The sequence below is a fragment of the Equus przewalskii genome, unplaced genomic scaffold, assembly GCF_037783145.1.
Source record: "Equus przewalskii isolate Varuska unplaced genomic scaffold, EquPr2 ChrUn-10, whole genome shotgun sequence".
In the NCBI taxonomy this organism is placed as follows: Eukaryota; Metazoa; Chordata; class Mammalia; order Perissodactyla; family Equidae; genus Equus; species Equus przewalskii.
Window position 1 is genome coordinate 3,581,013 of NW_027228747.1, and position 60,948 is coordinate 3,641,960.

The 60,948-nt window shown below is 42.3% G+C and overlaps 2 protein-coding genes across 25 annotated transcripts; both read right to left on the reverse strand.

The window, feature by feature from the left end:
• Positions 1–7,986: 7,986 nt before the first annotated feature.
• Positions 7,987–17,869, reverse strand: PSMD4 (proteasome 26S subunit ubiquitin receptor, non-ATPase 4). Of its 6 annotated transcripts, none has more exons than XM_070607070.1 (11): positions 16,677–16,792; positions 13,875–13,957; positions 12,300–12,440; positions 11,051–11,165; positions 10,560–10,646; positions 10,248–10,316; positions 9,862–10,077; positions 9,369–9,477; positions 9,063–9,194; positions 8,910–8,977; positions 7,987–8,292 (listed from the first exon to the last, which is right to left on the reverse strand). In XM_070607070.1, exons 3-11 carry the CDS (start codon positions 12,419–12,421, stop codon positions 8,122–8,124), a joined length of 1,089 nt encoding a protein of 362 aa, XP_070463171.1. In that variant the 5' UTR covers positions 12,422–12,440; positions 13,875–13,957; positions 16,677–16,792; the 3' UTR covers positions 7,987–8,121. The 6 variants fall into 6 exon arrangements, with proteins under 6 accessions (XP_070463171.1, XP_008513212.1, XP_008513211.1 ...); XM_008514990.2 differs by having other exon boundaries at positions 9,360–9,477; positions 16,677–16,754; XM_008514989.2 differs by lacking the exon at positions 13,875–13,957 and having other exon boundaries at positions 16,677–17,869.
• Positions 17,870–23,159: 5,290 nt separating this feature from the next.
• Positions 23,160–59,611, reverse strand: PIP5K1A (phosphatidylinositol-4-phosphate 5-kinase type 1 alpha). Of its 19 annotated transcripts, XM_070607056.1 has the most exons (18): positions 58,960–59,058; positions 54,427–54,486; positions 50,031–50,069; positions 42,933–43,005; positions 42,008–42,039; positions 39,880–39,960; positions 36,163–36,293; positions 35,610–35,727; positions 35,280–35,432; positions 34,284–34,583; positions 31,843–32,048; positions 30,760–30,843; positions 29,841–29,889; positions 29,544–29,628; positions 28,347–28,493; positions 28,018–28,147; positions 25,122–25,170; positions 23,160–24,846 (listed from the first exon to the last, which is right to left on the reverse strand). In XM_070607056.1, the coding sequence occupies exons 4-17, from the start codon at positions 42,967–42,969 to the stop codon at positions 25,131–25,133; spliced, it is 1,593 nt and encodes a 530-aa protein (XP_070463157.1). In that variant the 5' UTR covers positions 42,970–43,005; positions 50,031–50,069; positions 54,427–54,486; positions 58,960–59,058; the 3' UTR covers positions 23,160–24,846; positions 25,122–25,130. The 19 variants fall into 19 exon arrangements, with proteins under 19 accessions (XP_070463157.1, XP_008513206.1, XP_070463156.1 ...); XM_008514984.2 differs by lacking the exon at positions 42,933–43,005 and having other exon boundaries at positions 58,960–59,486; XM_070607055.1 differs by lacking the exon at positions 54,427–54,486 and having other exon boundaries at positions 58,960–59,468.
• Between the last annotated feature and the right edge of the window lie 1,337 nt (positions 59,612–60,948).

The window sequence follows — 60,948 nt, forward strand, 5'->3', positions numbered from 1 at the left end:
TGACACTGGAGTATAAAATCTGAAGAAAAATATACTTTAAAAAATGATGTGAAAATTGGCCAAAAACAGAAACAATAAAGACTAAAAAGTAAAGAAGTAATTGTGCAATTTAAGAAATTTAAAAAACAGTAGAGTAAACCCAAGAAAATGGCAGCATATAATAGAATTCCAGGCTGATATTTGTTTTCCCTTAAGACTTAAGATAGAGTTCCAATGTGTTTTTGTATCTATTGTTGCTGATTAGAAGCCTGTTGTCAGTCTGATCTCTTTTCTCTTTCTTTCTTTGGTAGATAATCTATCTTTTCTCTCACTCTAATGTGTGTAGGTGGGATGATAGGAGAGGATGAATTTGGGATATTTTGAGGAGGTAAAAGGACTTTAAAACCGGGATTTCAACACTGCTTGACAGTAAGGATGAAAGAAAAGAGAAAAACCAAAGATGATTCATTCCCATTAGAAAAAAACAAAAACAGGAAGAACAGGTATGGGGGGAAAGAAGATGAGATGGGTTGGGTGCTGTGAACATTCAAGTGAAGATTCTGTGTCTCGATGGCTCTATGGGTTTGAAACTGGAAGGGGTTTCCAGACATAGGTTGAAGCTAGATGTAGGCGTCAGCAGCATAAAAATGTGATAGATGTTGGATAGATGTCACCCAGAGAATGAGACGTCAGGGATGTCGAGAACAAGCGGGTATGGAGTGAGAAGTAAGAGAGCCCAGGATGGAACGCCCAAGGAATACTAACATCTAAAGAGCAGAAAAGGAGAAGCCTAAGAAAGTTGAAACAGTGGGGTCAAAAAGATGGGAGTGGAAAGAGTGGAGTGTGCTGTCACCGAAGCTAGGATAAGGAACGAGTTTCAAGAAGGAAATGTCTAACCATGTCAAATGCTGTGAAGAGGGCAAATTAAGGTTAGATTTGGTAAAGAGGATGTCACTGGTGACCTTGGCCAGAGGTTTCTTCAGGGACGCAGGGAGTGGAGGAAGAGTGACGTTGCACGGTGAGCTGAAGGTGAGGAGGTGGAGCGGGCAGAGCAGACCGCTGTTTGGAATAGCTTAGGTGTGAAAAAGAAAGAGATGGGGGGCTAAAAAGAGGAGGGGGAATTTCATTGTATTTTTTAAAGACAAGATTTGAGTTTGTCTGATTACACAAGTAGTTACATATTCTTTTCGTAAAACTTGGAAGGCACAGAAAAGTGCAAAGAATAGATGATTCTACAAACCCAGCTGACAGAGGTGACAACTATTCATCCTAGTTGATGGTCCTTTAACTCACCCACATATATTTGAAGAAAAATTGGCAGCTTTGAAGGATTCTTGTCTCATTTCCTATATCATTAGCATTTTCCATTTCAATAATCCATAATATTTTTTGTTATTTATTATAAACGAAATAAATGTTCATTGTAAAATAAACTGTCAGTAAAGTATAGTCTCAGGTAAGGTAATTTGTAGCATAGACTCAAAGCATGTACACTGAGAGGAAAGCACTGGCAGAACAGATATTGAAGACAGGAGAGACTCAGGAGAGAGGGTGTCACTGATGCCTGGAAGTGCTGGGGGAGGGATTCAGCGCTGCCTGCCAGATGGCCTTGACTCCCTCTGTAAGGAAGATGGACTTGTTCCACTGAAAGGGATAGGGAAGTAGACGAAGGTATGAAGAAGCTGCTGCAGGGAAGTGGTGAGAGGGCTGCCCAGGGTCACCGAGGGCTGCTGAGAATGGGAAACAGCTGTTCTCAGGTGGCTCACCTTCCAGTGAGATAAACCTGGGTTTTGATCCTGGTTCTGCCCCCTAATTAGCTAAGTGTCCATGGCCAAATTACCTAACCTCTGTGAACTTCAGAAGTCCAGAAGAAAAGTTGAAAAGGTAGATGGTTGAGAACCATTCCATAAGAGTTTAAGCTGGGTAAGTCTGCAGTAAAAAGGAGCTTGGGAGATGAAGTCATTGGCAAAATGGTGGTTTCAGTGATAGATTATGAGGTCTTTGCTCATTAGAGATGGAACAGATTAGAGATTAGAGATCAACACCTATAAAATGCCCAAAGCCGTATACACTCAACGATTGAGATTTAATAAGAAGAAGCTAACAGCAAAAGAAAAGGAATGAGTTCAAAGAAGTGAAGTTACTTTTATATTTTCCTGTTCTACAAAAGTTATGTATTTGACATTTTGAAACATTAATAAAAACAAAGCCCCCAAAATCTGTGTTTCTATCCCCAAGAAATAAATACTATGACGTTTTCACTTATGTCTCGCCAGTCCTTGTATTAAGCTGGAAAACGATAGGTATAATTAAACATTTAAGAGCACGGACTCTAGAGCCAGACTCCCGGGGTACAGTCCTCTGTCACTTCCAAGCTGTAGAACAGCAGTTCTCAAACTTCTTGTTCTCAGAATCTCTTTACACTCTTAAAAATTGAAGATTCCCAAGAGCTTTTTTTAAATGAGTTTACATATACTGATGCTTACTATATTAGAAACTAAAACAGAAAAGTTTTAAGTATTAATCCATTTAAAAATAATAAACCCATTACATGTTAACATACTTTTGTTTTTATGAAAAATATATTTTCCAAAACAAAAGTTTAATGAGAAGGGTGCACTGAGAAGTGCACTAATGAGGAGGACTTGCAATTTTGCAAATCTCTTTAATAGAAGATGCCTGGATACTCATATCTGCTTCTGCATTCAATCTGTTGCAATATGTTGTTTTGACTGAAGAATATAAAGAAAATCCACCCTCACAAATATGTTATTGAAAAAAGGGAGGACTATTTCAAAAGCCTTTTCAGATAACTATGGATATTCTTTTTTGATACTACACCAAAACTTAATACATAGTTGTTTCTTAAGCGTTAGTTGCAATGTGGAATCTGAAACAATATCCATGAACTTTTTGTAATCTGTAACACTTGAATATATTGCTTTGTCTTGCATTTGGAATGGATCATTTGGAGGATATCAGTTCAATGCATAATGCAGATCTTTCAAATGTTGACATATTACAATTTTGACATAGAAAAAATGTATTAATAGCATCTATCTCAAAAATTTTGAGAATGTCAAGTTCACAGTAGTATATACAGGTTTTCCAAAATTCGAAATTTTACTTGAGAGCTCAAAGTTTATCAATAACAATACTGTCAGCTGTCTTCCTTGAAGTGAGGTTCATTTCATTTTGTTTTTTTTTTAGAAAATGTTTGCCAAATATCCAAGTCTGAATAACCCTAAGTGTGTCTGGCAGTTGTTCTTGTAAGTAAAAATGTTGTTCTGTGGAGCTAGCCCCAATGGCCTATTGGTTAAAGTTTGGCATGCTCCACTTCAGCAGCCCAGGTTCGGTTCCCGGGTGCAGAACCACACTACTTTGTCAGTAGCCATGCTGTGGTAGCAGCTCACAAAAAAGAACCAGAAGAACTTACAACTCAGATATACAACTATGTACTGAGGGCTTTAAAAAACAAAAAGATTGGCAACAGATGTTAGCTCAGAGTGAATCTCTACCAGCAAAATGTTGTTGTGAAAACAATGGCTAGTTCATCCCACAACTCACACAATCACACAAGTGCTTTTCCTCAGGACAATCACTGTATTCCAGTATGCAGCAAAAGTGCTGCGTGTGTATTTCTCACTTTACCTCAGCAAATGTTAAAGCTGCATACACTCAACGATTGAGATTTAATAAAATTAATATATTTTACTGCTTCACCAAGGACAGGTTTTTGGTTTTTTTTTTGCTTTTTTAAACCACGAGTATGTGGGGTGAAGAATTCAAGGATCACCAGTACAATCTGGGGCCATTGCTTTGGACTTGTTGGATTTGCTAAGGCACCAAGTTTTATTACCCCCATTACTTTTGCTTCAGTGCAAATGCCAACATAGTGGAAGAGGCAAGTAACATCACAGTATTATTATGAAACTAGTTCTGACTGCACAAACCCCCTGAAAGGGTCTGGGGGACCCCTGGGGGTTTATGGTCCACTTTCAGAAACATCATTGTAGAGTTAGGCTACCTAGCGTCTCCAGATTTGTTTCCTCATTTATAAAATAAGATTAACAATGCTACAGCTACCTCATGGTGTTATGAAAACTAAATTATTTAAAACATGTAAAGCATTTAGAATAGTCCTGGCACATTACACTATGTAAACATTTGCTAATATTATGATCACATATCCAATGTCATTAAATGTTCTTCCAAATAAACTTATCAACAGTGTATTATTCCATATTAATGTAACATAATTGTTAGATATTAGGTTGTTTCCAACTTTTCCAATATCCTGGTACATAAGTCCTTGGCACTTCCCTGATTATTTAAACTCCTAAAGTGAAATTGCCCAAAGAGTACACACACTTCTTCACAGTACTGTTGAATAGTGTACAGGGAATATCAAAGTGGGAGAGTTGAAAAGATGGGGGTCTATGGGCCAAGGGAGAATGTCATCAGCAGGGAGCACTTCTTAAGGTGGACACAATCCACCATGTGGGTGGAGCCACAAGTGTGAAAGAATGAACTGTGATGATGATCTCTGAACTGGAAGAGGCCAAGGTGTTGGCTGAGTCATCTTCATGAACACTGAAGTCTTGGCATGCAGAGGACCAGAAGATTGAGACAGAGGTCCTGTCATTACTTGATGGGCAGGCTCTGCCAGAGCATGATTTCGCTCAGGGAACCACACCCAGGTCCAGGAAAGCCAAAGTGACCAACACCTTTATAATCAACACCTATAAGATGCCCAAGCCCTAGATGATGGGCCATTTCTTTCCAGTTATATTTGATTAAAAAATACTAGTCTCCCAAAAAACAGACACAAGTATCTACAAAGTCATTATTCAGACATGGAACTCATTCAATATGAATATAATGTAAGCACAAAGCATTTCCAGCCGCACTTTGTGGAATCTCCTTTACATTTAGGCTTTAAGGTCTGACTTCGGGATACTGAAAATGAAATTCATGGAACCTTGACCCACGCAGAAGTAACAGTGCAGATCACTGGGTAAAGGAGGGATTTTTCAGTAAACAATGCTGTAACAAATGGTTTTCCACATCAAAAAACTGAAATTGAGGGCCGGCCCCATGGCTGAGTAGCTAAGTTCGAGCGCTCTGCTTTGGCGGCCCAGGGTTTCACCAGTTCGGATCCTGGTCGCAGACATGGCACCGCTCATCAGCCCACGCTGAGGTGGCGTCCCACATGCCAAAAAATATATATATATGCAACTACATACTGGGGGGATTTAGGGAGAAAAAGCAGAAAAAAAAAAAAGAAGATTGGCAACAGTTGTTAGCTCAGGTGCCAATCTTTAAAAAAAACAACAACAAAAAACACCCGAAATTGGATCCCTATCTCAATGTACACAAAAATCAGCTCTAGATGGAATAAGGAATTTCTACTTGAAAGACAAAACCATCAAACTTTAAAAAGAAAACAGGGGCTGGCCCAGCGGTGCAGGGATTAAGTGCGCACGTTCCGCTTCAGCGGCCCGGGGTTCACCAGTTCAGATCCGGGATGCGGACACGGCACCACCTGGCAAGCCATGCTGTGGTAGGCGTCCCACATATAAAGAAGAGGAAGATGGGCATGGATGTTAGCTCAGGGCCGGTCTTCCTCAGCAAAAAGAGGAGGATTGAGAGCTGATGTTAGCTCAGGGCTAATCTTCCTCAAAAATAAAGAAAACAAAGTATCTTTCTGACCTCTGGAAGAGTTTACTGGACACAAGAAACACTAACCTTGAAAGAAAAGATTGAGAAATTGGACATTAAAATTAAGAACTTTGCTCACTAAAGGGCACCTTTAAAACAGTGAGAGAAAGTCATAAATAGGGAGAACATATTTGCAACACATATAACCAATAATGATTTAGTATCACAAATAGCTAATGATCTCCTACAAATGAGCTCCTTTTCATCAATGAAAAAACCCTGGGGCTAGCCCAGAGGCACAGTGGTTAACTTCACACCCTCCGCTTCAGGAGTCTGGGGTTCACAGGTTTGGATACCAGGCTCGGACCTACACACTGTTCATCAAGCCATGCTGTGGTGGTGTCCAAAATACAAAATAGAGGAAGATGGGCACAGATGTTAGCTCAGGGACAATCTTCCTCAAGCAAAAAGAGGAAGATTGGCAATGGATGTTAGCTCAGGGCCAATCTTCCTCACACACACTCAAAAAAAAGAAAAAAAAAAAGACAACCCAATAGAAAAATGGCCAAAAGACACAAAGAGATATTTCACAAAAATGGAAATATAAAGACCTATGAAAAAAATACAAAAAGATGATTAATCTCATTAGTAATCAGGGAACTGCAAATCAAGACCACAGAGTTATTTTATCCTCACTAGACTGGCAGAAATTAAGAAGTCGTAACAATACCAAGGGCTGGAAAGAATATGGTCAATAGGAATTCTTATACTGCAGGAGGGAGTGTAAATTTGTACAACCACTTTGAAAAATAATTCAGCATTATCCTGTAAAGTATCCTAAAGAAATTCTTGCACAGGTCCATCAGGAGAGATGTACAAAAAACTCCACTGTAACCTGCTGATAATAGAAAAATAACTGAAAGCAACGCACATGTCCATCAACAGGCAAACGGGTAGGCTGTAATATATTCACAGAATGTAATGCTATACAACCATGCAAAATGAATGAATAATGGCTCCATGCAACAACTCTGATGAACCTCAGAAACAACACGTTTGTTTAAAAACTAAGTCCCAGAAGTCTCACAGTATAAAACTATTCTTTATAAAGCTCAAAAACAGCAAACTAGGGGCCGGCCCCATGGCCGAGTGGTTAAGTTCGCACGCTCCGCTTCGGCAGCCCAGGGTTCAGATCCTGGGCACGGACATGGCACTGCTCAGTAGGCCATGCTGAGGCGGCATCCCACATGCCACCACTAGAAGGACCGCAACTAAAATACAACTATGCTCTGGGGGGCTAGGGGGAGGAAAAAAGCAGGAAAAAAACCCAGCAAACTAAACATATTCTGGCCAGGAATCTGTACATATAGGAGAAAGCTATAAAGGGAAAAAATGCTAAGTGTAAAATTCAGGATAATAGTTGTCTCTGAGGAGGACATAGAAGTGGGCTCCAGAAGGCACAGGTAGTGGCAAGCCATCAGTAATATTCTACTACTTAAATTGAGTAGCTCCAGATATGGTCATTTTGTTGTTATGCTTCATGATTTATATATAGGTTAAGGAATTTAAGTGTCAAATATTATTTACCTCTTTAAATATAATAAAGAGGAGATTAGGTGAATTTTGCATTCTATTCCATACCTTACAAAGAAACCTTTCTCTAAATTTGGTGCTCCAAGGTGATGCACCATGTTTATCCTGGGGCTTCAGACTCCACCTTGTGCAAGGCAGGCCTCAAGGATCCCTGATCTTCCATGTTCTGACTACTGCCTTCTCTCCCTCTCTGTCTCCTGCCACTCAGGCAACCAGTCTCTGAGCTACTCAGTTCCTCCAGAGCTCCTCCACACCATCAGCACAGACTGTTCTTATTGAAGGGATACATCCCCATCCCCTCCCCGTTGGCTGATTCACTTTTTGCCCTGTGAGAAGGCTCAAATGCTATCTCCAGGAACCTTCCCAGACGCGGCGAGTTTGCCGTTTCTCCTTGCTGTTTCCACAGTGCCTTGTTCATGCTTCTCTGTGGGCACTTAGCAGACAGGGGTAACTGCTCACTTACATGCTGGCCCTTCCCTGGGCTCTGGGTCCCCAAAGGCCAGTACTGTTTTCTAGTCACCTCTGTGGCCCCAGTGCCTAACACACACAGTAGCTCTCAGCAAAACTTCTCTAAATGCGAAAGTGAAATAGCCCCAGGGCAGTAAAAATGTAAGGAGGGACTCTCATGGGTGGAGATGGGAGGAAGGCGGGTGGGTCAGGATTTAGAGACCAGGTAGTGGAGACATAGAGAAGAATGCCCTCCTTCAGAAGGCCAGGTACTCCTCCCCTCTTGCACACTCAAAGCCACCACTATTTGAAGCAAAAAAGAAAAAAAAGTTGCCAAGCTTTATTTAGGTTGTAATGGTTCCAGTTAACATATCTAACTGCATGTCCCACCCCGGCCTATGCAGCACCATGAGCAGGCTCAGCCACCCTTTCCCTCCAGTCTCACTTCTTGTCCTCCTCCTTCTTGTCTTTCTTGTTATCCTTGGTGGCCTGGGAAGCCAGGGAGCCCATGGCATTTCGAATGGCCTCGTTGTTGGGATCCACGCCTGGAAGGTTCTCCAGGACACTCTGAAGGAACTCAGGATCCTGCATCACGTCATAATCATCCTCCTCCTGGAAAAGGGCAGTGTCAGCTTGTGGCAGGGGGCAGGCCGGCCGGGGAGCAGGCAAATGTAAGGGACACAAGCATGCTCCTGCCTGAGCTCTCTCTCCACCTGATGTCTAGGGGTGGGGGCACCTCTGGCCACAGGTAGGATGGACGATTCAGGAAAATACCCAGTGCCTCTATATGGTATGAACTCTAACACTTAGTACTGTCCAGATAGAGGAGAAGTCTAATTCTGCTTCCTGAGCTCAAAGAGTAAAAACAGATGCCATCACATTAAGGTTTCCTGCTATCAGACAGCCACTCCTCCTTTTTCTTTTTCCTAGATCCTTTTCACCCTCCTGGGAAGATGATACCCTAGAGAACTGTCCAGACTGCTCCCACCAGCAAGGAAGGAAAATTACAGAAAACTAGCACACTTCTCCAACTCTGAGCACTAGCATTCTATTGCCCTAGCAAGGTTTATGTACAAGAAACGTACATCCATGTGTTTCTTCCCTTCTGCTCCTCCAAGAGCTCATCTATGAAGCTCTGAGAGGACTGGTCCCAGGCCCAGAGGGCTAAGGATCTGAACACAAGGGGATTTTAAGCCTGATAGGGGCAGGGAGTCACCGCTGGCGCTCACCTTAGCAGGCTCAGATGTGTCCATGGCTGAACTAGCATCAATGTCAGCTGATTCCGCCTGGCCGAACTCTGAGGAAAACAGGTCAATCTGTTCAGTTCCATTTCCCCACCCCAACCTCTCTGCCTAAGCACTACCACCCAGGCCGTGGCTCACCTGCGCCCTGCAGGGACATCTGCATGGCATAAGCGATCTGCTCTTCTTCAGTCATACTGCTTAGGTCAGGGAGCCCAGTGCGGCTGAACTCCTGCTGGCTGATGGTCATCTTAAGCAGGGCATCGTCTGAGTCTGGGAAAAGGAAGAGTGGCAGGGTAGAACTGATGCCACATTGTACACAGATCCACTCCCAGACCACTCCCTCAGCCCATATATGCCGGACCTCCCCACTCCCTCCCCAGTGTCTACACCCAGCTTCTACTGAGCACTCTGCAGTCCCGGGACTTCAGATTCCACCTCTTTCACCTTCAGTCCCAGTCGTAGCAATCCCAGCCTCAGCAGCAGAGGCTGCAGCTGCCCGCCGTGCTTCCTCCTCCTGCCGCTGTCGCTGCTCTTCCATAGAAACACGAAGGGCCTGATGGAGGGCAGGGCAAGGTCAGACATTCTCCTACCCTCACTCCTACCAGGTGCTAGAGAAGCCAGCTGAGGGGTGGGAAAGGAGTATAAAGGGGGTTTCTGGTTTATGCATATGAGGAAGAAGCTGGAGAGAAAAGAGGCGATATAGGAAAAAAGGAAGGACTTGGGAGAAGCCTGGGGTTTAATCAGGAGAAACAACCGAGAGAGGCTGACATTGGTGTCCCTAAAGGTCAGATAGATTTATGGGGAAGAGAAACCAAAAGGGGGTCTGGGAGAATGAGCGACAGTGTTTAGGACTGTCTAGCCCTAGAGAAACTGTGACGTGTGGGTGTGTCAGTAAAGGAGGACCCTTGGACTCTACCTGAGGTCAACGTTTGCTCACCAGGGCTAGCTCAGGATCGGCACTGGGATCCACTCCAAATTCAAAGTCACTGGCACCAAGACCCAGCATGGCACCGCCTTCACCAGCCAGAATCGGAGAACTGATGAGGGCATCAGCCAAACTGGGCCCTGGAGGCACTGTCACCAGATGAGAACCGGTTCCATCTTTGCCATTCAATGTGTTTACAAAGGCTGTCAGCTTTTCTGTGTTCACCTCCTGGGGGAGGGAAGAACACACGAGGCTGTCCTTCCTGACCCACTCCCCATTCTCGGCCATTGCAGTGCTTGTCTGTAGCTGCTCCCACAGTGCAGGCATGCCTCTGGGTAAGGACTATTGTCTGTTTACAACCACATCAAGTCAATGCCCCCCAACCAGTCCTTACTCACCTCTTCCCCAAAATTGATAATGTCAACATTTACTTTCTCCTTCTTGAGGCGTTTAGCCAGTTTCACCAGCTGGGAAGAAGGGGAGAGAGACAAGGAAATCTGTTCCACACTGTGAGGGGAAATGACATACCTCACAAAATCATACAGAAATCAGCCGACCTCCCTAAGGTCCCCCAACAAAACACCAAATTCTGCACATCCACCCTTCCGCAAAGTGAGGAACCAAATGCCTCTGCCAGGCTCTCCTAAGGGCTGAAAGACCCCATTCCCAAACATGCACTGCCCAAATTCCCCATTGTCACTTGGACTCACATCCTTCTCATTGTCCTCTACCGGGCTTCCCACAAAGGCAATGATGCGCATCTTGTGATTCTTGCCTTGTCGGTGCTTCAGAGCCAGCTTGTAAAGGAAGAGGAAGTTCTCAGTCAGCCAGAGGAATCACCTAGCTCTTTCCTCTGTCACTCTCTTCTTTTTTTCTTATGATTTTCTATGTACCTCAAGTCTACCATCATGCTCACACAAGGTCTAAACCCCCTCCTCCACCCTTCTCTTCTTGCTGTGCCTCTCTGTGGATAAGGCGAGGGAGGGGGTCAATTCTCGATTCTAGGGACTTTTCCCTTCACAATCCTCACTGACGCTGGGATTCATCCTACCAGCCCACCCATCCTTTCTACTCCTTTCTCTAGGTCATCTCTCTTCCATTGCTCTGGTTCTAGCTGAAGATTCCAGGGAAGAAATGAACAACATTGAAGGCAGAACCTCAGAGCAAGGAGGAACAATCCAAGGGATCCAGTAGGACTTACGTGTGCCACACGGATGCCAGTGCAAAAGGTGATCTTGCCCTTGGGTTGGACAGTGTGGAGCTTGGACAGGATGCGGCCGGTGTCAGGGGTAAGTGTGGTCAGCACTTCACAATCACTGGGATGTGGGGAAAGCATTTCCACGATTTTAAGTCAGGACAAGTGCTTCCAAATTGACTCATCTTTTCTTTAGAGACCTTGATAATAACTGTAATCTCTATTTTTCTTAATCAAACATCTAGCGTTTAGAGAGCAGATCTTAAAAGTACTCATCACGAGGAAAAGAAATTGTAACTTTGTGAGATAGAGATATTAACTAAACCTACTGAGATATTGATATTAAATAATTTATTGCGGTAATCATTTCACTATATATATAGATATCAAATCATTGCTGTACACCTTAATACAATGTTATATGTCAATTATATCTCAACAAAACTGGAAAAAAACATCTAGTGTTTAGTAGCTATGAAGCACAGAAAATATGAAGTGTTTGATTTTGTAATCCTCCCAGTGTTCCCCAAAATGCTCTCACGTTATCTTGTTCTCAGGGCCCTGATGATCCACCACGACAGCTGGATGCTACTTTGTATTTCTCCCATCCTCCCTATTTCTAGACCCATTTCCAGCTAACTACATGTATAATGGGATGGAAGGTTATCCATTTGAGGATTATCAGTTCCTAAAACAAATCACTTTGGGGTAAAAGATGTGTGATATATGTCCGGGGGCTCTGATCCAAAATCATTTTTCATTGACTTTAAAATATACTGTGAAATTTTACCCCAGGAGCTTTAGCTTCATAGCTGTATTAAATTCAGGTTAATATTAACAAGTTGCTATTTATATTTACACTGAGTAGTGAAGAAGGTAGTCAAGGAAGGCGATGGGCAAAAGCAGCCTGTGGAATCTACAAAAAGGTAGCAACCTGGGGGCTGGCCCCGTGGCCGAGTGGTTAAGTTCACGCACTCCACTGCAGGCGACCCAGTGTTTCGTTGGTTTGAATCCTGGGCGCGGACATGACACTGCTCATCAGACCACGCTGAGGCAGCGTCTCACATGCCACAACTAGAAGGACCCACAACGAAGAATATACAACTATGTGCCGGGGGTCTTTGGGGAGAAAAAGGAAAAAATGAAATCTAAAAAAAAAAACAAAAAAAAGGTAGCAACCTGGATACCAAGGCAGGTCACATGTGGGACACCACCCACCCACCTACTGAGCCCCATCCTCCTTTGTCCCACGTACTTGGCCAAGGTGATGAGGCCCACGTTGTTTTCAGGGTTGCTGCGGGTTTTGGAGTGACATACTATGTTAACGGCGTCCTGTTGGGCCTGCAGCCTGGTGGGTAAGAAGTCCCCATTCCGCATATACTCACTGTTGTCCACACTGTCAGATTAGGAGTGAAGGAGGAGAGGGAAGACATATTGTAGGATCTCTGAGGCATTCTCTCCAGTTCCAGGGACCCCCACCTCCTTCAACACTCCCCTGTGAGGGGCATTGTGGTGTATGGCAGTGGCTCACAGTCTTTGTGGAAAACAGAAAACACCTGCAGGATTTTCTTCTTCAATATACAGATGACCAAGCCTTACTCCAGACTTACTGACTCAAAATGACCAAAAGAGGAAAAAATTTCAAATCTCCACTCCACAAGTGGTTCTGATAAGCACCAAAGGTTGCAACCTACTGATGTACCACAATCACCTTTTTATAAGGTGCATTTAAGTATTACTAAGCATTGTCATGGGTGAATATGCTACGTTAAATTAAGATGGGAGTATTCCAAAGGTAGGAAATGAAGATGGCAACTTAAAAATATTTAAAATATAACCCACTTGGCAGCACTGAGTGCAAGAAAGCACAATGCAACCATGTGATTAAATGTTTAACAGCTTTGGCAGTTGGAGTGAACTACAAACATGAGCTTTCATAGATGAGGGGTCTCACCTCTTCTATCCCTGCAACTTTTCACAATCTACAAGAATCCAAACCACATGCAATACAAGCTCCAGCTTCCCAGAGACCACAAGAAGGCAGGTAAGTGAAGCAGTTATGTAAGTCCCTGAACAGGATCAATTCTTTCTTTTTTGAGGAAGATTAGCCCTGAGTGAACTGCTGCCAATCCTCCTCTTTTTCTGAGGAAGACTGGCCCTGAGCTAACATCTGTGCCCATCTTCCTCTACTTTCTATGTGGGACGCCTACCACAGCATGGCTTGCCAAGTGGTGCCATGTCCGCACCCGGGATCCAAACCGGTGAACCCCGGGCCGCCGAAGCAGAACGTGCGCACTTAACCACTGCACCACCGGGCCGGCCCCATGAACAGGTTCAATTCTTGATGGACCTGAGGTCCCTGAGAACTCTAACAGTCAGTGATTCCGTCTGTGCTGATGGAAGAAAGCAGTGTCCTACATGAGATGCCTCATTTCTACTGGCAAGCAAAATATGGACTTGGGGGAAATTTTCTTCTTTAGTATCCCTCACCTGGCAATAAATACAAACCAGAAATGATGAAGAGTTAATTAAGAAGCTACTGGAAGGCAAGGAGAAAAGGGAGCAAAGGGAAGTGTTCAGGTTGAGGTTCAAATTCCCACTCTGCTACTTACTAATTCCATGATCCTAAGGAAGGTACTTAATTTCTCTAAGGTCCAGTTAGCTCATCTGTAAAATGGGTTTTATTGTACCTACCCTTATAGGATTGATATGAGGATTAAATGCATGGAAAATACTTAGCACAGTGACTAACAGTAAGCATGAAACACAGACTAGTCCTTAAAGTGAAAACTCAATCTATGTGAAGGAGGTCAAAGGCAACTCTACTGACCGTGCACTGTTTTCTTTTTTTCTGGATACACTGCTTCTGATTATTCTCCCAGCAGGGAAGTAACTGCCTCTCTAGCTTCAAATCTAGTGAGTCCAAACATAAAAGACAATGGAGGCTTTGAGGATAGTTCAGATGGAACAGCTACTAAGTATAAGGATTGTGGGCAAGACCAGCAAATGGATAAAGGCTGGAAGAAAGGTGTCAGAGCAAGAAAGGGGGCTTGAGAGATAGTGAGAACTGACAGTTTGTTGTGTAACAGAACCACTAAGAGGGTGATTGGTGGTGGTGTTAAAAACACTATGTAGGGGCCGGCCCGGTGGTGCAGCAGTTAAGTGCACATGTTCCGCTTCTCAGCGGCCCGGGGTTCGCCGGTTCACATCCCAGGTGCAGACATGGCACAACTTGGCACACCATGCTGTGGTAGGCGTCCCACATAGAAAGTAGAGGAAGATGGGCACAGATGTTAGCTCAGGGCCAGTCTTCCTCAGCAAAAAGAGGAGGACTGGGAAAAAAACACTATGTATGTATCCCTAAAAAACACATTGTTTAATTTTCCCAATTTTGAACTGTATATGATTGGAATAATATATGTATCTCTTGTGACTACTTCTGCTCAACAGTATGTAATTTTTCCCAACAAAAATTAATATCAAAATAAGGGCTTACAATATTATCCACCTAAAGTCTTCATTTAAAAACAGAATATAGGGGCTGGCCTGGAGGCGTGGTCGTTAAGTTCGCCAGCTCTGCTTCAGCGGCCCAGGATTCGCTGGTTGGGATCCTAGGCACAGACCTACACAACGCTCCTCAGGTCATGCTGTGGCAGCATCCCACACAGAAGAACTAGAACTATCTACAACAGGATATATAACTATGTACTGGGGCCTTGGGGAGACAAAAAAACAAAAGAGGAAGATTGGCAACAGATATTAGCTCAGGGCCAATCTTCCTCACCCAAAAAAAAGCATACTTTAAATAAATAAATAAAAATAAAAGGTATTAATTTATTTTTTTTAATTTTCAATTTTTAATAAACTCCTCCTGAGAATTCTGATGTACAACAAAGTACGAGGTCCTACAGACAAAAGGAGTGGTTCTTATCATTATCCTGTGCCTGAGAAATTACAATAGACCACCAATATGTCTCTCTGGGCCCAATCTTTCCTCCTATACATCGAGACACATCTATATTATTAAATGCCATTTTACAGACAGCTCTGCTTCCACCACCCTCAGGACTTTTTCAGAAGTCCTCTACTGAAGGCTACAGGACAGAAGTCAACCTCCTCAGCTTGACTTTTGTCACTTGACATTTGACATTTCCACCTGGTCCAATCTACTTTCCCATAAAAACAAAAAACTACCTTCAACCAACCACCATCTATCACACCAGTCTCTTCCCTAATCCCTAAATATGCCTGGGGCATTTACACTTCAGTACCTGCATGCCCTCCCCTCTACCTGTAATCACAGCTCCTTCTCAACATTTGTCTAAGTCTCTTCAAGGCCCCTCTTAAATTCTTTCTTTCCTCAAGTACCATGGCAACTAATGTATGCACAGGGCTATACAGTTTACAGAGCACCATCACATACATTTTACCTACTTGTGCTATAAGAAAAGTGGATGTTACTATTATTCCCATTTTATAAAGAAACATTTACTATATTCTCAAGAACACGCAGCTGGTAAACACCAAAACACAGGTTTTGGGATTCCAAATCCTGTCCTCTTTCTACTCTAACCTCTCACCAGAGTTGCCAGATTTAGCAAATAAAAATACAGGACTCCCAGTTAAATGTGAATTTCAGATAAATAACAAACGACTTTTAAGTATGTCTCAGGCAAGATTTGGGACACAGTTATTGCCATTTGCTTATATTAAAGAGTACTGTTCATCTGAAATTCAAACTTAACCAGGCATCCTATATTTTATCTGGCAATGCTATCCTCTCCCCGTCAAAGAAAACTCTTAGGTGTCTGTTCCATACAATTCGCGATTTGTGTATATGTACTATTCTGTATTATATTCTATGCTCACACTTAGAAGAAACTCTTGAAACCTTACAAAAGTTTGTGTCCTCAGCTCCTAATCCAACTCAGAAAACATACTCAGCCCAAGTCTGAGACTGTTGAAGACAGTCAGCTCACCAGAGAAGAGCCTTTGTGTCAGATAGCCCTGGGTTTAAATCCTGGCTCCACCACTTAATTAGCAGTGTGACTTTGGGTAAGTCATTTAAAATTGCTGAGACTCGGTATCTTCATCTGTAAAATGCAGGGATATTTACCTTGAAGTGTTGTGAAGTTTAAGTGAGATAAAGTAAACCAATGTCCGACACATAGAAAGCAACCTATAAACAGCACCTTCGAAGATGATACAGGGAAAGGTAATGGAGTTAGAGTGAATGGGGCAGGGAAGGGATTTATAATCTGTCTTCCTAACATCCTTTACCCTGAGAAGAGGAGGGCAGAAGACTGTAACGATGAGTCCGAGAAGCAGGACTCTGGCTAAAGACAGACCTGAGGCTGGTCTAGAGAAGACGACGCGAAATAGAGAAAGGCAGCAGGGATCGGCCGGTCAATGACTGTCTGCGGGCTGAGGGTTAATGGGGGATACCCCGGGCCTGTCCTCCTCTCTCGGTCCCGGGATGACTCAGGGAGTCCATCGGGCTCCTTCCCTCTCGGCCCAAGGCCGCATCTCGCCCGTCAGCCCCCCACCTCCTCCTCAGGCCCGCCCAGCCTCCGCGCGACATGCACCCCCTACCCAGACCCGCCCCCCACGGAGCCCCGAGGTAGTTCCTCACCAAACCATAGTGCTTTCCAACACCATCTTGCCACCTTCCTCCCCGACTGGTTCTCCTGGACAGCCAAACAACGACTCCTCCAATTGGCCCAGAGCTCACCACCAATCACAGACCTCGGCTCGGCCAGCTGGTTCCGCCTTCGTCCTCCGCGTTGGGTTCTGGGAGTTGTAGGCACAGCCAAAATAGAAAGGACGTTTGTGGGCGGGGGGGACGTTCAAAGAGAGGGCCCCACCTCCACTTTTGGCGCCCCGCAGATTCTCTGGTGGATTACCTGCCGGCGGTATGTAAGAGAAGCTGTGAAGAAGCCTTTGAAAATGCTGTGGATGTATCTGTCCTAGCATTGTCCTTTTCAAAAAGTAGTGGGATGACTAATGACGTCCCACCTCCCTCTGTTCCCCATACCACTTTGTTCATTTAACTACTAAGTCCTTAAACCCCTGAATTGCGTTTGTTTGGGTAGCCTCTCTCCCATTTAATGAAGGGCAGAAAGGTGTCAATCTTTGCAATCCCTGAACCCAGTACAGAGCCTGACACAAGGTAGGTGCCCAGCAAAGGTTTGACAAATCAGTAATTTTAACTAATCTCCCAAGGAATGAATGACAACTATTTTGGTTTGTTAATCAAGAATAACATTCAAAAATGCTTTGTATTACCTTCCCCTACACACACACACACACACACACACACACACACACACACCCCCCAAGTAAAACTGTAAATTCTAGGTCTCTATCTTGGAGAGAAGGGGGAAAGGAGAGAGGGACCAGGCACGGCTACACCATGAACGCTGTACTTAGAGATGGGAGAGAAGGTTACGTTACCTAGATGTTGGTAAAGTTTTAATGGATATGTTCAAAAGTTATTGGTAACCATCAGAGCTTGTGAAGGAGTAAAATCTCCGTATCACTAGAGGAAAAAAAATCTGTAAATATAACTATAGATAGGAAAGGGGGAAAAAATAAGAGAGCACAGAAAAATAATTAGTGACAAGTTCAAACATAACCAAAATATTTTTAAAACAAGACAAGAATTATCTTTTTTAAAAAACAGCTGCACAATGTAAATAGGAGACACACCAAACTAAGTGACAAAAGGTGAAAATAAAGGAAGAGAAAAAAACAATATATCAGGCAATGGTAATAAACGAAAGCATGTGTAGCTATATTAATATTGTACAAAATAGAAATCAGCACAAATAGCTGAAATCAGATCAAGAGAAGAGTATTTGATAAAATATAAAATTCATCAACAAAAAAATACTGTGGGTTAGTCAGGATAATACAACTCCAAAGACAAGTTGAACATCAGGGATAGCTATAAGTTAGTATTCTGGTAAACATGGAAGTAAACAGAGACAAGTATTCAACCTAAACCAAGGGACTAGGAACTGAATGAATACCGTCATCACTGTTCAGGGAAAACATGGTCCATGATATCTGTGCAGGGAGGTGTCACCTTCTCAGTTTTAGTCACACATTTAATAATTGTGACCAGATTTTAGGTCTGACACTTTTAAAGATTTTATTTTTCCTTTTTCTCCCCAAAGTCTCCCGGTACATAGTTGTATATTTTTAGTTGTGGGTCCTTCTAGTTGTGGCATGTGGGATGCCACCTCAGCGTGGCTTGACAAGTGGTGCGATGTCTGCGCCCAGGATCCCAACCAGCAAAACCCTGGGCTGCCAAAGCGGAGCACGCGAACTTAACCACTCGGCCACGGGCCAGCCCTGGTCCTACACTTTTAAACATCTATGGAGTTCTTGCAAAGAATACGAAAATATACTGACCATAAAAAAATGAGATAGTGAAAAATAGGCCTTATAAGGGTGATTTGATTCAACCTGGAGAAAGAAGAACTAATACTCTCTTCAAGTAGAAAAGATATTCTGTTACAGTTATGTCAGATGCTTTTCAATTAAGAGATATGTAAGGGCCGGCCTGGTGGCATAGAGGTTAAATTCACATGCTTCACTTCGGCAGCCCGGGGTTCGCAGGTTGGGATCCCAGGCATGGACGTAGCACTGTTCAAGCCACGCTGTGGCAGCATCCCACATAAAATAGAGGAAGATTGGTGCAGATATTAGGTCAGTGACAATCTTCCTCAAGCAAAAAGAGGAAGATTGGCAACAGATGTTAGTTCAGGACCAATCTTCCTCACAAAAAGAAAAAATAAAAGAGATATGTGAGTTGCAACAATGCTCACAAAAGATGAAATCTGATAGGATCACATTTCAGTAAAGCAAGAGCTCTATAATGAAAAAAGCATTCCATGGGGGAAGGCAGACAATAAACCCATAAGTAAATATATATATAGTCCCCCCTTATCCTTGGGGGATACATTCCAAGACCCCCCACTGGTTGCCTGAAACCACAGATAGTACTGAACCCTATATATACTACGTTTTTTCCTATACATACAATACTCATGTTAAAGTTTAACTTATCAATTAGGCACAGTAGGAGAGTAACAACAATAACTAATAATAAAGTTGGCTTGGGGGCCATTATTAAGTAAAATAAGGGTTACTTGAACACAAGCACTGCGATACAGTCGATCTGATAATCAAAAGGCTACTAAGTGACTAATGGGCTGGTAGTATATACACCATAGGTATATAGGACAAAGGATGATTCACATCCTGGGTGGGATAGAAGCTGGACAGCGCGAATTTCATCATGCTACTTAAAACGACGTGCAATTTAAAATTTACTAATTATTTACTTCTGGAATTTTCCATTTAATATTTTCGGACTGCGGTTGACTTCAGGTAACTGAAACCACGGAAAGTGAAACCGCGGATAAGGGGGGGACTACAGTATCATCAAATAATGGTAAGCACTGCAGAGAAAAATAAACCCAAGTGGCCGTGGCTTCTATTTTACATAAATACGATATTAAAGAAGACTTACATTTGAATAGAGACCTGAAGGATACCTGAGGGAAAGAGTAAATGCAAATGCCCTGAGGCAAGAGTGTACTTAAGAACAGGGAGGCCAGTCGAGAAAGAAGAAATGAGGCCAGAGAGGCAAAGGGAGTAAAGAGAGGTTGGGTCATGTACAACCTCATAGATCACTTTAAGGACTCTGAGTGAGATAAGGACCTGTTGGAAAGTTTTCAACAGAGGATTGACAGGATCTGACTTAATGTTTTAACAGGATCACTCTGGCTGCTGCACTGAGAACAGACTGGGGAAAAAGGGCCGTTGGAGATAGACCAGTTAGGAGCCTGCTTCAGTGATCAGATATGATGGAGGCTTATCCTAGGGCAGTAAGAGGTGAAAATGGTGACATATGGGTGGATTTCGAGTATACCATAAGGCACAAAATTGACAGAATTTGCCAATGGATTTGATGGAGGATGTAAAGGAAGGGAGTGTTAAGGAAGACACCAGAGTTGGTTCTAAGCAACTAAAAGAATGGAGTCATTATTTCTAACGATGAGTTAGGAGGGGCAGGAAGCAGAAATTCAGCTTTTGGACATGTTAGGTTTAAGATACCTATTAGACACCTAGATGGAGGTCAAATAGGCAGGTGGATATATGAGTTTGCAGTTCAGAAAAAAGGTCTTGGCCGGAGATAGAAATTTGGGAGTCTTTAGCTGATACTTAGATGGTATTTAGATCATGAGGTGACAGGGGAGTCGGACAAATTATATAGGGTCTTTAGGCCACTATAACGGCTTTTTAAAATTATCTAGGGAGTCAATGTAGACTAAAAGAAGGAGTCATATGATTGAGTCCTGAGACGCTCCAACATTTAGAGGTTAGAGAGAAAAGGAGGAACCAAAAGAGTATGGAGACAGAGCAGCACAGCACCTTAGTAAAAACAACCAGGAGAAAGTAGCATCCCAGAAGCTAAGTCAAGAAAATGTTTCAAGGAGGCAGTAATAAATTATCAGACGCTGTTGACATGTCAAGTAAGATGAGGACTGATATATTTAGCAACGTGGAGGTCGGTCATCAGTGACCTTAATAAAAGAGGCTTTGGTTGTGTGGTGGGGGCAAAAACTTGGAGTGTATTCAACAGAGATTGGAGTCAAAAAAACTATATGTAAAAATTCATTTGTAAGACAATTGACTAACTTTAACCACTGCCTGGGTATTTATTATTAAGAAATTACTAATTTTTAAAGGCATGATAATGTTGTCATAGTTATGTTTTTAAAAAGAGTCTTTATCTCTGGGGTTATCTGTTGAAATACTTATGATGAAAGGATATGATGTCTGGGATTGATTTTAACTTAATCCTTTGGAGGTGCAGTGAGAAAGTGGGGGTGGGGTAGAAAGTATAGATGAAACAGATTGGCCTTATTTACGTTGATAATTATTGAAGCTGAGTGATGCATACATGGCAGTTCACTATACTTCTCTACCTTTGGTTTGGAAATTTCCATAACAAAACTTTTTTTAAAAAAGAGAGGAGAGAAATTGGAAACAGCAAGCAGATGCTTTATAATGGACTTTTAAGAAATAATTTTGCAGGAGATATTGACCTTTTCGTGTCCTTGAAAAACTAAAGAAAAAACATTTAATCTGGAATGTTTTAACTGGCAAATCTTTGTTTAAAGAATGAATGAGATACCAACTATGGTGAATAACTTTCAGAATAGCCGAGACTGACATGCTTAAGAGTAAAACATTAGACCAGGATTTCCAGCTTTATTATCCCACGGTTTTGATTTTCCTAACTTTTAGTTATAGAAGTTTTACACTAATAGGCCCTACTTGTATCTGAATAGATTGCAGCATACTTATAAAGTAGCAGCTGCTGCTCACCACTAGAGGGACCTTCTGATCATAAGAGGGTATCTACTGTACCCACTCAGCAGTTGCATAAATTGACCAGGGAGTGAGAAGGTAAGGGTAGCAGAATGACCATTTATGCCTAAAACATGTTTGGAAGTCAATTTCTTTCTTTTTGTTTTTTTTTTTTTTTTGAGGAAGATTAGCCCTGAGCTAACATCTGCTGCCAATCCTCCTCTTTTTGCTGAGGAAGACTGGCCTTGAGCTAACATCTGTGCCCATCTTCCTCTAATTTATATGTGGGACGCCTGTCACAGCATGGCTTGCCAAGCAGTGCCATGTCCGCACCTGGGATGCGAACCAGCAAACCCTGGGCCACTGAAGGGGATTGTGTGAACTTAACCACTGTGCCACTGGGCTGGCCCCTGGAGTCAATTTGTGTTAGAGAAAAAGTTTTCTCCTTATACAGCCTAAAGGAGAGCTGAACCTGTGGCTTAAACTCAAAATTCAAAACTTTGAGAATTCCCAATTACCCCTTCACTCCTATTACTTGTTCTATCATAAAGCTTTATTACCATCTCAATTCTCTCCTTTCCTCTCCAACTGATATCACAATCATCCTAGGCCCATACCACCTCACACCTAAATTATTATAGTCTAACCAGTCTGCTTTATCTACCCACTTGGATAGAACTTTGCCAACAGATTCTTCTCTGAATCATTTTGTTTTGTTCTACATTCTACTTAGGTACAAAAACATCCTACGGCTCCCTATTGCCTCCTGTTTAAAATAAAAATTCCTCAGCCAGCAGTCAGGGTTTCCAGTGTTACCTCCACCTATTCCTGCTCCAGTATTCTCACTCAGGTCTCCTTCTGCATTGCTTTTCTCATACCTCTAGGCTCTCATGCTCAAGTGAAACTTTCTCCAACGCTTCTAGCCCACAGCAACCTCTAATTTTCTTCCACCGTTATGTTCTGTACCAGTCTTTCAGAGAATTGAAATCCTTAATTGTATCACATCTGATGTTTTTGTGTACACACGTGTGTGTGTGCACTCCTCTTGGACACTGTAAACTCTTGAAGGTCGATTACTTCTTTTGACCTCGAGTTGCCCAGTGCATTGCTCATTAGCTGGTGATTAAATATTTGTAGAATGATCTTAGCAAGATAGGGAACAGTGGTATGAAAAGAGCAATATTTAGTTAACTTGCTCCTCTCCAAAGCCCCCCCTTTTTGTCTAGTTTCCCACCACTGCAAAAGAGCCTAAGCTCAACCTCACACAAGAGGAAACAACAGAGGTGAGGGAAGCAGCTTTTATGCTTTCTAAGAGTGACACCTTAGGGCCAAGTCAGGGGAAGGAAAGGGAGGGAATCCTAGGGCCAACCAATCTCAAGCTTGCTTTTCCCACTGTCCCTCTCCTCTTCTCCTAAACCTGAGTAAGAGTTTGAGCTTTGGATCCCCAAATCCCTCAGTTAAAGTGGGCTGCAACCTAGGCAACAGACCTACAGTAGTTCCCTTCATATCCTTTCACAGCTTTTCTTTGTCAAGTTCAAGTTGTTAGGTTGGAAGGGGTGGCTGGAATGAAGCCATTTCTCTCAGCTTGAGTTAGACTGAAGCTGGAGTGAGGGAAACTGGAAAGCAAGCAGCATTTGTTCAGGGCAACATGAACAAAACTGAGCCTGGGTGCTGGGGTAGGAGCATGGAGTAGATATTATATGAAAAAGAACCAGGAAGAAACAAGAGGTCTAAATAACTGATGAAAGTTTAATAGATTAAAACCAGATATTCATCACTTTTATATTGCATTTGCCATTTGTGAACAATACAAAGTAGTGGCAAATAGTGACATTTCATAAAAATGCTGAGTTCCCATTCCCTTCCCTAAGACCCAACCTCCCTCAAATATTCCCTCCCATCCCCTACAGAACTCTGTCCTGAATAAAACACTTAAATACATCATAAATAGTAAATTATGAAAAAAATAGCAAGAATTGTTTCTTTCCTTCTTGTAAAAAAGAACATGGCAGCAAAGACAGGCAGCCAGAAGCTGGCTGGGGGTGTCTAATATAGACAGTTATAGACAGTTAGGATATGGGCTAACCTACTATCAAGGTAGGGTGGGATGGAAAGGGGATAGTATGGGAATTCAACAATCTGCCTGAGACGCCAGGCCCCCTTCATGCCCTGACAGGAGTAGGAGGATCACATGGAGAACCACATACCTGGAGATGGGGAGGAAAAGGATTATATAGCGCCCATTTCCAAGTTCGCTGCATGAAGAGAGGGGGCAGGGCATGTGGCACAGCAATGACCTCACCGAAGCAAGAATCTGCTGGCTCCCCACGAGTTTAAGAGAATATTCTCCAGCCTCATAGATATGGACTGCCATTAAACAGACACAGGTATCCCACTCTTCACTGCAGCTCCAGGAACAGCAGAATACTGTCGGAATAGGTGGGAAGAGCAAGGAAGAAACCTCCTTTGGAGAAGGATCTAAAATTCATTTGATAAGCCTTCATATTTAGAAAAACAACCAGAATACATTTCAAATTGCAAAACAGTAATAATCATTATAGCCTGGCAGTGAGTAGGGTCCTGCTTAGGAAGGGCTCTGATCTTCTACCCCCATGACTGCCCTATGGTTTTAAAAAAAAGGGGTAAAGATTACCCCATGTCCCACTCTCTCCATTCCTTCAGCCTTAAGAAATTCATCAAGAGAGGAGGAGTTAAAGAGGAGCTGCTCCTGGCAGAGCAACCACCCCACTTCTGTTTCTCAAACACCAGGGCTCTTCTGAGGGAACGTTATGAATAGCCATCTCTCTGACACTTCTGGAGTTCTGATCTGAAACTGTCTGGCTTCAAATCGTATGCTGCGCACTACTTTTTCTTTCCCTCTTTGAAGGAAAAAAAGAAGGCAGCTGGGAGGTGGTTAAATACCTTACTCCCCCAAAAACCTTTACAAAGATTACAGGGTCTTCTTCCAGAGAGAAAGAGCTGAGGTGGGGATAATGTGCCAGCCAGTTTGTCCTGAGGAAATTAAGAGTCCAGCTCCTAGTGAAAGGTGCATGAGGGGGAAGAAAACCACCAAACCACCAAGTCCAGCAACCCCACTTCTAGCAGGAAGAATGGGGATTTGAAAAAATTCAATTGTGGAACCCAAGGTTGGCCAGTTGAAAATTCATGCCGCCCAACTCAGGAGTGGAGAGGATGCAGCTGTCCTCAACTGTCCGAGGCACTAATGCCCATTCATGAGGAAGGGGAAGGAGAAGAGGTTCTTCTTCGGGAAGGAGATAGAGAGCTCCCCTAGTCTCCGTTACGCTCCTTTTTTGATGACCAAGAAGAAAACTCAGCACTGCTGGGGCAAGGCTGACATCTTGGGATCACAAGAGACAGCAGAATCTTGTTCCAGGTCTTCTGAGTTTTTTTGCTCACTGAAAAGGGAAAGGGTGTAAAGTTAAGGACGTGGAGATAAGGAGGTAGGAATGGAATTCAAGTTAATTTCAACCTGGCTGGCAGAGTTAAGAAATTTTCTATTTCAGCCTCAGCTTCCAAGTACAAGGTACCAAAAACACAAAATTTTAAAAAGCAAGATTTAGGGGGCACCCAGTCCCTCTAACCTTGCCAGTTAACTCCTTGCTCCATTCTATCAGTGATCCTCTTTTATACCCTTCAAAGCTTTCACCTCCCCCACATCCCAGACACTCACATGGGTGAACTATGAGTCTTCAACTTCAAGCTTTTCCAAGAGGGTTGAACTAATAGGAGAAAAAAATGGAGGCAGAGAGAAGAATTAGAAGATAAAAAAGGAAAGGGACTCTCCTCTCAAGTCAAATCGTATACTGCTTCTCCATATTCCACTTCAGAATCAATTTAGGATTCAGAAAGAAGAGGCTAAGAAGCTACTAGATTTAGAAGCACATGGTTTTAATTAACTATTTAGTTTCTGGAGTTCTATAAAATATTTCCTAATACCCTCCTCTTCTGTCTTCAATTCCCAGGAGTGGGAGGCACCCAGTGATCACTGCCGCCTAATATTCATGCCATTGTGTAATTCTCTCCTCTTGAGTGTGGCCTGGATTTAGTGACTTTCTTCTAGTGAACAGAATGCAGCATCAGTGATAGAATGTCAATTCTGGGATTAGGTTACAAAAAGACTGTAGCTTCCTCTTGGCACATGCTCTCTCATTTGTTTGCTATGAGGGAAGCTAGCTGCCATGCTGTGAGCTGCCCTAGGGAGAGGACCACATGACAAGGGAACTGAGGGAGTACCATTGGCCAACAGTCAGCAAGGAACTGAGCCCTCAGTCCAACAGCCTTGCAAGGAACTGAATCTTGCCAACAACCATGTAAGTGAGCTTGGAAGCTGACCCTCCCCTGGGTAAGCCTTCAGATGAGACCACTGCCCCAGCTGACAGTTTGACTGCAACCACCTGAGAGACCTTGAGCCAAAGGCACCCAGCTAAGCCACACCTAGATTCTTAAGCCATATAAAATCCGAAATAATAAATATCTGTTGTTTTTAGCTACTAAGTTTTGGGGTAATTTGTTACACAACAATAGATAATATAGATTTTTATACCTGGAAGTGAAATGCTGCTATAGTAAAAATCTAAAATGTGGAAGTGGCTTTGGAAGAGGGAAGTAGGCTTTAAGGAGAGTTTTAGTGAAAGCTGAAACGTGGTTTTGAAAATTCTGAGCCTCTCCAGATAGCAAACAAGACTAAAATTAAGAAATGGCTTTCTAAGCAAGGAAAAAATCAAGGCACTGCCAGAAAAATGTAGTTTAAAGGTGAAGCCAAAGGTATAACTGTATAACATTTTTTAAGACCTCAGAAAAATCGAAGTTGGTGCCTTAGAGTACTATTTAGTCATACAAAAAGCCATTCAAAAAGATTAAGGGAATGTCTCAGATCCTCTCAACTTAATAGGGTCTCAGGAAGCACAGGGCTTATCAAGAAGGTATTTGTGGCTGTGGCTTTTGTCTCATGGAGTGAATCCCAATGAGATTGACAGGAAGCCCACAAAATCTTTGAGGGTATTACATCAACAAAAATATTACCAGCTTGGACTGAATGGGAAACAGTGCAAAATGAAAACAGACCACTGGACCCCCAAAATTCTACTGGCAAGAAGCAGGCTGAGAAACTACTCAGCTGGCAAACACATTCTAGCTTTCATGAAAAAGGACGACTCAGATAGCAAAACCAAGAGTAATAAGGGTGGAACCAAGAACCATGTGGAATTAGTCCCACATTTTGAGATCTGATCAAAGAAACTCCAACATTTGCTGCATTTTGGACTAGCTACAGATCAGTGACTCCTGTGCCTCCACTCTTCTCTTTTTGTACAGGAAGGTATGTAGTGGTTATCTAATGTCTGACTCACCACTGTATGCTGGGTGTGTGGGGAGAAAATAGCTTGTCTCTTTAGTTTAACAGGCCCACAGATTGAGAGGAACTGTACTCAAGGAACAACACTTGGGGAACTCATCCAAACCTGGACCTAATTTAGAAGACAAAATTCTGGTCTTTGAGCTGATGCTGTAATAGGATGAGACTAAATTTCAGAGACCATGGGAGGGAATGACTGTATTTTGCACATGGAGGGATATGAATCATTGGGGGCCAGAGGGCAGATTGTGATAGGCAACTTTTAAGTTAGCCCTCCAATGATCTCTGCTTCCTAGTATTCACACTCTTGTGTAATCCCTTCCTCTTGAGTGTGGGCTAGATTTAGTGAACAGAATGCAGTACAGGTGATAGGATGTCAATTCTGAGATTAGGTTACAATAAGTAACCTAAAGTGTGCCTTCTGCTTAGGTGCATGCACTCTTACTTGCTTACTCTGAGGGAAGCCAGTTGCCATGTTCTGAATTGTTCTATGGAGAGGCCCATATGGCAAAGAACTGAGGGAGGCCCCCAGCCAACAGCCAGCAAGGAAAAGGCCCTCAGTCCAGCACCCCACAATGAACTGGATCTTGCCAATAACCACACAAATGAGCTTAGAAGTGAAGCCTCTCAGTTGAGCCCTCAGACAAGACCCTCGCCCTGGCCAACGGCTTGACTACCACCTTACGAAAGACCTTGAGCCAGAGGACCCAGCTAAACTGCACCTGGATTCCTGACCCACAGAAACTATGATATATGTTTGTTATTTTAACCTACTAAGCTTTGGGGTAATTTATTATAATGGCATAGATAATTAACACATCAGGTAACAAAATTAAATCACAAGCTTTACACTGGATCCTTTAACAATTGACTATTAATTGTCTTCACTGCCCAGGAATCTTTTCAGCCTTAAATCCTAAGCTGAGAATTCTCACTTAACACACCAGGAGATGAAGGGTTAGTTGGGGTATTTTGACTGAGTATCAGAAAAGTCTGCACATAAAGGCTTCCTCCCACCCCCTAAAGATGCAGAGATGTTGACACACTTTTCGAAATCACTAAAGATGAACTCTTAGGACAGTAAACCTGCAAAAATCTAGTGAAGAGCAGAAGACAAACAATGATCTCAGGAAAAAACAGAATTATGGAGGCTCCCAAGGACCTGAAGAGAGAGATGACAAGATTATATGGAGAAAGGGGCCAAGGAACCAACCTTGTAGTTAGCATTTGCAAAGTCTCTCCAACTACAGGTGAGAGATAGGGGTCAGGAATAGTCGAGACCTCACTGATTTTCTCCAAAGGTGGAGTCTGAGGTAAAACATCAGGACGACCGAAGTGGACGCCTGGAAAAAAGAAAGGGGAAGAAAATCAATAAATAAAAAAGAAGAGAAAATGGGGTCGGGGAAATACAGGGAAAAATATGTTGCAACTTGGCTCTTCCTGGACAGGAAGGGGGAGTAGACGCCCTAGGCAGATAAAACAGGGCTCGGAAGAAGGGAGGGGAGTACCCAATCACATGGGGACCCCAGCCCTGGCGCTGACCTGGCTCCACTTCCGCCTTTGTTGTCACTTGTGCCTTGTGTTCCCCAGAGACCGATGGCTGGTAAGTAACGCAGGAGTTGCTGCTGGGGCCTGATCGCCGAGAAAAAGACGAGCCAGACCGAAACTTTTTGGAAGGAGAAGGCTTCACTTCAAAAGGCAAAGAGAGAGCCTACTTAGCACCCACCTCAGAAACCGTCACCAAGATATAGATACAAATTGCTAGCATCCCCAACACAAACCCAAAGTTGTTCTGCAAAGCAGGAAGAAGGGTTAATGCCAACAAGGATGAGCCCTGTAAACTACTCTTCAGAGGAGGGGGTTTCTCAGTTCACTTCACTTTGGAAAGCAGAAAACCTAGAGGAAAGGGGACACATATCTCTCCCCACCTACACACAAGCTTGATTGCTTTGCTTCCACTCTTATTCCGTAATTCCCTTGTTCTTTAACAGTTTCCTTCAGTTAAACCTGACAGCTGACGCTTTCACTCTACATCCTCATAGCACTTACACAAACAGCACTATAATGATACTTTATACTTGTTTACACATGACTGTGAAAAGACTTTGAAAGGATTTTCCCATGTGTCTTAAGACTGTCCTGGCATGCCGAAGTCTTCTCTGCCTCACGGAGGGACAACTGATGCCTATGATGAGGAGACGGGAAAGAGGAGTTGAAATTTGCCAGCAGCAGCAGCATGGAAAGTTTGGAAAGAACACTGGCACTTCCCAACCAAGAAAGTTGAGGGAAGAGACTAAGAACACCTGCTAAACAGAAATCAGTAAATGCTTCTCCAACCATTTGATCCTAGTCCGAGAACTTGTTGGCATTGGGGATATGGATGGAAAATAGAACAGTGGCAATAACCTTGCCTATCTCTGTCCATAAAAGTCTAGTTCTGCCTATCTTATCCTGTGGCATGGATTGTACACCCACAACTACACATTTTTTTGCAACCCCACCAATTTCCCAGAAATACCCCTCACCTCAACGACACATGTAGGGAGAGCCAGGGGGAAAGCAGCAACTCAGAAACGACTGGGATACAGTGACTGACATAAGGACGGGCAGCAGCTCTTACAGGATGTAGGCAGAGCAAGAGAGGCCTCTGGCCTTGGCAGTTCCCTGACAGAAGTGTCCTGCCCCCCATTTCTTGGATTAAGGGAGCCATTGGGGGATCATCTGGTAGAAGCCACTTACAGGGGATCTTCTTGAACACTGTGTTGCACATGAAGCGCTGGAATCGTTCAGCATAGAAGCCTGGGCGATGCACCGATACAGTGTCCTGCAGAGCAAAAGAAACGGCTACAGAGTTAGAGAGGAGGAGGCCCAGGAAGTGGACCTTCTATTTCAAGGGCCATTTTCCCCTAGGCTGAGACCCTAGCAGAAGGGTAGAACTCACAAACAAAATAAGATAAGAAAGAAAGAAGAAACTGAGGATGCAAATCAGATGTGAGAGAGGAGAAAAAGGAGAGCCTCTAGCTGACTGCTACTCACCCCATCATGTACCAGAGCTTTCCAAGAGTGCTCCAACTTCTTAATAAACCTGCCAAGGAAAACGTATATCACACATTCAGTTTTTAAATGAATGACCTTATAGTTTTCTATTTTAGGGAGTTAAAGGGGCAATGGTAATAGAGAAACTTAAAAAGACAGAAGCTAGGCAAGCACACCCACCATTACACCGGCTTTCCAAAGAACAGCCGTGGTAGTGCTTATTCAGCACGGAGAGCAAAGCTGTTTCCAGGTAAGTCAATTATCCCCCAACGGGAAAAGGGTAGTTAATATGTCCCTGGCAAGTCAGAGACAACAATATTTATTGTAAAAGGAAAGCTAGAGGGATAGATGGGCAAGCCTGGAAGAAGGGGAGTTAAAAAGTGAATGATAATACTCTAAATCCGTAAATCAAGTATTGTCCAGTCCTCATTAGTACCTGAAATCTTACAGGAGCAAAACTGGGGTCTAACATTTCCAGCTCCTCCTTCACCACCACTTCATTGACTCAGTTCCTCAGGGTAATACTTTTCACAGAACACAGTGACCCATTTGTTTTTCCTCCATGAAAAAGGGAACATGTTTCCAGGTGTATCCCTATGTGGAGTGACTCATCTCACAGGTTTTTCACAAAGAGCCAGACAGATGGCATATTCTACCCTGGCGTTTCTGAGGACTAAGTCAGCTTTCCACAGAGGTATACATTATGTTTGGGGAGGTGACAGGGTAAGGAAGCCAGGAGACAGGGAAAATCAAGGAAATAAACCAACATTTGAAAGCTAATGAGGTAAGCAGTCAGATTGCAACTCATTGTTTTTTCTCCAGGAAGAATCTGGTGACAAATCCATCTAAAAGAGAAATGTGAATGGTCATCTGCATCCACTCTGCCCCCGAATTTGGGATCCATCCATATGCTTCTCACCTGTAAGACTGTAGAATGTCAATGATCCCAATATAAAGCAGCAGCCTTTCCCCTTTACTGTTCCGGGCAGGGATGCCACCCATACTGGGGAAGACAAGAAGAAAAGAGTAAGAAAATCTTGTGGCTAGCAGGTAGAGGCTTCTTCGAAACTGAGTCAAAATCAGGGCATGGAACTGAGACCTAAACATAACTGTCTCATCTTCCATAAACTGGGGAAGAGTGAGAACCTTCCTCCAACCCCAAGAACCACTCTGGAATATGTATTTTAACTTCTTTCTCTCCAAATCTCATTTGCCTGCCTCTCCCACCCCAACTCCACCAAAGAGAATCTAAAATCACCCCTACTCAGCAATTTTTGGAATGCTCCCTCAATTAACTCTAAACTTCCTCAGTACTTTCATATTTTAATTTATGTCCTCTAAGACACTCTTCTTGAGAGTCATATTAAAGGATACCTTAAAAATGAAACCACCTAAAAGACATTTATGGTACTTCAATAACTACACTTCCTTGATAGATCCACATTGATAAGAAAGATGCCTTCCATAAAAAAGTCTATAATAAAATTCTTTCTGATGAAATTCTAATACAATGTACAGACATATGTTAAGACTCTGAGTGTACTTTTTTAAAAGTCTTTTAATTTTGAATAGCTCTCCTTCCAGATGCACTACAAATCCCTAATTTAAAACATCTTCCTTTCATTTTATTTATTTTTTTTAAAAGACTGGCACCTGAGCTAACATCTCTTGCCAATCTTCTTTTTTTTCCCTTCCTCTTCTCCCCAAAGCCCCCCAGGTACATAGTTGTACATTCTAGTTGTAGGTCCTTCTGGCTCCGCTATGTGGAACACCACCTCAGCACGAATTGATGAGCAGTGCCATGTCTGGGCCCAGGATCCGAACTGGTGGAAACCCTGGGCCACCGAAGTGAAGTGCGCAAACTTAACCACTCAGCCACGGGGCCGACCCCTGCTTTCACACTTTTAAGAAAGCTCATTCTGTGGTTCTGTAAGCATTAATGCTACTGACCTAACTGCTGAATCAATATGCTCTCCTTCCTCATGCCCCTGAACCTACTTACTAGTCATCAGTCTCCATAGTGCCACCTCGCCGAGCCTCGCCCTGGATAGATTCCATGGCAGTGGAATAGAGAGCCTTTTGCGGGGCTGGTCTGCGAGTGTCAACTGAGTGTTGTGCTTCATTGCCTAAGGGCTCTCGTTGTGCATAATCTATGTTATGGATTGACATCAAGAGGCTATAGTCCATGATCTTGAAGCTCTGCAGAACCTAATGGAATGAAAAAGCATGATATGAGCCTTGGGAGGCATGAGAATTTTTTTTTTTCAGGATCTCACAGCTTTCCTGATCCAATTATTCTTGAAAGTGAACCTCCAGGGCTAACCATAGGATTATCTTTTGCTCCTACTACTCCTTGGAAAAGGATGTATTAACCTCCTCTGGTCTCTATTCATTTATAGTCCCCTCAGCTTTCTTTCATTTAAATAAATACAAATTAGACCACAGCCTAGGCCACAAGATCCTCTTTGTTTGTTCTTTCCTTGTATCTCTTCATGAAAAGAGCATTATATTCTCAAGGGAACAAAGAATACATATGAGTGCTATAAAGACCCACAAGGAGGTCTGGTAAAAGTACACTTTGTGACAGAGCAGAGTCAGTTCAATATTTACTGAATCCCTACCATCTGTAGGCATTGTGCCTGCTTATGGGGATACCAAGATACTCAAGAGAGTTTCTGTCCTCAAGGATATTGTAATTAAGGATGGGGAACAAATATAAAAATAAATACAATACAGTCTAATATGTGCAACAACAGAAGCACTTACATGATTGAGAAGTAGTATAGTGGAGGTCAGGAAGTAATACATAAATAGGTTTATGAAGGATAAATTAGAGAGAAATTAAGTCCAAGTAAATAAAGGAAGGAAAGACTATTGCAAGGCCTAGAAGCATAAAACAGCATGTTACATGCAGGGAGGTGAAATCTGGTATTGCTAGAACAAAATGCAAAGGATAGGTGTGGCAGATTAGAGCAGTTAGTAGGGGCTAGAAAATAACCGGCCTGACAGTGACATGTGTCTTATTAAGGAGCCTAGATTGTATCGTATAGTTCTCAACCCTCTTTCCACCCCAGAATAGGGTGGGAGAGGGGATACTCCCACTAGTTCCAGTAGCTCACTTTGGTGGTGCAGCTCAACTCAGGGTGTTTTGCTGGGTGGGTGAAGTAAGGGATGACGAGAGCACAGGACTGATTCTTATGTATAGTTATAAAAAATGCTCTCTGTTCCACTAACTCTCTAGTCCTTACAACCAACAAAAATAGGCATTATCCTGGAAGCAGATGTAGAGTAAGCAAAGAAGGGCAAGGAGGGACAACACTACAGACTGAGTAGAGGAAGATGATCTTACAAAAGCAGTTTGAGAAAAAACTATCAGAAACGTAGAAAAATCAGTAGGGAAAGGTGTAACAAAACCGAAGAGAAGACTTGTTAAGAAAGTCGAAATAGTCAACTGTCAAAAGCTGCAGAAAATTCAAGCAAAGACTAAGAAGCACTCTCTATTTGGCATCAAGTAGTCACTGGGGAGAGCAGTTCAATTGAAGTGGTAAGAGCAAAAGCCAGGACACGGTGGGTTGAGGTAGGAATAGGAGAAGAGAAAGGAAAAGGAGAGATAGAAGCATCATTAGATGAAGATGTTGAAAAGAATCCACCTAACCTTAAGATAGAAGAGATAAGCCTGTTTGTGTGTAGAAAGAAAACAATCAGTAGAGACTAGAGCCAGAGGAGGGAAAGGAAGCAAGTTAAGAAGCAGGATCCTAAAGAAAAAGGAGGAATGGGACGTAGAGCACAAAGGGGATTGACCTGGAATAAGCCACCAAGTTGGAAAAAACGGAGACTAAGGATGGTATGTGCAGATATGTTTATAAACTGGTGATGGGGCAGGACAAAGGGATGGAACAAAATAGAAAGCTAAGGTAGTTTGGTGAGAAACAAGGCTGGGGGATGGGAGTGAGAAAATGATTTGAAGAGAGTGTCAATCATCTGAAATCTCTGCTGAGAAGAACAGGAAATGTATTGATAAGCAATACTCAGGGCCCAAATGGAGTTGGATATCATAAGTCTGTAGAGATGCCAGTATATACAGTTGTGTGATTTTCTTCAGCAGCACTTCAGCTTCCAAGACATAAATTTGGATTTGGCAGGCAGGACCAAGATCTGAGGAAGGATAGTGCTGGTATGAAAATAAGGAGAATCTATGATTATGAGGCCCAGGATAGGCAGAGAAGGAAATGAAGCCACACTGGGGACGATAAATAGGGAGAAAGTAAAAAAATGTAAGGATACAGCAATGATCTAATGTAAAAGTTATTTTAAACGAAGTCTAGGACATATGGAGCTAAAGAAGAGAGTCCCATCTCTAGATTTGATGCCTAAGAACAACCAAGTTGTTTTAGTGATTGAGATTTTTGGTGTCTAGCAGAGAAGGAAATACGACAAACTCACCAAACAGTCGCGCTGCAGGGTCTTACACAGAGCATTGTACATGTCGGCATCCAAAAAGAGACCATCGGAGATGTCTTGTAAGAAGTCCAGGTCTTTAAAGGTGGGGAGAGGCTTTTCTCGCTCTTTTTGGGAAGCCCGCCGTTTGTAGGTTGAGCCCTTGAGGTCATATTTGATATGCATCTTGACAGACCGTGGTAAGAGATTGTTCATCACCACAATTCGAATGTTCTTACCACCTGCCTGCACACAGTACAGTCCATAGAATTTAGGCAGCAAAGTCCGAGGGTTCTGGTTGAGGTTCTGAGGGTACGAAAGTAAAAAAAGAATTAGGAGAGCAAGTTGGTTGATTTTCAGTGAAATTCAAGGGCAAAAGTTGCCACTTATATCTGCTACAAGGGATTCAGGTACAATCTGTCTATAAGCCCACACTATATTTATTTAAAATTTCCCAATACATCTGTCTCAATGATGGGATCTCCACCAAGCTGAGCCATAGACTCTCCAATATAGTAACCAGTCACGATAGTGAACGTATGATACAGTCTTTCAGACAGGTTTAAGATAAGACAGCGTGGAAAAAGTCTTAACTCTTCGCCCTCGGTATAGTACATTCTTGCGGGTATGATGGGAAGCAAAAGAGAGTTCTCTAAAATCTCCAGAACCTCCAAGAGCAATCAGTCAGAGTAAGACTGAAGAGAGTACTAGCAGGGTAAGTAAACAACCTCATTCCCCAATCTAGAATGGAAAACAAAATCATCATTTAATTCTGCCTTTGGGCAGGATGGCCTAAGCCAAATAAAATTTAAGACAGGACAGATAAACAAAACCCCTTTTAGCCATAAATAGGCAAAAGAGATGGGGCAAAAAGCACAAAAATGAACTATGTTCTTAAGACAGAAGCACTGGCATTGTTTTGCCCCACTGAAGCCAGCCTCCCCAGCCTTGTCTAGGAGTGAAGCAGGCAGCACAGGCAGCCAGCGATCCTCTTCGCCTCACCATGTAATATCCTGGCAGCAGCTTCTGCAGAAACTCCGCCTCTTTATGTTGAACTGTTTTAATGATGAATTCGTCGTCGCTGGACACATAGAAGAGGGAGCCACTAGCCCCGGAGCTGCAGAGTTCAATCAGTGGCTCACTGCAGAGGGAGTACTGGGGCCCAGAGAGAAGAGAACAAGAAGTTCAGAGATACCAGGGCCTGCCCAATCCGAAATCAAGTACAGATGCAACTCTGCTCTAAAGAAAAACTAGAGCAAGACCGTGGGAGTCTTCCTTTGGGAGTACCCCTCAGATACTAGATTCACATGGTCCTGAGATCTGGAAGCTTACCAAGTAATCATCAGGCCGGATACCAAATAACTCGCGAAAGTAGCGGAAGGCAACAGGTGCATAGGTCTTGAACCGAAAGTCATTGTAGTGATGAGCAGGAGTCAGGTTGCTCCCTTCACTGTGGGGTTAAAGAGAAGCAGCCGTAACTTACCAGTCCCTGTCAACCAGGGAGTTACCCTGGGAAGACACTCAGAGTCACCCAGAGGCAGGTCAATATACCCCTCCTGAGAGAACCAGAGGGATTAGGTGAGCCAGTTACTTAGTGGGGCAAAGGCACAATACGGGGATTAAGACCTGGGCACAGGGAATCACACTGCCTCCTACCCAATGCACTGAATTGTTTTGTTTTTTACGGCTTACTCCACAGGCTAGAGGCTCATGGAAGCATCCAAAGGACAGCATCTGCTCTCCAAATTCTCCAGTCCCACATCATCTTGATTAAGATCAGGTTAAGGACTGGACACAAGCTTGAATTAGACCTGAACCCCTAAAATTGGTTGATATGAAAAAGCTGTTCTTTCCAGGACACTCCCCTGAACAGTAACCTCTGTACCTGGGGAAGAAGATACTCTCCACCACGTAGAAGTCTTGCATGAGGACATCTCGCTCTGGTTTGGTACTCAGACTCCCCACAGTGTGAGTAATGCCTAACTGGATGGCACCTTTCAAGGCTGATGAGGTTGTCTGAGAAACAAGAGAATGAAAGTTTCTACTATTAAATCTGATCATAGCAATAAAAACTCAAGACGGAAGAGCCAGAAGGAGCACTCAAAAGCAAATGTCCTTCTAGTAGTTCAGACTAAACTGGGGTAAACCAGTTTCCCCATCTCCATGCTTTACATGGCAGTTAAGCCTGGCAAGATTGGAAGGGCATGAAGATAAAGAGTAGCAAGGGTGGGACTGTCCAAGCCAGCCTCAGCTAGACAGGTTGTCCTTCCTATGTACTATATTGAGAGAGCAATCTTTTTTTTTCTCCTTTTTTTGGTGAAGAAGATTGGCCCTGAGCTAACATCTGTTGCCAATCTTCCTCTTTTTGCTTGAGGGAGACTGTCACTGAGCTAACATTTGTGTCAACCTTCCTCTATTTTTTGTACGTGGGACGCTGCCACAGCATGGCTTGATGAGTAGTGTGTAGGTCCACACTCAGAATCTGAACCTGTGAACCCCAGGCTGCTGAAGCAGAGCATGCAAACTTAACCACTATACCAACCGGGCTGGCCCCATGAGAGAACAATCTTAGGTCTCACTCCAAAAATTCCTGCCCTCAGAGTATCTGGGGCCCTGCAAACATTTTATTCATCTAATATAGAATCTAACTAGGGCGGGCCCGATGGCACAGTGGTTAAGTTTGCACGTTCCGCTTTGGCGGCCTGGGGTTCGCTGGTTCGGATCCTGGGTGGGGACATGGCACCGCTTGGCAAGCCATGCTGTGGTAGGAGTCCCACACATAAAGTAGAGGAAGATGGGCATGGATGTTAGCTCAGGGCCAGCAAAAAGGGGGGATTGGTGGCAGATGTTAGCTCAGGTCTAATCTTCCTCAAAAAAAACCCCACAAAACTATGCATTAAAAAAAAAAAAAGACTGTAACTAAAATTAACTGATATTCTAATTGACCACCTAGCTACAGGAACTTCAGACCTCTAAGGGAGGGCCTGACTGGGTGTTCCATGGAAAACAGAGTGGCAAAAAAAGCTCCTAACTGAAGACGAAAGCCTGAAAGATTCAAATTATTTCTGAGAGAAGTACTTAGATTTAAAATGATCGTACTGTGGTCAAAACACAAATACAGGAGCCCCAATCTCACAGTCCAGGGTTCCAATTCCATGGGAAAATAACACATCATCTAGATCTATGCTGTCCAATACTGTACTCATTAGCCATACTCGACTATTTAATTTTAAGTTATTAAATTAAATTAAAAATGCTTTTCTTCAAGTCTTACTAGCTACATTCAAGTATGAGTAGTGGCTACCATATTGAACCACACATATATAGCACATTTTAACCACTGTAGCAAGTTCTATTTGGATAGTTTTCTTCTAAATGATCTCCCTCATCCCTAACCCCTCATCAGATAATACTTGTATTTCTACTTAGTCCTCATTGGGCATTAAAACTATAACTAGTTTTTCAGTGTTTGCCTTTCCAATTAGACTAGAAACTCATGTTTTTGTCTCAACGTTCAGCACATAAAAAGAGCTCAATAGGGGCCGGCCCCGTGGCTGAGTGGTTAAGTGCGCGCACTCTGCTTCGGGGGCCCAGGATTTCACCAGTTTCAATCCTGGGTGCAGATATGGCGCTGCTCATCAAGCCATGCTGGGGTGGCGTCCCACATAGCACAACCAAAAGGACTCACAACTAAAATATACAACTATGTACTGGGGCGCTTTGGGGAGAAGAAGAAAAAAAGAAGATTGGTAACAGACGTTCGCTCAGGTGCCAATCTTAAAAAAAAAAAAGCGCTCAATAAATGTCTGTCGAATTGACATAAGCCTCAGAGACCATTCCCGAGGAGAGTCAGACCCCTGACTGAGAATGAGTCAGTCATTACTTGGGATAATGCAGATAAAGGCACAGAAGAGACACAAGAAAAATTTACATGGGCCAGAAACAGGACTCCAAGAAATCACACCCTCTATCAGACAAGGTACAGATGCCTAAATGGGAGGCTAAACACTGCCCTTTGGGACGCCTAAGCATCTCCAAATTAGTCCAGAACGGAAGAACTGGCAACACCCCAGGATGCTTCTCTCTTGTTTTCCCTTCATCAGTTCAATTTTCTATTCTTGACAATTATTACTACATTCTCAATACATTTGATATCTATAGCTCAAAAAGCAGATGTTCTAGGGGGGCTGGCCCCATGGCCGAGTGGTTAAGTTCGCGCACTCCGCTGCAGGCGGCCCAGTGTTTCGTTGGTTCGAATCCTGGGCGCGGACATGGCACTGCTCATCAAACCACACTGAGGCAGCGTCCCACATGCCACAACTAGAAGGACCCACAACGAAGAATATACAACTACGTACTGGGGGGCTTTGGGGAGAAAAAGGAAAAAAAATAAAATCTTTAAAAAAAAAAAGCAGATGTTCTAGACCCTATTCACCAGCGGAAACGATAATCTTTCCCAAAAAAAAAAAAAAACACCACACACACAGAGATGAAAAGAAAAACACTCAGTCTGCTATCTATCTCTGTATCACCAGGCTGGGTGGGATCCAGCCTTCACTTTATGTACATCCAGCACCAGAAGATAGATAGAAAGACTTCAAGAGACATGCTTACCTGCAGCAAGGAAGAATGGCTTTAGGGGTTTATATCTAACAGGGAAACCCAATTTCTTCAGCACAGAGAAATAGCATTCAACACCAGATTTGTCTATTAAGAATATTCTCATTTAAGGATGTGGAGAAGAAGGAACCCTTGTACACTGCTGGTGGGAAAGCAAACTGGGGCAGTCACCAGGGAAAACACTCTGGAGATATCTCAAAGAGTTAAAATAGAAATACTTTATGATTCAGCTATTCCACTTCTGAGTGTCTATCCAAACCCATGAAAACATGAATTCAAAAGATATATGCACTCTTATGTTCATAGACACATTATTCACAATAGCCAGTATTTGCATGCAAGGTAAGCGGTCATCAGTGGAAGAATGGATAAGGAAGATGTGGTATATATGTACACAGTGGACTACTACCCAGTCATAAAAAATGACAAAGTTGTGCCATTTGCGACATAATGTATGGACACTGAGGGTATTATGCTAAGCTAAATAAACGAGACAGCGAAAAGCAAATACTGTACGAATTCACTCACATGTGGAAGATAAACAAACACACATATGCATAATCAGAGGAGATTCACAGTTACCAGAGGGGAAAGGGGCAGGGGGAGGGTGAAAGGGGTAAAGAGACACTTGCGTATGGTCACAGACGGAAGCTAGACATTTGGTGGTGAACTTGATGCAGTCTGTACAGAAGCTGAAATATAATAAGCTACACCTGAAATTTACACAATGTCATAGACCAACGTGACCTCAATAAAATATTATTTTAAATTTAAAAAAAAAAAAAAGAATATTCTCATTTAAACACACATATACAGACAGGAGACAGTTTACCCTTTGTGAAGTAAATTCTAAAGTCCAAGTTGCATGATAGCTGTTGTACAAAGGTTTGGGATATCAAGAAATGGGTAGTATGTGAAAAATATCAAGGGGACAGAACTGTCCCATCCTGGAATAGGATGAAAGGGTTCCACCCAGACACACCTTTTTATATGTTGTCTCTCCTGAGGAATCAACACTTCGGTGGCCTATTTTCTTGATGGGCATGCCAGAGGAACAAGGCACCTAGAAAAAGAAGAGTCAAGATTAGTATATGATTCCCAAGGAATACACCACAGAGCTACCAAGTACCAACAGTACATCAAAACAAACCACTCACCACACCCTTTTTAGGTTAAGAACATTTCATAAAATCTTCAGAAGACCCACTCCATGCAAACACACAACTATAGTGTTGCTTCTCAAAGAATTAACTGGCTAAAAGAACACAGAAGAAAATTCCAAAGGACACATATTTCACCTCTGGTCCTCAGAAAGATGACATAGAAAATAAAAATGAGTATCATCAAAGAAAAGGAGAAACAGGAGAAGTAGGACATGGCAGGCCCAGAAAAAAGGATAAACCTCAGTTCACAAAAGGAAGACAGGTTAGAATCCTTCTTTTTTCACCAGTCTCCTTCCCGAAATTACTACCCCTCTAACATTCAACCCAACTGGAACACTTTTTGCTTAAACTGAATTTGCTAGCAGAAATAATCTAGTCACTGACAAACAGAAGTAGTGCAAGCCCAGGCTGAGGCAATAAGATGACTCCTCTGAGACAGGGGCCTCAGTGCCCAGAAGAGATTCCTGAGATCGTGATATGGATTTGTTTTCCACCCACATGACAGACCCTGAAATACGGAAGGAGTAAAACCAGTAGAACAGAGCCTAGAAGGCTAGTCCCCACAGCCAAGACACCAGCACAAGAGACATGAAGGTATTCTTCATGACATCAATACTCATTAAGTCACTAAGCCAGAAGAAAAAAGACTAGTGGAAACAGGATGTCATGATCGTAGGGCCCTGGTATTCAAGTTCTATTCTTCTTGCTAAGGCCCTTAGTGTCAGAAAACCCTCAGTATATAACCTCACAGATCTTGGAAGGTGTTTTGAGAGAAAACCCTAAAATCCCAGGCCAAAAGGGCCCACATTTTGAGGCCTCTTCGCAAAACACAGGAGAGAGGCAAGAAGTAAGAGGAAGGGTGGGTTGGGGCCGGCCGGGTGGTGCAGCGGTTAAGTGTGCACGTTCCGCTTCAGGGGCCCGAGGTTCGCCAGTTCGGATCCCGGGTGCAGACATGGCATTGCTTGGCAGGCCATGCTGTGGCAGGCGTCCCACATATAAACTAGAGGAAGATGGGCATGGATGTTAGCTCAGGGCCAGTCTTCCTCAGCAAAAGGAGGAGGATTGGCAGCAGATGTTAGCTCAGGGCTAATCTTCCTCAAAAAAAAAAAAAAAGAGGAGGGCTGGGAACTACTCCATGAGAAGAAAGTTAGGCAAATGGAAGATATTCTGCACAGACAAAAAAAACTTAGGAAATTAACAGCTTCTCTATGGTTAAAAGGAGTTCTTCAAATTCACTAAAGCTATGCAAACAGGAGGGCACTAAGAGCAAAACAAGAGTGGGTTTTAGTGTTGGACTGTCTGGGTTTGAATGCCAGCCTTATTAATCCCAGTTATTATGTGACCTTGGGCAAGCTATAGAATCTCTAATCCTCTCTTTCTTCATCTATAAAACAGATAACAACACAATTACTGCATAGGAGTTGTTTGCAGGATTAAATAAGAATATTGGGGCCGGCCCCATAGCCAAGTGGTTAAGTTCGTGCACTCCGCTTTGGTGGCCCAGGGTTTTGCCAGTTCAGATCCTGGGCGCAGATATGGCACCGCTTGTCAAGCCATGCTGAGGTGGTGTCCCACATGCCACAACTAGAAGGACCCACAACTAAAATTGCACAACTATGTACCGGGAGGCTTTGGGGAGAAAAAGGAAAAATAAAATTTAAGAAAGAAAAAAAGAATATCCATAAACGGCACTTAGATACATTACTTACTCTCTGGTACACTGCATTTAATATTTTAAAAAATGCTCAATAAATGTGAGCTATTACTAATATCCATAATAAACTGCAACAAAAGAGTAGCTGTATAATTTCTAGCTTACCAAAGAGATGTAGAAGCCCATCTAGCTTCCAAGATCCAAGTAGGAGGAAAATAAATATGTCATAAACAGGTATCCTTCCATCCCAGAATTAAAGTTTCAGAACTATTATTTATCAATATGAAACTCACCTCAGGTGCCATGGGTCTCTTGATTCCAGATGCTGTTAAAAAATAAACAAAACAAAATCATAAGTGTGTACATACACACTTACATAATCTCTGTCAATCACAGTGAAACAATCAGAGTTTGAGTCAAACTAAACCTGACAATGAGCTCCTGCCTCTATCTCTGTGATACCAGATCCTTTTGGATAAGGACTAAAAGTCCCTCCTTCTTCCTCCTCCATATTCACACAGCCCCTATACATATTCCATTCTTGTTCCAGACCCTTTTCTTACTCAAGTGTTTATATTTTCTCTGAGAATTATATCTGTTCTTGATACATTTAACCATCAGAGTCCGAGGCTCTCAAGTGATACCATGGCTGAAAAAAAGAAGGATAAGAGATACCCAAGACTCACTGGAAAGTCTGGGGCTTGATTAATAATTTTTCCTGTAGAGCTAAAAAGATAAGAACTTTTAGAGCATATCTATGGTGCTTTACTCCTCTAGTAATTACTTCAGAAAAAAAGGTAAAGAGTTGGTCTAAGGAGACGAGAAGGCTAAGGATGAGAAAATGCAATGTCAAAGTAATGAAAAAGCATTCCATGCAAGCAGAAACTGATTCTGCATCCTTATATCCTCATCTTGATTTCTGCTGTAAACTCAACATGGCTTTGCTGGCGTTTACTTACCTACTAAAGTAAGTTTTACTTACTAAATATTTAATCAGTTCTGATGTGTAAGTGTGTAGTTAAATCTCATAGGTATAATTTATGACTTCTATCCATTTAAATTTAGGAAGGATATCAAGAATGTTTAGAAAGTGAACTCAAAGATGGTATGTATAGAAAATCTACTCTGAAAGGTTAAAACAGTTCTTAAGGGTTTGCCATCCCCCTAACTTTCATCCATGACCATATCAGAGACACATGATCACTCAAGGAGACAGACCTTCCTCTCCTTCATACTGGAGAATGTTGGCCTTCATCTTCAAAGACTACTGATATATCGTTTCAGTCTAGCTCTAAAGAATTCAAAGGGAATAAATATTAGCCATATTAAAGAAAATTAGAAAGAGTCGTCAAAATAGGTGGATCTTCAATAATATAAGTTAATACCTGAGTAGGAAGACCCCAGTTCCAGTCCATAAATAAGGTTTAATGGTGACGCAGCAAGAGAAACACATGTGATTAAGTGCAATCAGGTAAAGCTCCTATTATGATTGTTTAAGACAAATGACCAAAAGCTCTGAGAATTTCAGAATATAGCTGGGCTCAGAGGAGAGGCTGTAATAGCCCCTAGAGGTACAAAGGCCACAGACTAAGTATTTCTGGTACCAGAGCAGCAAATTTCCTTCCCCATAGTGAGTCAGGATGGCAAAAAATGGGCAACAGATGGTTTTCATTCCTCTTCCCAAAAAAGAGGCAAGGGAAATGTCATCTAGCTGTTAGAAGATGTGCTGTATAAAATGACCCAGAAAACTGGGAAAACAGCAGAGCCCAATAACCTACACCTTTCATAGGATGCTTCATCTTTAATCAGGTTGACTTTAGCTACGTGAAAGACTAGGTAAATTAGGACTGGAACCCTAAGCTAAAGCTTCAAAGAAACAATAAGCCAAGATGATTCAGATTTATGACGAAAACTGCTACTGACTTACTGCAAAATTTAAGGTGTCCAACAACAAAAAATAGTCAAAACTTTTCGTATCTTACAACCTTTTAGCCAAGGGTCAACATGCTGAGCTATTTAAAAACCAGAAGACCTGGGTTCAAATTCCTGTTACATCAGGCAAATTGTTTTCTATATTTAACTAAAATAAGAGGAACCTATACTGGAATGTTTATGTAAAGACTAGATGAGATAAGCTAAATCAAAGTACTTTACAAACTGTAAAGCGCTATACACATATGTTTTTACGTGTGATTTCTAACACAAGTGCAAAGTTGGGCCCACAGCAAGGTTTAATGTTCAATTACCTACAACTTCATGAAATGCTAATTAGCATATCAAAGTATTTGGCTCCTCCCAAACTCCTCAGCCACCCCCAACATATCATCTACTACAAATCAGTGGTTCCCAATGAGGAAATCAGTATGCTTCCACTTGAGAAAACAAACACTGATTCTGGACTCCTTGGTCAGTGGCCAGCCTATGCATCCTCTTTTACTGGAGAGGAAGAGGTTTGGAAGGGATCTGGCAGAAGAGAAAAGTCAGCATCCAGTCCAACAGTCTGATAGTCTCACCTAAAAAATATCCTCCTCTCTACGCAAGAAGTCATTGGACAAAGTCAAGTTATAAACAATGGAGGAAAAAAACCAGGTAACTGATTTCAAGGCAGAGGGTAGGTTGGGGCTTTCTTACTCCCTAACAAGTTCTACTCTGCTACCTTTGCTAGTTTTATCACACAAATTTGTAGCTCTAGGGCTGCTACACTCTTGCAAAGTACCAGAATGAGGGTGGGAGGACTTCACTCAGCGGAATTTTGGTGCCAACTGCTTAGCTATCTGCAGCTGCAAAGCTGGGATTAATCGCAAGTACACTAGAGCTGAAAACAGAAAGATACTGGGATCTAAATAATCATCATCAGACCAAGGAGAAGGAGAATCAGGACCCAAGACTTACTCTCTTCCTTGCCTGAAGTTTTGCCCCTAGGGTACAGATCAGAGCTTCAACCTACCAAAGAAGAATGGAAGGGAAGAGAAAAATATCTAGAGAATTTTACCAATGTTGCTGTAACATCAGCTTGGCCCAGAAACCCGACGAAGAGCAGAGACATTTCAGAGAACCAGGTACTGTCTGCTAATGCCTGACACTTGGCCCAAGGCTCTACCAATGAGAAATCGTCTACTGAAGAAGTCCATGAGACTGAAGAGCCACCAGCACTGTACCTGTTCACCTCATAATTCTATAAGTACAGAAAAAGGAGGAGGAGTGGAGGAAAGTGAAGGAGGAGGAGAAGTGAAAAAAAAAAAGATGACCAAGTCAGCATGGTAACACCCAGCTTGGTAAGGCCAGACAGCCAATGTTTAAAGTGTATGACATTCAATCCTACAGATGAGACTAGACATTGGTCAACAGAAAGTTTTTCGGGTACCTTTGTGAAAAATACCCTTGATAAGGACATAGTATCATCTTATAATCCATATTCATGATCTGTATATATATCTTCTTTCTTGGGTGGGGAAACTGAGCATAAGGCAGAGTTTCAATGTTAAAACTTACTTTTCTCAGGGAACAAGCTTTCTCCTTAGGAATTTGGAACCTGCCTCTTCCCGTATAAGCCAAAACTCTGAAGGATTATTATTAAAATGCCTACATTATCCTCAGTCCACACTAGGAAATGTGGCATGTGTTACAAGAGAGGAGAGCACATTACCCAAGGCGGGGTATAGAGGCTGACAGCTTGACTATAAATGCTATAGAGAAAGTCCTGGGCCAGCTTCTTCTCATTCACTCAATTTTAACACATCTCAGCACCAGTTCAATGCTGAATTATTATTATTTTTGTGTGTGTGAGGAAGATTGGCCCTGAGCTAACACCTGTTGCCAACTTTCCTCTTTTTGCTTAAGAAAGATTGTTGTTGAGCTAACATCTGCACCAATCTTCCTCTATTTTGTATGGGATGCCACCACAGTGTGGCTTGACCAGCAGTGCTAGGTCCATGCTGGGGATTCAAACCTGCAAACCCAGGGCCACCAAAGTGGAGGGCACAAACTTAACCACTATGCCACCAGGCCGGCCCTGCTGAATTATTTCTGCTTCCCCTCTCCACTGATTTATTCAACAACTATTTATTGATCATCTGTATGTGTCAGGAATTATGCTAGGCACAGTTATATGTTCCTGACCTGGAGGAACTCACAGTATTTCTTTTTTCTTCATCATTTGGGCATCTCCACATTCTCCTATTTCTCCTTAATGCTGACTATAAGACTAAATTGAAATACTGATAGGTTTTTGGAAAAGTTATTTCTCTCCACTGACCAAACAATTTATATTTGTAAAGCACTTTAAAAGCTTACAAACATGGGGCTGGCCCCGTGGTCGAGTGGTTAAGTTCGCGCGCTCCGATGCAGGCGGCCCAGTGTTTCGTTGGTTCGAATCCTGGGCGTGGACATGGCACTGCTCATCAGACCACACTGAGGCAGCGTCCCACATGCCACAACCAGAAGGACCCACAACGAAATATACAACTATGTACCGGGGGGCTTTGGGGAGAAAAAGGAGAAAAATTTAAAAAATCTTTAAAAAAAAAAAAAGCTTACAAACATATCTCGTTTGGCCCTCAAAACAATACCACACTATGTGGGAACTGTTTTAATTAAGGACTTGAGACATATCCACCAAATATAATGTGTGAAACTTGTCTGGATGCTGATTAGAAAAGAAACTAAAAAGACTTCTGAGACAAGAGCCTCAAGAGGAGAAATCCTGTAACTACAGGCATGGCATCACTTAAGGATGGGAATACGTTTTGAGGAATGAATCGTTAGGCAATCTCGTTGTTGTTCTAACATCATAGAGTGTACTTACACAAACCTAGATGGTACAGCCTACTACACACCTAGCCTATACGGCACTAATCTTATTGTATATGCGGCCCATTATTGACCAAAACATTCCATGACTGTATTGTTAGTTTTGTACACGTGACAAAGCTACTGTGGTTATGCTACAACTCCCTCCCTCCCTCTCTCCCCAAAATAGAGTCCTTATCTGGAGAAATATACTCTGAAGTATTTATGGCTGGAATCACATGAAGACTGGGTTTACTTTAAAATATTCCAAGGGCTAGAGGTGGGAGAATGGAGAAGAATAGATGTAACAAGATTGGCAAAACATTGCTGTTGAAATTGGCTGACGTGTACATGGAGGTTCACTATACTATTCTCTCTACTTTGTGTATGTCTGAAAAATTCTATAATTAGAAGTTTAGGGAAAAATACCACAGAATAAAAGAAAGCAAGTCTGGATAATCCATCTTCTTCATTGAGCTGGTCTATTTTGAGAGGTTTTCTCGGGTAAAAGTTAAGCATCAAGGATCAAGTTCTAAGAGTGAAACTGTTTTTCTCTTATACTGACTTCCCAATTCATGTCCATAGTTTGTTTTCTTCCTGACTATGGGACTCCTACTTACTAAGAGACGCTGGACCAAGAAGCACTCTAAACAACTAGCTAATGTTGCTCTACTTTGGAAGCAAAAACTAAAGCTATGACAAACAGGCTGCATCAGAAAAAATAATGGTTCAAATAACTTATTGTGAGTGGGTCAACAGATGATGACAGAGGCAACCACAGTGATTTTGAGCCCTAGTTCCTCTGCGAAAAGAAGAAAATGTAAAAGATCTAGAGAAACAAGGGTGTACTCACTTGGGGAATTTTTTTTTTTATTCTTGCCAGCTCACGCTCAATCTGGTTGAAATCTATAGCTGTTAATGAAAGTTGATTTTTAAATAGAACAAGTTGAGACCTCAGCTCCTCTGGCCAGAAGTGAAGCTACTTGCCCATTTTCAGACTAAAAAATCAATAACCATTTATATTATTAAAAAATTATTCAGGGGGCTGGCCCCGTGGCCGAGTGGTTAAGTTCACGCGCTCCGCTGCAGGCGGCCCAGTGTTTCGTTGGTTCGAATCCTGGGCGTGGACATGACACTGCTCATCAAGCCACGCTGAGGCAGCGTCCCACATGCCACAACTAGAAGGACCCACAAGGAAGAATATACAACTATGTACTGGGGGGCTTTGGGGAGAAAAAGGAAAAAAATAAAATAAAATCTTTAAAAAAAAAAAAAAATTATTCAGGGGTTGGCCCCATGGCCAAATGGTTAGAGGTCCATGTGTTCCACTCCAGCGGCCTGGGTTCACAGGTTTGGATCCCAGGCACAGAGCTACTCCACTCATCAGCCATACTGTGGAGGAATCCCACATACAAAATGGAGGAAGACTGGCATGGATGTTAGCTCAGGGTTAATCTTCCTCTAGCGAAAAAAAAGACGACGACTGGCAACAGACGTTAGCTCAGGGTGAATCTTCCTCGGGGGAAAAAGAATTTAGACAGGCTTTGAGATTTTTAGTCTAATCCTCTTTTCATAAGTAAGAGCAGAATATAAGAGATATGCTCAGGGCTGGCCCGTGGCAGAGTGGTTAAGTTCTTGGGCTCTGTTTCAGTGGCCCAGGGTTTCACCGGTTCGAATCCTGGGCGCAGACATGGCACTGCTCATCAAGCCATGCTGAGGCGGCACCCTACATGCCACAACTAGAAGGACTCACAATTAAAAAAATACACAACTATGTACCCGGGGGCTTTGGGAGAAAAAGGAAAAAAATAAAATCTAAAAAAAAAGAGAGAGAGAGATGCTCAAAATCACAGAGCAAAGGCGGTAAAAGAGCCAGAATTCCTAAATCCACATTCCTCATTCCTAACCCCCAATTCAACTCTCTTCTAAACCATCTTTTGCCTTCAATTTCCTGGCTACCTAGAATCCAGGGGGAAAAGAAATCACCAAGGGAACAAGAACCCTCTAAGAAGCTAAATAAATCTTCAAACCACAAATGGACAATATGAACACCTGTTTTCTTCCCTTGAGGTACCCCCTTCCCTTGGGACAAGGAAATCTATTTTTCATTTTCACTGATAGAGGGTTAAGAGCAGAGTCCTCCTTCTTTAGTTCCTCTCAATGAAGTTAACAATAATGACACTCTACTCCCCTGGCAACAGTCACCAATGTCACTGGCAAAAATAATGGAAAAGTACGTTTCACTTCTTTTAATGAGATTCCTTGTTCTGAACCAGACAATGCCAGCATGCTAGAGGAGCAGAAATTGTCTTTCAAGTCCAATACTTGAAAGAGCAATTTCACAGTTTTACAGATTTAAGGTAGTAGTAGAAAGTATCTTCTTGTCTTTGTAATAAGACATCAACAACTTTAACAGAGGAAAAGAAAGAGCTCCATTCATCTCAGATTGGAGTTTTCTTTTTGGAGTATGCCGAACCATGACTTGCTCTGCTTAAAAGCATAAGGTTTATGACTACCGAATTTGCAATGGACAAAAAGAGGGCATCTGATAGGCAAACTCTCCTGTTTGTTTTGTTTTAGGGATCTTGGAATTGACTGCAGCATCAGTTACCTTGGAATAAGTCCTCACTAACTTCTAAAATATTTTCTGAAAGAATGATCAATAACTCCACATATTATGCATGGAGGAGCTCAGAATTTTCTTGCTTTTTAGGATAGCTAAGGTCAGAAGGGGAAGTTCCCTTCTGTACCATTCTCTCCCTCACCAAGGACTCCTGGTTCAGTCAGTACCCATTCAACAACAAATATTTAATCTGCTATAAAGTCATGTTAGTTCACATACAGACTTTCAGATTAGTGAGGGGAACAATAACAGCATAGTGGGTAAGAATGTGGACTCTGAAATCAGAACACCTAGGTTTGCTAGGTTTGAATATTAGATCCACCATTTACTAACCAGGTAACCTTGGACAAGTTGTTTAAAACTCTCTAGGCCTTGGTTACCTCAACTATAAAATGGAGAAATAATAACATGTAATTCACAGAGTTGTTATGAGAATTAAATAAGGTAAGTCATGTAGACCACTTAACATAGAATGCTGCTCTATAAGTACTAGTAATTATTATTATCATTGTGAATTATGAAACCCCATCTACAGGATGGGAAGGGTCAGGGGAAATGAGAGAAGCAGCAGAAAGGGAAAACAAAGAGTTGAGATTCATTTACTGAAACAAAAAGAAATGAAGTTACGGGAGGATTTCAAAGGAGACAAAAAGGTAGTTGACTGATTCATATTATACCGTGGGACTGTGAGAAAAGATACTTCTATGTTAAGATAGCATCTTTTTTGGAGAGGGCAGAGTGAAATGGGAGCTAAAGTCAAATAATGCTTAAGACATCCACAGCCTTCCCAGAAGACCATGCACTACCACTTCAAAAAGTCTGCAATTGTTATGGGGAAGAGGAGTTGGCTGCTAGTTACTGCAGGGAGCTCATGCTTCTTCAGCACAGATATGCATCAGATCTACCTCTCTTACGGTTGACCCCACAGCACAGAAAGTTGAAACCTAGATGAGGAAAAACAGAAAGTTATCACTTACTTCTGGGGTTCTACTTACTCACAGCAGAATAAGCCCATTTAAAAAAAAAACCTCTAAAGTTTAAAATTATAAAGAGGAGCTGGCATGATCCCCAGCACCATACTGTGAAATGTGAGATGATTTTTTTTTTGCAGTTCTAGGTAAATGTCCAAAAAGCAAAAGAAAGAGAAGTTCTGGCAGAAAAATTGCAGGAGTGGTCACAAAATTTGTAACCCAAATCATTCGACTCTGGAGGGATTTCCGAGTGGCAAAAAATTTCCAGATATAGGGGGCTGGCCCCATGGCCAAGCGATTAAGTTCGCACACTCCACTTCAGTGGCCCAGGGCTTCACCGGTTTGGATCCTGGGTGTGGACCTAGCACCGTTCATCAAACTATGCTGAAGCAGTGTCCCACACAGCAGAACCAGAAGGATCTGCAACTAGAACACACAACTATGTACTGGGAGACTTTGGCCAGAAGAAGGAAAAACAAAAAGTTTCAGGTATAATGCTCCTTTGCATGCAGGTTTCTATCTTTTTAAAAAAGAATGTATATATATTTTATTTGAGGGTCTTCCACTAGCAAAAAGCCTTAAAAACAAATATGTACAATTTGATCCAAAAGAGGGACTTTATCCTAAGAAAATAATTAGTCAAGTGGACAAAGATGTATATACAAAGATATTCATTGCAGCATTGTATATAATAACTATAACTGGATAGATACTATAACTGGAAAGAATCTAAACAGTAGGGGATTGGTGATATAAATCACGGTGTAGTCAAAAAATGGAAGAGTATATAACCATTGTTTTTATGTATATTTACGGATAGAATGTCACAATAAATTGTTGAGTGGAAAAAGATAAAAAAATTATACAGTACAATTACTTTTGTAAAAAACTCATCTATAAATTCACATGTATTTATACACACAGTAAAGTTCCAAAAGATTACATACCAAAATGTTAAAATATGACTATCTTGGATAGTGGGATTAGGTTAATTTTTAACTTTAAATTTCTATTTTTCCTTATCTATATAAATTTTCTATAACAAATAATTACATAGATAATTTAACAATTAAAGAAAAGGGATACACAGGGGTGGCTTATTGTCATTCTCACTGCTTTATAACGTATTTTTCCCAGTAAACCACTACTCAACAGTCCCACACAAACAGACCAACACTCGCCACCTCACACACAATTTCAAGCTCATTGCAATCATATTATGCCACTGCACAGACAGACTAGAAGGAAAAATGTGAAAATACCTAGAATGCTGCTGACAATCCCAAGCTACAAATAAGCATGACTCCTATACACTCACTCTTTTTCTCTACTACATATTACTTTGAGATGCCTATGCAACCTGAAACAAGCCTACAACAGCACATATAAGAGGTTCTCCACGAAAATCAGGTTTCTCTTTCATATCCTTCAGAATATCAATACTCTCCTATACAATAGGGATACTTAATTTCAGCATATCTCCTGAATGCCAAGACTTGGAAAATATAAACGATCTAGCCTCTAAGTTATGAAAACAAGCTGGGAAATCTTTAATGTTACTAAAATAATTTCAAAACAGCTGAACCAGGCAAGTACCAAAGTGGAAACAATCCAATCAATTCTTGCTAAAATATAAAGCTGACTCATCACACCATGTCACAGAAAATTTTCCTGAGTCACTCTGGACTACTCTTAGGAAGCACTCCATTTTGGTCCTTGGCCCCACCCTAACTTGTGTTTTCTGTGAAAAAGATACTGGAGGGGCTGGTTTCTAGTCACCTGGCAAACCACCACTGTGACTCTCCATAAATTTGCTCGCTACTAATGAACCACTGGGGACCAACATTCATTACTGAGAGGAAGGAGAGAATGTAGAAGAGAAAAAACGTCAATCTAATTTTGAGAAGTGTGAAAAAGGCAAACTTCAGAGGGGGAAATGATCTGGCCTCAAAAGAGGAGAAAACTGAAACAAAGATATTTTCAGACAGTAAATAGCTCCAAAATAAAAGTTGTTTTCCCCCAAGTGTGTGGAACAAAACAAAGCTGGCCTTAATACCAGAGCCTCTCCCTGCGCTTTCAGAACAGAAGCATTTCCGTCGGAGATGAGATGACATCATCTACCAACTGAGAAACTAAGAGGCTGTGTGTGACTGACTTCAGTGTTTGAAGTACACATATAATTTGGGGACGCTAGAGGCTGGCCGGATGTGCATTCCTCAGACAACTGGAGTTTTGCCTCAACAGGTCATACAGAAGCAATCCCAGAGACAGCTCAATGACCTACCAATACTACGACATAAATGTGTCAATAATTCCTACATAGAGCACAAAGAGACAAGCAGGCTTTTTGGAAGCAAAATGCTAACTCCTAGGGGATCTCTTCGTTGATAAGATTGAGAGCCAGAGGTTTTATAAGAAAACAAAAAAAGCAAAAGCGAAAACCCACACAAAACAAAAACATGATCAGCCCTATTGTTTGCTGGACTATCTGAAGCAATCTCTCTGCTCCTCGTTAACCTGGAATACTGAAAGTGATTTTAACTATATCCCTGCAGGTGGGAGGCACAATATGTTCCCCAAATGAAAATACTCAGAAATATGTCTCAAATGTCAGCCTGCCTCCTGAGTAGTATTGCTGAGCACACAGCTATAAGAGAGAGTGTTTAAAAAAAAGTACCATTACCATAGCCTCAGTAAGGGCTAAATCTAGCCAATTAAGAAAACCAAGCCATATCTCAGAGAAAAGCTAAATTTTATTTCCTAGTAGGTGTCAACTTTTGCAAAAGATCTTCTAGAAAAAAGTTAGAAAGGCGAAGATCTCCTAGAAACAAAACTTAAAACCAGTCTGATCTATCAGTCCTGGGGTCACCTCAGCTAAGAGCCAACTAAGTGGCAAGGAATGAACCACAGGTTTACTAAAACTCATCTTGATATCATACGTACAGCCCTTATGCAACATCTCTGCCTCTAGCAACCATCTCTCTGAACCTCAGTTTCCTAGTTTGTAAAATGAGGTGAAATTAAAATGTCTCTACATTTCCCTCTAGTAATAAAGTTTTGCTTCCATTTCTACAAGGTAAATTTCATGGTTCTCAGGCCTCAAATATGTATCTCTTGGCACCAAAACTTTGGTTGGAAATAGGTAAAAAATCTGAGTTCCTTAAAAGACTTGAATCTCTTGGATAAGCCACCCATGGCCAAGAGGTACTTGGGCGTCCTGGCAGATTGCCACCTCCTAATTCTATTTCCAAACCTGGCTCTATCTATCTTTGAAAAGCAATGAATCTTGCTGGATTGGAATGTACATGTTTCAGCAGGGAAAGTCTAACTTTAATGATATTATAATGAGCATTAACTGCCCCAAGAATGCACTTCAAGCTAATTACTCCCCAACCTCTAATGCAAGGAAATCAGACATATGGCCAAGTTACTTCTCTGCCATCCCTTTTATACAAGGAAAACTTTATCTACACTGCATAGGAAAGCTACTATGCTCTAGCTAACTATATATCCTTAAAAAACCTCGTCCCATTCTCTCCCTCCAACTTCCCTTGCTTACGTTCCCTTAGCGCACTCCCCATCAACATCACTGATCCTTTGAGGTAGTGCTTATTCTGGGTTAATTCCATAATGCTCAGTTAAGTATACAAGGCAAATAATAAGATATATTGAACTCCCTACAAGGACTCTACCCTCCTCTCTCTTTTTGCCAGTCTTCCTCAGACTCCAACAATAAGGAGACTTTTCAGGAATCATATGTTTATCAATTAATACATATTGTACACAGCCATTACAAATAAACAGACCAAAATTTTACAAGAGGAGAAAGAAAAATGATCGGAGACGAAGGTTAAAAAGATGGAAGGGCTGAGGAAAAAAACTTCACGTCAAACAGACAACAGTAAAAGAAACAACAGAAGCTCATAGGAGATATGAACAAAACAGGATCAACAAATATGTAGAAACTAAACAATGCTCTCTTGATAGGAAAGGGTGGAGAAGTGAAGCTCAATAGGGGAGATGGGCTAGGAACGGGTTTCCTCTAGGAAACATCATCAGTCCAAACACTCTCTCTTTGAGATTGAATGGTGGTCTAGGGTTTGGAACAGAGACAGGGAGATTCCCTCTGCCAGGCGACCAAGAACAGCATATTTCCTGAAGTATACTTTTCTCCTTGATCAAGAAAATATGCCCAGTAAACACAAGAAAGAGAAAAAAAGAAACTAGCCATTTTGATCTTGTCATTTTCTTTATGTCAAGTAAGAATATCTCAAAATTCTAGGAAAGAAAATATTCAGCTTAAAAGATAAAACAACTACCTTCCTCTTACCCAGTTCTTTCTTTGGCCTGGTGTTATCTCTGTTGTTCAGTTCACAGGCTATAGCTTCCACTATATTATCAAAGAAAAATAGGCTGATAAAATACGTAATAACTGGTAGTTAGCAATTATTTGAGCAAAGTTATTAAACAGAAGGGTTTTACAACAACCCAGAACAGCACACAGAAATTAACAAGCAAAACATACTATTTTGATAGTCAAAGTTAACTTGTAAGTACATATTACCAATTAACATCAGATACTGGATACCTAATAAGTCCGTATAATTACACTTGACACTGGGCTTGAACAGCCATGGCAGAAATAAATGGTTATTAATAAAAAACAATGACACTCTGATGTCAGTTTTCTGGCAGAATCTACCAAGGGGACAGAAAAAAGGGGAGGGGGGTAAAAACCCCCTGTGGAAAAAGCAAACAGAAAAATCTCTCCCTACTTACAAAATATCAACCAAAATGGTACCTGGTGATATTGTGACTACATGACATAGTGTTCTTTCTTTACATTTCTAAATTTCAGTTTCTCACTCCAGTAAAGTGACTTAAACTACAATACTTGTCACTATGTGGAAGAACTGAAAGGAAAGGGATAATCTGCAAATGGCTTACACTGTATACAAAGAACACAAACAAAAAACCCTCAACAAAATCCGTACCATTTGGAGTTATCAGATTACAGCATAATTTACTGGTGGGGCTCTGCTGGGAAGAATAAAGCCACCAGAATCAAGGACTGATGAGGCCAGCCCTACTACAAAGGTCCCAAACAAAAATGCTTCAAGTCCTTTGGTGTTTCCCTCATTAGTTATGGAAAAAAAAAGTCAGGAAAGGAGCTGTAAAGTTACCTCCAAATCATTTGTGCTCATGATAAAATTATATAGGCGAAGGATGACAATTTCAGAAATGTTCTGGTCTGAAGTAAAAGAAGCTACAGGTTCATAATCTTCCAAGGTTTTAAGAGCTTTTTCTGGGGGAAGTCATGTGATTTTAACACACAGCTCTTATTTCAGGGGCGCAGTGTACACCTTCGCATTCTAACTTTACTTTCTAACTCCTCCACCAACTTCAAATCAAGCCTCCAAAACAGAAAATCTTTTCTCCCTTCATGCAGTAAAAAGGAGACTCAGAGGCTTAATTTCAAGCTCTTGATGGACTAGCCAAACTACAGATAGCGAAACAGGCTCTCTATATGCTGGTGTGACAGATGGCTGCACTGTCAAAGCACCTCATCTCTGCTGATTTTATTTTTAAGTGATGCCACTGTCCAAATAATGAGAATGGGGTTGCCATTGTCCAAATAATGAGGATAGGAGAGAAAGCAAGAGAAGGGATAAATTTCCTTTACACACCAAACAGCTGAGACTAGATGGCAAACTGCATTGCCTTCTATTAACAACCAAGTGTAAGAACGAGCGCATGATGATGACTGCTGTAAGCTGATATTCATTTATAACTGCCTCCCCCAAATCCAAACATGGTAATTATTCCAATGGGAAAAGATGTCGAACATCTCTTACAAGCATATAGTTTGCCCTACCCTTTGTATATCACTTGTCAGCAGCATAAAAGACCAGCTATAGCTTAATGGTGAGATAATCTAGACAATGGTTTAATACTGGCAAGGAAGAACTGTTCTAAATAACCTGTCCTTTCTAATTTGAATGCCAAAAGATTTTGAGCCTCCAAAGGTAATGAATGCCTCATCTAAAACATCACTCTGTCCCTGAATCTGACATTCTTATTTTGTATCCATTTTCAACAGTGCCAGAGAATCTTTTGCCCTTAGGATTTCAGAGTTTTCATCAAAATTTAAGCTGAGTTCAGCTAAACATCTAAGAATAATAAACTGGTTTTAGGATGGTGAAAACACACACACACACACACACACAATCTCCTATCTTGAATTTCTACAAAGCTAGCCTTCTAGCCTTTAACAATTTAGGAAATCCTAAACCATCGATTATTCCTTCCAATGTCCTAACTTCCCAGGTACTATCCAGACAGAGCACCACTCTCCTGCAATCACAAATAAAACCTACTCTTAATAGCCTTTTTTGCATCAGAATCAAACATCTTATCCTCTTCAAAAACATATCCTTGAAACGAAATATTCTATTAAATTAAATTCACCAAGCCCAAACCTAAGTAAACATGCAGATACACAACAAAAGTCAGCACCATATATCTGCATACCATAATCCCATAATGTTTTCAGGACTATTTATGAATAGAATTTTTCTTAATTTCTTAATCTGTTTCAATATTTGCCAAAGAAGCAGATAAGAAAGGTGTAAGAAACAAAAGTAAAAAAAGGAATCTAAAGCTATTTATTTTTAGAGATTTTTACACCTTGATTTCACATATGAACATAGTGGAGTCAAGGAGCTGTGAAGTCCACTGAAACCCAGTATTTAACTTTCTGGAGAAAACACAATAGGATAAACATTTATACAACCTAATTTACTAATTGCTAGCCCTAGGATCTGGCAGGATACATATAAACATACAAAAATATCAAATAGTGACATCTGAAAAAAGACAGTAGGGCTATCCAAAGTAGGAGTAAAAACAGAAGAGGAGGAAGATGTATCAGTAAGTGATAAAGAAATATTTCCTTCTACTCCTAAATCTGTCCACCTGGCCAACACTTCCATGAGATAGATGCTGAATCAATTTTGGGATATAAACACGGATTTTAAGATTAACCTCTGGTTTCTAACAGAGAGAATACCTGTCTTGCTAACAGTTCAGTTTAAGGACTACACGCAACCATTCTTCTTTCTGTACTGCGGGAAAGGGAGAAAAGATTTTAAATTAAGGAGGTAACATATAAAAAAACCCTGTCATGGGGCTGGCCCCGTGGCCAAGTGGTTAAGTTCGTGCGCTCCGCTGCAGGCGGCCCAGTGTTTCATTAGTTCGAATCCTGGGCGCGGACATGGCACTGCTCATCAGACCACACTAGGCAGCGTCCCACATGCCACAACTAGAAGAACCCACAACGAAGAATACACAACTATGTACCGGGGGGCTTTGGGGAGAAAAAGGAAAAAATAAAATCTTTAAAAAAAACAAAACAAAACAAAACCCTGTCATTTTTGCTTTATCCTTCTTCATACTTGGAATGCAACATGAATTGTTCTGGCCCTCTAATGCTTTTACAGGAAAGGCAAAAATCATCTCTCAGGAAACTAAAAATGGATGTACATAAATAAAACTGCAGCTTATGAAGAAGATATTTGTGACCATGTATTCGCTCATCTGAGCTAGAATATGAAAGGTGGTTCTCTATTCAGCCAATTCAAACCGGCTGGGGTGCAATCCCAGGCCTAAGGAAATGTCAACATCTCAAGTAAAGCATCCAACATCTGGCAGCCTCTCTGTTCACAGTGTAGAGGCAACAGTCACTGCGGAACATCAGACATTTCTGATGTAAGCTCTAGAACAGTTTCTAACTCAAACTCCCCCACCCCACACACACAATCCCCCAACGACACACATTTTCCCTCCTACATACAATCTGTTGCTTTTCTTGTGGGATCCTCAGCCCTCCCTCAATCTTCAACAGTTTCTACCTACTTTGAGCTATATTCCCTAGCTTCATTCTCCTAGCCAATTTCCTGATGGAGCCTAAGCATTCTTCCAGTCCACTGCCTATTATGCAATAGTCCCCTACAGGACTTAGAGCCATCCTCCACTCCATCCTCAAGCCTAATTCTCAACATCACTCTCTCAGCCTCTACTGCAATTCAAGACTCCATCATTCCACCTTCCCCACCTGCTTTTAGGGTCTTTTAACTCTAGTTTTCCACATTCCTCAGGCTCTCTTCCAAACGTCCCACTCTTTCCAAAGCTGGGCAGTCTAGAAATGGGAGTCATCAAAGGAGAATGCTTTACAAAATATGGATGAGACTGTGTGAGCGCGGGGGATGGGGGGGTACCACGAATGAGAAGGAATGAGGCATCACGAGGAGTCTCTTGAGGAAAACGACGTCTCCAGTAACTCCCATCTCCAACAAAATTTACAATTCCCTAACTCCCTAGCAATCTAAAGCATCCCATAACTCTTCAATACCTTTTAAGTCTCCTGGCTTCTATTCCACATTTTTATCCAATTAATCCCACAATCAGCCTGGATTCTACCTGCCTCTCTCACTAAGTAATTCCTCTCTACTTACGAGGCCTCCATTTACTTTACTTTTCTCTACTCCATTCCATTTCCCTTCTGTTTCCTTTCTACCCGCATCTTCAATCTCCATCCCTTCCTAACCCTCCTCCTTAAAGTCCTCAACTCGGTCTTCTCGAGGACAGCCAACGTTTTTGACAGCTTCCTTTTACTCAATCAAATCCATCCTTTCCTCAGACGCCCCCAACCCGCTCGGAAAGCCCTGCTCTTTGAAAGCCCAGCCTTCTGTCCTCCTTACCGGCAACTCCTCGGACATCCCCAGTTACAGGTGCCCTCCCAGGTCTCGCTCTTGCTCCCATCGCACAATCGTCGTCAGCCCCCTGCCACCCTCGCCCAGATTACCTGAGGACGAGGCACCGGAAGAGACCCCGGGATCCACGGATGAAACCCCGACCGCCGACGGCCCAGAGGAGGCCGACGCCATCTTGGCAGCCCCCTCCCCCTCAGCGGCCTCGCTCCCTTTCAATCCGGCTCTTCCTCTTCTCAGAGTCGAATCTTCCCCACGTCTCCTCACAGAACCCGCGTTCCGCGGGCCACCTCCCCGCCCCCCTGGGGCCTCTCTCAGACACGTCGGGCCGGCTCCAGGACCACCTCAGGGCCGCACCATTCGGCTAGCATGGGGGAGAACTCCGTCTCTCACACTCCCCTCAACTTTAACTGCTTTCCGCGGGAGCTACTTTCCCCTTTCACAAGGGAGTGGGCTTAAGCTGGCTTGCGGGACCCTGTGTGCGGACCAAACCACACCCAACGGAATTAGGAGGCGTGAGAAGTCCCGAAGGAGCAAATGCCCTCTCCCCCTCCCCCCTAGCCACAGCCTGTTTGTCGCCCAACCCGGCCGCTCCACTCCGGGTGGCCAGGGAAATTCAGGCACTGCGCATGCGCCTAATTTTTCTTAGCGTTCCATCCCACTCAAGGGGGAGGGGGAGGGAGGCCCAGAGAGGAACCAGCCAATCGAGACGCTGCTATTGGTCACATGATGCGAGTCCCTCTAACTAATCGAGGGGTTGAAGACTTGCGCGCGTCGGTCAGCAAACCGTCCCTACGGTGGCCCGGTGGGTCAGTTTAGATTCGGCTCTTTGAAATGAGTGGGTTTACATTGCCTGAGTTCGGGATGAAAGTCCACCCGGCCAGACCTGTTAATTTCACAGCCCAGGAAAGAACTCCTGACAGAAGCCGTGCGGTCAGGTCCGAGACGTTAAGCAGTTGAATATCACAAAACATCACACGCCACCAAGTATTCTTCCGGCTTTACTGCCTTGTTTACTATTTCGTTTACCATGCGTGGATGTCTTGCCTTCGTCTGAATGACATTCGAAACAGATCTACACTTTGCCTCAAGCCCAATGCTGGGCACAGCAACGGAGTTCAGTGAATATTTGATAAATAAATGACGACCTGTCAAAAAGGGCCACGGAAGGCAATCAGACTGTATCACAATCTTTTGCGATCCAAGCCCTTAGCTCTAACTCTCAGTTATCTATGCTCCAAGGGGCATGGAGACACACAGAGAAATTCCTCATTCTAGACTAACCCTGCTCAGTTTTAACAACGTACCCTGGAGGTTGTGAACCCTGGTGGGGATCTGTAGCACTGTTTCTCTCTAAACAGACTGTGAGCTGCTGCAGAGCAAGGACTATGTTTGTTTCACTCTTGTATCTCCAGTTCCTCCCATGATGTGACTCTACATAGTAGGAGCTCAAAAATTATATGTGGAATGAATAAATGGAGAGAAATAGGAAAAATCTTAGTTTTGTAGCCCCCAAGATGGCCTGGTTATCCTCTAAGCGGATGCCTTTGAGGTCCTCAAAAGGCAACCTGGGACCCCAACGTCCAGAGAATATCCCCACGCATTTACCTCTGCCTTCTACCCGTCCCTCATCGACATGTAAAATAATTGTTTCCCTGCTGCCACCTGCTGGATTATTCATTCTCCTTTGGGTACTGAAGGTACACAAACTTCAAATGATTGGATTGCCATTTGTAACTCCATAGCAATGGAATTGTAGCACTGAAGTATTTTATGATTGCCTGTACCTATACCTACCACCCAACTAAACAGTGCTAGAACTAGACAGGTGGAGGCACACTGTCTAGCACAGGATCTGGCTGATAGGTATTCAATAAATAAGTATTTGTTGAATAAATTATCCGTTTCCAAAAAAAGGCATGGAGTTGTTACTATTTCCAGAGTTATTTTAGAAATCAACTGGTATAGAGGTAAAACTGTTTCTGATTTAAAAATTGGAAATAGACCAATAAAGCCCTGACTCACCAAAGCAGTAGGTCAAATAGGGGGATCTTCTCCTTGGGATTTGATCTATGAATTTGATT

Coding starts and splice junctions, on each gene's coding strand:
- PIP5K1A (XM_008514984.2), bottom strand. CDS start 59,041: ATGGCGTCGGCCTCCTCTGGGCCGTCGGCGGTCGGGGTTTCATCCGTG. Junction 36,294..39,879: donor GAGAGACAACATATAAAAAG/GTGTGTCTGGGT, acceptor CTTGTTTCTCAG/ACAACCTCATCAGCCTTGAA. Junction 25,171..28,017: donor TTGCAAATGCTAACTACAAG/GTTGGTTCCTTG, acceptor TTCTCCTATTAG/TTCAACCCTCTTGGAAAAGC.
- PSMD4 (XM_008514988.2), bottom strand. CDS start 16,702: ATGGTGTTGGAAAGCACTATGGTTTG. Junction 10,647..11,050: donor CTGGCATCCGTGTGGCACAC/GTAAGTCCTACT, acceptor TTCCTTTACAAG/CTGGCTCTGAAGCACCGACA. Junction 8,293..8,909: donor ACACATCTGAGCCTGCTAAG/GTGAGCGCCAGC, acceptor GCCCTTTTCCAG/GAGGAGGATGATTATGACGT.